Consider the following 72,089-nt stretch of genomic DNA (forward strand, 5'->3'; position numbering starts at 1 on the left):
AGTCACAAGTGAAACGATTGAAATACATTAATTGTAACATTTATCATGTTTTGGTTTTTGGTTGGCCTTAATGGACCCTATATTTAGTATATTTTCTAATATAATTTTCTTCAAATGATATTTTCCAATGCCTCAGGGACATTGCATGAAGAAATCATTTGGGATAGTTAAAAAGGGTAATGATAAAGGGAAATTCAAACTGGAGGTTAATAAAGTCATTAAATATGAAGCTACTCAAGCAACAGATAATTTATCAAGGGAAGTTGCCACTGGAGCTATCAAGAGGAATAATAGACTATTGTATGAAACCTTGAAACTGATACAAATACAAAGTCGCAGGGACTCGGTGTCTCTCAGCTCTAAGGTCAATATGTCTGTGCCTGAACTTGGCTGGGCCTTTGAGGGGGAAAAGCTTGAACTCTGGAGTCACAGAGACCAGAGGTTTGAATCCTGTGTGACCTTAGGCAACTTACTTAACCTGTCTGTTCTGTACTACTAGTTTCTCATCTAAAAATTGAGTATTAAAAATACTTGATATTAAAATACCTGAGTATTAAAATGTTCCTACTGATAGGGTTATTAATGAAGAAAAGAGGGAGTAATCTATATTAAAGGTTTAGCACTGTACCTGGACCATAGAAGCACTCAATAATAGTGAGCTATAACCATCATCACTATTATCTATAAACTGGAGATAACAAAAGCTACTTTGCAAGGTTAAGAGGATTAAAGGAGCTGAAGTATGCAAAATACTTAGTAGAGTGTCTTCCCTGTGGTGAATACTAAAATATCAGCTATTACTATGAAACCGACCAGCAGACCTAACCATTTAACTTTATAGCAACTGGGAAGTGATGGAGGGAGAAACAACTTGAGTTTTGCTTACAACCATATACTAAGTTAGATTAAATTTTATTTACGTGGCTTAAATGGTTTTGTCTTCCATTTTACTTTACTTTTAACAATATACCACATTTTCTTTATCCATTTACCTGTCAATGGACACTTAGGTTGCTTCCATATCTTGGCTGTTGTGAATAATGCTGCAATGAACATGGAGTCCAGGTATTTCTTTGAGATACTCATGTCATTTCCTTTGACTGTACACCCAGAAGTGGGATTGCTAGATCAGATGGTAGTTCTATTCTTAATTTTTTTTTTTTTAAGATTTTTATTAGGGAACTGGGGGATGGGAACAGCGCTGGGGAGTTGGGGGAAGGGGAACACACAAGTTGCTGTCCTTTTGTTCTTCAGTCTAGTTGTGGAGGACGTTGCTTCATTGGCCCAAGTTGGCACCATCATTGCGCTCTTCCCGGGGAGGCAGATCAGTCACCGGCTTCTGGACGGCTGCTCACTGTGGCTGCTGGCCACTCACGCTGGCTGCTGGCTACACACGGTAGCCCATGGCAACCCACTGCAGCAGGGACTGCAGCCCACGCTGTTGCCGGTGACCCACGGCAGCCCAGCTCCAGGTTGAGCTGTTGTTTAGCATCTTAGCTGTAGAGGGCAGTGTCACTGGCCCTCATATGTGGGATCCAAACCGGGGCCCTCTGGCATCCCAAGCAAGCTCTTAACCAATGCACCACTCAGCCGGCCCATATTCTTAATTTTTTAAAGAACGTCTATATGGTTTTCCATAATGTCTATACGGATTTACATTCCCCACTATGTTGGTATTGGAGAGGGGGATTTGGGAAGGTGATTAGGGTTAAATGAGGTCATGAGGGTGGGGCCTTTATAACGGGATTAGTGCCCATCTAAGAAGAAACACCAGAGCTTGCTTTCTCTCTCATTCTCTCTATACTCCTATAAAAAAGAGGTTATGTAAGCATGCGGTGAGATGGTGCCTGTCTAGGAGCAAGCCAAGAGAAGAGGCCTCAGAATGAAATCTACCTTGAAATCTATTTTGGACTTCCAGCCTCCAGGACTGTGAGAAAGAAATCCCTGTTGTTTAAGCCATGCAGTCTCTGGTATTTTGTTATGGCAGCCCAAGCTGACTAAGACACTTCCATTCCCCCATCCGCCTAGTTTGGCTATATCATAATCTTTTGGTGAAATCCATAGTCTGTATTATTATAATCCTGTAAATACTATTTACCTGTGACCTTTTAGTTTATCATAATTTCTCCCTAATATAATTTTTATTTACTAGAGTTAATAATTGCCTCAGTTTTTGTTTGCTGAGTTTTCTAGGTACCTATCACTAGTCCACTCCCCAACTCTTCCCCCAGAAGTGGAACTCTACTTTCAATATTTCATATGCATCAGAAAAATCTATTAAATCCACCCTTTGTTAGAGGCACACCTCCCCAAACCTTCCGTCGCCTTGCTCTCGTGTAGACTGCTCACTCTCCAGGCCCGTTGTCCTGTAACTTTCCATTTCCTGGATCTCCTGGTTTATTCCTTCAGTTTGATGGAGCCCATCTTCCAGTTTCTTCCTGGTATGATGTAGGGCACATAAATATTTTGAGGCTTCAATATCTGAAGAGTTCATAATCTGCCCTCACACTCGGTTGCTGGATATAGAATTCTAGATTGGAAATAATTTCCCTCCAAAATTTTAGGTTTTTTTCCCACTGTCTTCTGGCTTCCAGTGTTGCTGTTGAGTTGTCTAAAGCCATTGTGAAATGGAATTCTTTTTACTGAACTTCCCTTGACAACCACTGACTTTGCTGGTGGGAACTTTTAGGATCTTTTCTTGGTTCCTAGTGATCTAAATGTCATCATGACATGCTTTAGAGTGGGTCTTTTTTCATCTAGTGTTCTGGGTCCTCGAAGAACTTTCTCCATCTGAAAGCACATGACCTACCTTTTGTTTTCTCCCTTACATTTTTAAAACTGTTTTATCTTCTTTAACTCTCTTGTAGCTCTTGTCCTGATTCTTTAATTTTGTCATTTATCTTTTATTTTATATTTGTTATATTCTCTATGATCTACTTTTAAAGAAATTTTTCTCAAGGTTATCTTCTAATTCTTTTGCTATATGTTTTTTTAAACCCCATCCCTTCCCCAGCCTCTTTGGCTATATTTTTTTACTTTGACTCCTATTTTTAATTTTCAAGCAATATTTTTTGTTTCTTGGATGTTTCTACTTTTATAGACTCCTATTTTTTTCCATAGATGCAGTATCTCTTCTTATCTTGCAAAGATGTTAATATGATGCAGTTTCAAAAGTTTATTTTGCTTCCCATGTCCTCAGAATTTTTTGTTGTTGTTTGTTTGTTTTGATGCTAGCTATTTTGGTTCTGTCTTTCCATCTTGAAGGCTTTAACTGACTAGTGATTTTTAGGCTCTTGGTTCATATTTTGTATTGAAGAGTGAGAAAACAAAAAGCTGTTTTGAAACTATGATTGGTAGAACTAGTTAATTGGTGTTTTCATTGTAGGGTGGTCTGGCTGAATTATTTTAGGAGTGCTCAGAGAGGAATCCCCCAATGGTATGGTTACCAGTGTTCTTAAAGCAAAGCAGAAAAGTGGCAAGGGACCCATGAGTCAGAATGTAATATTCACTCAATACCCTTCTCTTTGCTATGCCTCCCTTGCCCTCAGATGTGTCTGGTGTCCCCAGCCCTAGCATCTCTCCAACAGTAAACCTCTAGACTTCTAATTGGGCAAGAAAGTGGCAGTCTCCCAGCTATATCAGATGTAGGAGGGATCTGGCTTTATAACTGCTCCCTTAAGATTCTTCATCTTGATCTTTTGTTTTTAGGTTCAGTTATATCTCTACCTTCAGAGGTACCTGGTATCTCCAATTCCTGTACTTGTTTGAGGCTGTTGCTCGAATTTACCTTCTTCTAGATTGTTCCATTCAGCTTAGTTTTCACCTTTCTCTGATCCGGTTAGTCACCACTCCACCATCAGCTTTCCATCTTGTATTACTGTGTTGCTGTCATCTATTCTCCCATTAACTCTGTACTTGCAATATTCTTTTTAAAACCCATTGACATTCATTTTAGTGCATTTTTATTACAAAGTGGTCCTAATTATATGTGTTCAACCCACCATTTCTAGTGAGTACTTTCTTGTTCTTACTTTCCTTTACTTTGCTGCTGCACTTGAAACTCTAGACCACTCATTCTAGAAACTTTATCATCCTTTGGTTTCTGTGGCCACAGTATTTTTTGCTTTTGCCATATCATCTCACCTTCTCTCCTTGGTTTTTTCTTCTCCCGCTGCTTATCCCTTAAATGTGGTGGTTTCCCAGGTTTCTGTCCTCCTATGTTTTCACTTACACATTTTCTATAGACAGTGTCATTCACTTGCATAGATTTAACCACTTCCTTAATGCTGTTGACTCCCAAATCTATGTCTGTGGTTGCAGACTTACACAAAGCTCTGAAACCAGACAGAAGAAAAGAGGACCCCGTCTCCTTATATTCTAATCAGGAAAAACAAACATGCTGGAGCTAAAACAAGTCCTCCTTTTAGATAAAATAGCAGAAGTGAAGGAAGGCATTCAATGTTATGTTAGTAAGAAACAAAGCCACGTAGGAGCTGTACTAGTCATGAAATGGGAGCTTTTGCTGCAGTAAAAAGCAATCTCTAAATTATAATGACTTACAAAAAATTACAAAAAAAAGTTCATTTCTCTGTCATGCAAAATCTGCTCTGGATTGGGGCAACTCTCCTCCTATATTGGCTCACGAATCCTGGCCTTTTCAAGTTCAGAGAACTTCTATTTCAACACATGCTGTGAATCTCACCATCTTAGGAGAGGAGACAACTGTACAGGTGAGTGTAGGCAATTAAGTACATGCATCCAGAGGTGCAATATGTCAGGTTTCCATTCATTGGCCAAAGCAAGTCACACAGTCACCCCTAAGTTCAAGGGCATAGGGAAGAGTAATCTTCTCTGGCCCTGAGAATCAGATACTGAACAGTGTTTTTTAGCACTGAAAACATTAGGTCTGAAATAGAAAATTTGGCCTTACACAAAGCATCTTTTTATTTTTATACTTCTAGTACATAGCTTGGTGGCTGTTATAAGAGAAGGTGTCAATATATGTTGAACTCACATAGGTGTTAGGAGATGATTTAATAAATCTATTTGAAAAGGTTTTCAGAAAAGACTGAATTGATGCCTTATTTTCCTTCTAAAACAAACAGGAACATTCAAAATCCTTCCACTGACCTTCCTGTTGGGCTCAAAGACAGAGTCATTTTTCAAAAATAGTTCTTATGACATGTAAATATTTGGTAGCCCTACTAAGAATCTGAATTTAAAGTTTGAAGCAAGGGCATTTCATAGCCCTATTGCTTAAATTTACCTTGATCAACATTCCTCTCCAACCTCAAACATGATGGGCAGCTTGGAAGGGGAAAAAAATTACAAAACATTGCCCTAAAAGTGTAAGGTAGGTGTGTGTGGGTATTGTGTGTGCATGTGCCCTTTTTATGTTGGGTGTGGGATAGTCACAGCCTTGTTGCCTGTAGGTATGTTTGTGGACAGATAAATATGAGGTTCATGGAGTATGAAATTGAGCACAGGAGTTTTGAGCTCCAATTGATAGCTCCTTTCTGATATTTTCTATCTTGCTTCCATGAGATACAAATAGAAAGAAGGACAATAAACACCACTGCCCTCTGGTTTTCTTCTATGTCAGTGGCTCCTCTGCCTCTTTTGGTTTCTAAGTGGTGTGGGGTCCCAAGGTCAGCCCAGACCCTCCCCTCATCTCCATCTTTACTTTCCCCACAATGGGAACCTGGCCAGTTCTATAGCTTTAATGATACCTAGATACTGATGGCTACCAAGTTTATATCTCCAGCCTTGTCCTTGGAAACTGGATAGCTTGATTGCAAGGAGTTGGCACATTGAGAAATGTTGAAAAAAGAATGTTGAGAAAATAGAGTCTAGTTGGATTCTCTTTCTTTCAGTTCTGAAGTTATATGAGCCTCTGATACTTCTAGATATAAGATATACTGTTTATGGCTAACGCTAATTGTTAAAGCCTTTTTAAAACCACTTATCATTTGCTGAGCACCTGTTACATGGTAGGTATTGTGCCATGTGTTTTATATACATTATCTCATTTTATCCTCATGGTTCTGTGGGGTAGAATTTAAGAAATAACAAGAAACCCCAAGCCAAGACTTAGAATAACAAGTTGTCCATGTTGCTACATCTAGGTGTTAGAATTAAGATTTGAAGTCAGGGATACCCATGCTCTTTCTGGTACGCCCTACCACCTCCATTTGCATTTAACATAAATTTTAGTATTGGCTTGACAATTTCATGCACACACATACAGACACACAAACCCAGCTGGGATTTTCATTGAGATTGCACTGAATTTATAGATTAATTTGGAGAGCCTCACTATCTTAGACTATTGAATTTTCCAATCTTGAATTGGTATTTCCCTCCATTTATTTAAGTCTTCTTTAACTTTTTGAATAAAATTTTGTGGTTTTCATTGTGAACCAGCAAATGACTCACCACAACCCTGATGGGGCCGGGGACTTCCAGGGCCAGAAACTAAGGCAGACGCTTGATGGGGGAAAAGTGGAATAAGGGAACTGCGAAAACATGGGCAAAAGACAGGATTAAAGGTCCCACTAAGGACAGCAACAATTTCAAGGATTTCAAAGTGGACAGCAATAGCCGGGTGTATAATGTATCATAAAATGTAGAGCGCAAACAGCCCTGTGCCCTGCCAGCAACAGGGATGCCAGCAACTCTGGAGAGTGTTTGCATGATGTAATCTATTGTGGACTGTTGATTCAGCAGTAACTTTTCATGAGCAAGAGTCTGTGATTGTTAACTGAGGCATGATGTTTGCTATCTTTAAAAGGCTGTTTGCCTCTGGGCCCTCCTTCCCTCCCTCTTCCATTTCTGTCACCTTCTCCAACCTGCTGGCACTACCTCTTTAGCACCCCCGCATTTCCTCAGCATCTTCCTCTTGCTCTCTGCCTCTAGACCTGCCATATCCTATACGTCTCCATAGCTCCATACACAGGCCCCAAACCCTCCCCACCCCCCACCTCCTCCATTTATTCATATATAGGGTATTCATTGTTCAAAGAAAGGGAGTGGATAGAGGATCTGGTTTGTACACATTAAGTGTGTACTGACTGATAGAGAGCTAGGTAGATATTTCTCAAATTAAGTTCCAAAGACAAAATCCTAGAGGTTTGAGAGGTCCATGGGAATTTGGATAATAATAGCTAATAAATGTACTGAGCACTTACCATGTTCTAGGTGCTGTTTGAAATGCTTCACATATATTCATTCATTTAGTTTCACTCTAACCCTACAAAACAGATGCCCTTATCTCCATCAAATAGATGAGCAGCCACAGAAAGGTTGGGTCTTAGTCCAAGATTCTACAACTAGTAAATGTAGAGTGAGGACCCAAACCCAAGGAGTCTGGCTCCAGAGCTAATGATCTCAACCATTTTGCAGTACTGTCATCTGGGGCTTGATAGGGACTGGATGATGCAAGATGGCCTCGTGCATGTGCCTAGTACTGAGCTGGGGCTATTGGCCGTTGCTTCCTCCTTCATGTGGCCTTTCCAGCAAGATACTCCAGACTTCTTTATATGGCAGTTGAATTCCAAGCTGGCAAACGTCCTGTGGAAAATTACCTTGATGCAATGGCAGCCTCCAAGTATACCAGCAGACAGGTTGTACCACAGGTCATGGAACAGATAGGAGTATAGACCAAATTAAGATGCTTAAATCACATCGTTTATGTGGCAGCTTAAAACATATTTCCAAATTCTTTGGCATTGCTCCCATTGAAAGGTGGGGGTTTATATCCCCTTCTTTTGAATCTGGGCTGGCCTTCATGGCTTGCTGGTAACTGGTAGAATACATTGGAAATGATGCTATATGACTTCTTAGGCTAAGTCAGAAAAGGCCATGAGGCTGGTTCTTTTTAGACACTTGCTTTGAGGGTAGCCAGGTGCCATGTGAGAATCTGCCAGGCTGGAGGGGCTGTAGGAAGGTTCTCTGGTTCACAGCCCCAGTTGAGCTTCCAGCCAGCCAACAGCCAGCATCGACTGTCAGCCGCATGAGTGCGCCATCTTGGATGTCCAGCCCAGCAGCTGCAGTTGACATCTGATAAGAGACTCCAACAAAGAACTGCCCACGCAAGCCCTTCCCAAGTTTCCGAGCCACAATATCATGAGCAAAATAAACTAGGTATTTAAGCCACTAAGTCTGGAATAACATATTCACTCAAAGAGCAGCAATAGTAAGTAACACAGTTTATCAACTAATTTAGAACAGAATGAGAAGCAAGAAAAAAGAGATGGGGTAGATAAACAAGCTCAGGATAGGGTATTAGCAGTGGGGAAGGACCATATTACCTAAATTTTGTTCTATGTAATGTTCATACGTCCTAATTCTCTCTGTTGTGTCAGTCTTTTCTGCAGATGGTGTAGTTTTAAGGACCAGAGTGGAGAGTAAGTGAGGGGGAGCTGGCAGATTGAAGGAGCCTGGAACCAATATACATGCGTTCTGTCAAAGACGTAGGGACAAATGTGTCTAGTCATAACTGTGTCAAGCCACTAGCTGACTGAGTAGCTACGGGTTTATCTGCTTTTCTTGTGCAGAGACTGCGTAAGGTCATAATGGGGCTATAATGGGTGTCACTAGTATGTGGCCAATTAGGGATGATATTGTTGTCAGACTAGAAGTGGTATGATTCACGCCTTATTAATATTTAAAGTTCACTTGGTCTCCTTCTATCTAAAGTAGCACTTCCATTTCTTCCATTCATTTTACCTATGTTCAACACATATCCATTTATTTTATGTATAACGTGTCTCATAAGCAAATTGTGTCTACATTTTAGTTTCTTCTATTTTCTACAGCCGAACTGAATATTCACAAATCATACAGCAAACACATTACAGCAAGCCCTAACGAGCGAGCACTTATCAGATCAGGTTTGTGATGTCCCACTAATTGGCTAAATCAAGTCACATGGCCAAGCCCACAGTCAGTGTGGCATAGGTCTATACAAGGGAGCGGACACCATAAGGCATGATTCACTGGGGCCAGTACTATAATCATCTACCACTAACGCCTAGCTAGGAAATGGTTGACCTAGTTATCAAACTTTCAGCAATGTTTCTGGAGCCCCCACACAAAACTGGTGTCTAAACGACTGTTGGGACAGGGTTCTTAGTGAGGAGCTTTTCCAAGCCTTACATCCCAGGCCCTACCCCAAACCCAAATGAGTCAGAAATACTTGGGAGTAAGAGATATAGGGGAGAGGGTGTTGGTAATCCCAAGAACTTGGGACTGATATAACTCTGCAGAGGATTCCAGCACACACTGGGGTGTAAAGTGTTTCAAAGATAAGAAAGACACAGTCTCTACTCTCAAAGGACTTGCCGTTTCCACAAAATGCCTTCTTGTCATTAAACACCAGAGGCATTGCTTTCAAATTAAAAAAATAATGGTTTTCCATGTTTCTTTAAGTTAGAGCAGTGGTTCTCAAACTTTTGTGTGCATCAGTATTACCTGGAGGGCTTGTTAAAACAGAGGACTGGGCCTGACTCCCAGTTTCTGATTCAGGAGGTCTGGGTGGAGCACATGAATTTGCATATCTAACAAGATCTGCTGTCCTGGTACCATACTTTGAGAACCACTGAGTTAGGCCAGTAGGAGGATTTAGTGATAACATTCTTCTCTTGACTCACATTTATATATTGCACTTACACGTTTGTAGCACATCTGCAACATAGAAGGTCTTGGACTGGGTGCAGCGGTGGATATGATAAGGATAGGATTAAGATCTTGATTACACTTGAGCAGATTTAGTCTCTAAGTGGATCTGTTCTCTAAGACAGGAAGCCTAAGTCATTAGACAGGTTCAGATGAAGCCGAGATCTCTCCTTTAGGAAAAGAGAAAGGAAAGTTTTGGAGTAGGAGACTCTATGAGCTGGGCCTTGAAAGATGCTTAGGACCTGGACATGTGGAAATAGTGGAGAACAGCGGAATTCCTTCTGTTTTGGCATAGAGCAAACAAACAGACTAACCTTAACAAACACCCGGAAAAGGTCTGTGACATTCTTGCCTCCAGCATAACAACCTGCAACCTGCTGGCATCAGAACTAGGAAGGGTGTTCTCGGGGTCAGGGTCTGTCTCAAACCCTTCTTGGGGAAGGGTAGGCCTGGCCTCGCCCAATCTTTGGAGCTCCCAGAGCGGGAGCCCCAGAGACCTGAATGTCTGGGTCAGGTCACGGTGGATGCCGACTTGGCAAAGAGCACGGCTCGGACGCTTCAATCTCCAAAAGCCTGAGTAGGGTGCTGTGACCCCGCGAGGTTCGGAGCCGTAGCGCGGCTCTCCGGAGCGGCCTGGCTGGCATCCGTTTGGTCCGTGCCGAGCGAGGGAGCCCGCACGCTGGGGCACCGTTCTGTTGGAGCCGCAGATTTAGGCATGGCATTAAGGTGGGCTGGGTGATAGTTTCACTACCCCGCGGATTGAGGGGTTCAAAGCCCTTCCTCGCTATTCCTTCCGCTGGACTTAAAGGTGGCGGATGCCAGTACAAAGGGTGCGGCGCCCGCTCTGCCTCCATTCCCATGCACACTGGAAGGGATGCGGTCGAGTCTACACAGGAGGGAACGCGGCCCGCCAGCCTGCAGCCTGCGCCTGCGCGGCCCCGCCCCCGCACCGCCCCTTTTCTTTGCCCCGCCCTGTTACCCCTAGTACCGCCGCTAGGGGTAGCGGCGGCGGCGGCTGCGGCCTGAGAGCGCGGCCGCTTTGAGGGCGCGGAAGCCGTGCTGAGCGGGGACTAGGGCAGGCAAGAGGGTGGGAAAACCGGCAGGAGCGAAGGGCGGCGCCGGTGGAGGGCGGCGCGTGGCTGACTCATCCCTTTGGAAGCGCCGACCGAGAGACACAAACCCTCCCCGAGCCCGCCCGCCCGCGCCGCTCCTCCTCAACCCGGAGGCGCCCTCCCGCGCCTCTCGCCGGTCCTCTCCGGGAGCTCTCCCGGCCCGGCCGCCTCAAAGTTTTTGTCGTCGGAGAGACCGGAGCCGCCGCGGGCCTTTCGGAAGGGAACAGGGACGCAAAACGAGGCGAGAGCGGTCTGGGCCCGCGGAGTGCATGGTGCCCGGCGCCTCGGCTGCCCGTCAGGAGGACAGCGGGGTGGGGTCGGCTGAGCCCTGCTCGTTCTAGCCTCGGCCTCCCCAGAGATCGCCCTCCCAGACTGCCGCGGGGGTCCCCGCGCCCCAGCCCGCCATGTCCCGGCTTCTGCCGCTGCTGAGGAGCCGGACCGCGCGCAGCCTGAGGCCGGGCCCGGCCGCCGCCGCCGCCGCCGCCCCCCGCGCGCCGTCCTGGTGCTGCTGCGGGCGGGGGCTGCTGGAGCTCGCGTTCCCTGGCGCCCCCCCCGGCGGCCCCCGGGGGCTGGGCACGCACCCCAAGAAGGAGCCCATGGAGGCGCTGAACACAGCGCAGGGCGCGCGCGACTTCATCTACAGCCTGCACTCCACCGAGAGGAGCTGCCTGCTCAAGGAGCTGCACCGCTTCGAGTCCATTGCCATCGCCCAGGGTAAGGGGGCGGGTGGGGGCAGCGCCCGGGGGCCCCTCTCCCTCCCCTCTTCCCGCCTGCCCCCAGGAGCCCTGCTGCTCCTCGGCCTGGGGCCCCCCGCCCCTCTCACCCGCCGGGCCCCGCGCCTGGGACGTCCGAGGGGGTGGGTTGGGCGGGGGCCGTGGGGGGGAACTTTCCACCTCCTGAGCGTCCCCGGGGCAGGTAGGACAGGAGCCGATCTTGCCAAGTGTGCCGGGGCCAACGCTTGGCTGATTCCTCCTCCCCAGCCTCGGGAGCCCGAGCTTCAAGCCCACATTGCCGAACGATCCTGTTTTGATTTTGTTTTGATTTGCTGTGCGCCTCCCCTCCCCGCCCCTCGCGTCCCAGAGCCCTCGCTGCTTTCCCGCGAAGGTGCAGCCGTGCAGGTGGCAAGCCGTGCCTCCTCCGAAAGTGCTACGCACCCGAGAGGCAAGAAGAAACTTTCTTGAACGGTTAAGAGGCAAAGATGCAGGGGTGTCCCAAAAGGGATGGTGCTTCGTAAGGCAGAGCGAGCCTCGTCTGCTGCTGCTTGGCACACACATCTAGTTGTATTATTGGGAGCAGCCTAAGGAAACGTTTTCCTGGGAAATGGAAAGAATGGATCAAACCAACAATTACTGATACATACTTGCGAGCCCATGGAGGCTCACGGCTGCGCTAGCTCAAACTCCAGTTTTTGTTGTTTCCCCAGAGGTTGAAAGAATGAAGTCAGTAAGGTGTTTTTCCGTGACTCTGTGGCTGTACAAGGAAAAGCAGACTTCTGTTCAAAAATAATTGGGAACGTTGAAAGCAAAGCTATTTTTAAGCTAACATGTTAAAATGTGATATTTTTAAAACGAGTGCAGAATGCTGGTAGGTCAGAATATGAGTCCATTGGAAAAGCTAAAAATTCAGAAAATCGAAAGGGTGAAAGGAGCAAAAGATGAAATGTTTCAGCGTTAAAGTATTTTTACCATTTCAATACGGCAATACAGGCAGAATACATTGCTACTATTTTGTATTGCATTCTGATGCAATTGAAAGTTAAAAGTTTACTCCCCTCTCCCCAAGTCGGTAGGCACATAAACATCGTGTAGACTCCTTGTGTTTAAGAGCACATTGATTTAGAACATGGCATTTGCTTTGCCAAAGGCACTTGAAGATGATTTTTTTTTTTTTTTTTTGGTCCATGTACAAGAATGGAGGAAGGATTTACCTACCTCATGTAAGCATGAGTTACTTCCGGAAACTTTGTATTAGGTGTGCCTTTTAACCGCTTTCCTTTTTTCTCAGTTCAGGGAATTGAGAACCAATTTATAGTATTGGATGATTCAAGACATTGTCTACCCACAGTGCTTGTACAGTGACATCGCAATCAATTCACTTATTAAATGTGTAATTATTATGTGTTGTATGAAGTCAGAATCATATTTATAAGCTATATACGCATGCAGTGTGAGGGTTTAAAACACTCAGCTCTGAAAATGAGCTCCTTGACAAACAATATAGACACTCATATGCTGAAGCATTAATTTTAGGAATCTCTCTCCATAGACAAGATTATTTGAACACACATTTGACCTTTTCTAAGTAATTTTGCATTAATATTATTACATGATTGGGGGGGCCGTATTAGTATAATTTATGACAATTCTTGAAGAGTGTGTGCTGCAATACAACTGGAAAAATTTTACCTCGTACCTTATTGTTTTAGCACATGCCAGCAGTATTGCTGTAGGGATGCTATAGTTTCCAATGAAGATAATATTTTAAAATTTAACATGGTTTTCAGTATTCTGGAAAGGACCTATAAACTTCAGTCAGTGGAGGTCAGTTACCATTAATTATACTTAATAAGTATGTAAGCTATATGAGAGAGAAGTTAGTAATTTGTCTTCTTTGTTCAAGATAAACAGGCAAGGATATAGGAAACAATATAGTTACATGCTCATTTCCTATTTAGAAGTTAAAGGACTTGAGGACTTAAATCAGCTATTTTTTTTGCCAGTGTTGATGTCCAAATTATTGCCCTTTGATTCAGATGACACTTAACTGATACTACTGCTTGCATTTTAATAGTCTTAGTGTGCCTTATTGTTTTCAATATCAATACATATAGTTACTGTGGAGATAACTGGAATCATCACTAGTAAATTACCTTACTCTTTAATGCATACAGCTCATTCCATTGCTGACATCAACATTTCCCCCACACACAAATGAAAAATTCCTGGTTTTCTTTTACTGTTCCTTTTTGAGTGTTTTTTAAATACCCAACTCGTGCTAAATGTATGTGCACTTAGTGCACTTTGTAATGAAATAAATTGTGTTAAAAGGGCTTTGTCTTATGGGAAATCTTAGGTGTTCTTGGAAAGGATGTTTGTATGATTTAATGAAGTATTTGGGATTTGGTGTGAAAACATTATAGGAAACAAAAATCATCGATGCTTTGATATAGCAGTGGCATCTACAGCTGAAATTTGATACTTTGCCCATATCTTTCTTATGTGTTTATTATTAGGCATGTGATAGAATCTGTGACAAGATAAAGCTTTAGAATCAATCTATAACAGATAAGGCAGACTTTGTGGGATGTCTTATCATAGCTACATAGGATATTGTGATTTTTAAATTACAAACTGATTTCCTCCCCAATTAAAAAAAAAATTGATGCCTTCTCAGCTTATCTGCTCAATCTGATCTCCTTCCATAAACAGTCCATAGTCTCCAGATAGTGCATTGTTGGTTCTTTGTTTTTACAAGCAGGACTGGGAAGCTGACATTACAGCTGCCTTTCAGTTTTAGCTAAGATTTTTAAAACAAATTTGTTTCCCAATCTTTGCAATTACTATTTCTATTTGTAATTATTTTTATAAACTTTTAAAATACGGCTATCCCTTGGTATCTGCTGGGGGTTATTTGTTCCAGGCCTCCAGCAGATATGAGAAAATCCGTGGATACTGAAGTCTCATATAAAATGATATAATATTTGCATATAACCTATACATACATATCCTCCCATATAGTTTATATAATCTCTAGATTACTTTTAATACCTAATACAATGTAAATGCTATGTAAATAGTTGTTATACTGTATTGTTTAGGGAATAAGAAAATAATGTTTGTATATGTTCTGTACAGACCTAACCATCTGAGACCTAACTACATAGTACGTGTCAGCAACAATGTAACATTTTTTCTAATATTTTTGATCTGCTTGAGTCCCTGGATGTGGAATCCAGATATGGAGGGCCAACTGTATGGTAATTTGGTTTTTGAAGAATGGGCAATGGCATTGCTCATTGGATTAGTTATACATTGCTGTATAACAAATTACCCCAAAACATAGTGGCTTAAAACAAACATGTATTGTCTCACAGTTTCTGAGGATCAGGAACCCTGGAGCAGCTTACTGGGATGTTCTGACTCAGGGTCTCTCATGAAGTTGTAATCAAGCTTTCAGCTGGAGCTGTACCACCTGAAATCTTGACCAGGGCTGGAGGATCCGTTTCCAAGAAGGCTCACTTACATGGCTGTTGGCTGGAAGTCCCATTTCCTTGCCCTGTGGGCCTCTCCACAGGGCTGCGTAAGTGTTCTCAAGACGTGGCAGCTGGCTTCCTGCAGAACCAGTGGTAAGAGACTGATGCTAAGCTGGAAGCCACAGTCTTTGATAACCCATCTTAGGAGAGATAGTCCACCTCTTTCGCCCTAGTATAGTGTGTGTGTGTGTGTGTGTGTGTGTGTGTGAGATACAGGTGTAAAACCAGGAGTAGAAAATCATTGGGTGCCATCTTAGCAGCTGCCCTCCACACTTATTTAAGGTATTGTAATTAATGTTCATTGGAGAATTACACAGAGAGATAAGAGCTGGCTTCTGGGGAAGCACAATGAAAAATCTGATTTGGAAAAAGGAGCTCCCTAGAGAATATTTTTGTTAAATGTGAGATTCTTTTAACGTAGCAAATAAGAGATGTATTCAGGTGAAAGGTGAACAGAGCAGTTTTTCTATTCATGTTAGATCTTAATTATTTTGCTCTTTTCTGTTTCTCAGTATGTGGTAAATGTGTAAATTTTAAATTTGTTTCTTTTTTCCCACCATTTATTTACATCCATATAAATACACAATATAATTCTAAACTATCATCTTGTAGTTCTCCACCTTTTGTGATTATGTATTTAAGGTAGAATGAGGAGATTCATTTTGAGAACTTACATTATAGCATGAGGGGCTTTTGGCAAAATGAAAAGCTGGAAGATAAAAAGCTGATATTAAAGTGGATACCTAAAATACTTAAATAAGATTTTTCATGGAATTCTGATCCAGTAGGGATCTTAGACTCTTAACAAGAGCATCCCCATTTTTCTCAGCCCATTGTTCAGGATTACAGGAGAAAGTAGCAACTCTGTTAAGCTCTTAACCTCTGGGGTGAATTGGAGATAATTTTGGCTTTTGTTCAAAGAGAATAAGAAAGGGCAAGAAAAACATTTCATAGTCTAAATTAAGATCTGTGAATAAAGATATTTCAGTGCCTTGGTTGAAATAGTAAAAGAGGAATAGGGAAGAGTAGCCCCAGCTACTCAGCAAGAGGAGAAGAGCCACAGTGAGGATATGACGTAGGCGTCGAGTCAGGACGCGTGAGAGGTCGCCACTGAGCTGAGAGCTTGGGCCTGGATAAGTTAAATGAAGCTTGCCACAGTCGATGATTTTACCTATATGGAAAGAACCTAATTATATCAGTATGTTCCAACAAGCTTAATTCTAAATACTTGAGAGTTACTGGGCATGTTGGAATGGCCCTATTACTAGGGATTACTGCTAGTAGAAAACAGGTAATGCAAATAAGGTTTTTTTAATTATAAAATGGATGTATGATATGTAACAGTCTTTAATTATCAATTACATATAACTTGATGTCGAGTTATTTGCACTTTAAAACAACAACCATTCTATTATAGCTCATGGTTTTGGGGATCAGGAATACAGGCAAGTTTAGGCTGGATGATTTATCTGTTGCGTGTGGTATCTATCTGTAAACTTCAGCTGGCAGATGGACTGGTCACAGGACCCAAGATGGCTTCTCTTGCATGTCTGGCACTTTGGTGGAGATGGCTGGAAGGCTGGGCTCAACTGGAATGGTTGCCCAGAGTAGGTGGGTGTATGTGACCTCACTAGCATTCCAATCTCCGGATGATTGCAATAATTACTAGATGATGGGCCAAGGCTCCCTGAGAAAATGTTCCAAGAGGGCTAGATAGAAGCCTTAAGACTTTGCATTCATTTCCTATTGCTGCTATAACAAAGTACCACAAATTTATTGGCTTTAAACAACACCAGTGTATTCTCTTAGCATTCTGGAAGTCTGAAGTCCAAAATGAGACTTAAAGAGACGAAATAAAAGTGACAGGGAGGCTCTGTCCTTCGGGAGGCTCCACAGGCGAATCTGCTCCTTGTCTCTTGCAGCTTTTGGCATTCCTTGGTTGTCACATCATCTTCATTGACATGTTTTCACCTGCCTCTTATGAGGACCTTCATGATTATATTTAGGGCCTACCTGAATAATCTCACCCTCTCAGAATCCTTAATTTAATCATACCTGCAAAGTCTCCTTTACCATATAAGGTGACATATTCACAGGTTGGAGGATTAGGATGGGGACACATTTCAGGGCCATTATTCAACCTACCCACAGACTTGCTATGGCTTAGCTTTGGAAGTCCCAGAATGTCATTTCTGCACGCTGTTGGTTGAGCAAGCCACTAAGGCCAGTCTAGATTCAAGGGAAGGGAAATTAGGAGGAGGTGTTCCATGCATAATATTGGGTTGTCAAAAAAGTCATGACGTATTTTTTCTGTTTTTCGTTGCAAAAGTGCATCCTGACTTTTCTGACAACCCAATAATTGCAGTTGGCTCCTTTCTATCAGTACATTAAAAAAATTAATCATTTCTGTTGGAAATTTTGTATTAAATTTTTCTCTATGGATGCATCCCATTAACATATATTAGGCCTTTGTTTAAGACTTTTGAACATTAGCTCTTACGCAGGTGCTAGTTCAATGATTCCATATATATATATATATATATATATATACATATATATATATATATATATGGAAGGAGAAAAAGTGAGAGAGAGGGAGAGCGAGAGAGAGAGAGAGGATTTCTTCCTCTATATTGTGATTTCTCAACATTAGTACTGCTGACATTTTGGACCTGATAATTCTTTGTAGTGGGGGCTGTCCTCCACAGAGGATGTTTAGCAGCATCTCTGTCCTCTCCCACTAGATGACAGTAGCACCCTCCTCCCCTCTTCACCCCCAGTTGTGTCAACAAAAATGTCTCCAGACATTGCCAAATGTTTCATGGAGAAGACATCGGGTGGGGGAAAAAGGAGGAGAGGAGCAAATTGCCCTGGTTGAGAGCCAGTGCTTTATATGAAATGCTATATAGGCTGTTTCTTCTTCAGTCCTCTGCCTTATCTCCTTCACTTCCATCATCCATTAATACTTGCTATTATCAGTGTATTCTCTTTGCTTCTAGCTCATTGCTTCATATTACATTTATTTGTCTCTGGAGAAGGACAGAAGAGTTAACTTCTTACCTACCTTCCTATCCATCACCGCACTTCTCAATCAAATAAATGAGCTCTGTGATAACTTTTCCTTGATTGTAATGTCTCTTCACTTCTAAGTTCTTGACTAAATTCTAAATATTAGACACTTAGAAAAATATGGCTTCAGATATGTTAAACATTGCTACAGCTTAATTCACCAGTAATTAATTTGATGCCATCCATCTCAATAGTCACATATTGCTTTGTACAGCAGTTGTGACAAGCAAATTTTTATAAATAAATTTATGGTTAGGAAAATAGAAATACTATAAAGTCTGCAACTTATATAGCCGTTCAGAAGATCAAGTAGAGCTTAAGATAATAGATGATCTTGAAAGTTGGGGATGACCTGATACTGAACTGATATTAGTGGAGATTGGTTCAGTTTTTCTAAAAATAGTGATGGTTTGTGTAACCACACTCTTGTCTGTTTTCCTCTGGCATGTAAGTGTAAAGCCAACTGGACCAAATAGAGACTAAATCCTTGAGTGTCATGTTTTATTAGCATTTTTCTCAAGTCAGCTGAATTAATTAGTATGTAGATTTACAGGACTCTAGCCTTGTCTTTGGTTTATGTCTGCTTTAAGTTAAATGAATACAACCACATAAAACAAGTAGTTATATGTTAAAATATAATAACTTGGTTACCTCAAACCATTTGGTAAATGAGAGCTCTTCCAGACAAAGGACTTTGCAGGTAACGAGATGTCATTCCCTTTAAACTCTGAAACATTTACTTTGATGGCTTTTGTTGGAAGCATATTTAAACATGCTGCATTTTTCTGTGCCTTAGTAAAAGTATAACGAGCACAATTTAGCTTCTCCTAAATGTCAGAACCCTTATTTACTATATTTTAATACAATAATTTTCTTTGGGGCCACTTCTGTTTGTAGACACACTAGTCATCACACCACATGCCTCTAGAATATTGTGCCATTTCAGCTGGCATGCCTTTAGACACTGTCATAGTGGTAGTGATGTGCTGGGCCTCGAGTGCCCCTCCGCTGTCCCCCAGTGCCCTCAGACTGCTGGCCTCTGTTCTCATGCATCCCTTGTGGTAAACTTTTCTGCTGGGTAATGAGGGTTCCTCCTTGGCATCTCTGTTACTGTTTCTAACATCTGCTCTTTATCACTCTTCCGTTGTGTTTTTTATTTTTTTCTTATATTCTCATTTTTTTTTGTTCCATCCCTCTATGCTTCTTAATAGGATTTAACCCTGAAAGACATTTCATGGTCATAGACCACTACTCTCTTTTGTCTTTCCAGCTAGCTAGTTGCATCTATCAAGTTGTTAACTGATCTTTGACTCCAGAGCTTGGAGAGCTTGTATTTTTGCTAACACCTGGATTATGGCTATTCAAGGGATTGTTGTTTTAAGCACCTAAAAGGAGATTAGCTGAGGTATTACTATTTTTTGGATCTTAACATTTCAGGGAAATTTCTATTAGAATGGTTTTCTTAACTTGGTTTAGTTTAGATTTTCTGTTTTCTTTCTGAGTTTTAGGATAGATTATTTAGTCCACTGTATTATCAAAAAACACTTGTACTTTTAAAAACAGCCTGGTATTTTATAACACAACGTCTGAATTTCTGTTGTAAAATGGTCCTTATATTTTATAGAAGACATTCTACCAGTTATCACTATTGCTGCTGCTAGCACCATCCTCACTACAATTTCTTAGCAATTATTAAGTATATGCTGTGTGTCAAATATACCAAACTGAGTTTTCATGTATTTTGTTTCCTTCTCTTAGATAGAAAAGGAATTATCTCTATTCTATAGATTAAGAAACTGAGGCCAAGAGGAGCTTGCCCAAGATCCTATAACAGAGTAGAGTTTTTAACTTTGCTTTGTTTGACTTTAAAACCTCTGTTCTTATTATTAACACTTTTCTGGATACTTACACCTGGGATTTTTAACACATGCTGGGAAAAAAGTTTATTCCTTAAATACTTAATAAAAGCCACATATCTTGGTCTATCTTCTGTATGTTTGCACATTTAATACAAAAGCACATATTGCATTGTTACTTTGAAAATAAGTAGAATCAAAGTGAAATCATTGTGCAAAAAAAGTTTATAAATTGTCAGAAAACTAGTATTTGGGACTCCCAACTGTCATAAGTCTTTAACCTTTACCCTAATTTTCCTGTAGATTTTTAAATGAGTTTTTAACAAAATATCTAACATACTATTCATACAGAAGTTTCCCAAACTTTGAAAATTTATTTAGTTTCAAATAGTTGTTACTTTCCCTGCCATATAATAGACACTGTTGGTGCTAAGTGAATTAACTTGGCCTAATACTCTTATGAAGCTTATACTTTAATTTAGAGAGGAAATATATGCATAATGAAGTAAATAAATAAAATAATTATAGATAGTGTGTGCTATCAGGATAAACCTTGTTAGATAAGGTGATCTGGGGAGGCCTTTGTATAGTTGATATTTAAGCTGAAAATAAAGGATTGAGAAGAAGCCAGTTACTCGCACAGCTGGAGGAAGAGCTTGTTGAAAAGGAACAGCGAATAATACCAAGACCCTGAGATAAGAAGGGACTTGGCATAGTGCAGGCACAAAGTGGAAGTCAGCAAACAAAGGGGAAAGTGGAATGAGATGAGATGGGTAGAGAGGCAGAAGCCAGGTTAGTCAGGGCCTTGCTAGGTAAACTATAGGAAGGCCATTCGAGGGTTTAAATAAGGGAGTGAAATAATGGGATTTAAAGAGCACTTTGATTGCTAATGGAGAAGAAATTGAAGGGTGCAAATGCATAAGCTGGGAGACCACTTAGGAAGCTGTTGCAATAGTCTCGGCTAGGGATGATGGTGGTTTAGACGAGGTGGCCATGGAGACGAAGAAAAGGATATGGATTCAAGGTGTTTTTTTTTTTTTTATGGTGAACTGATGGGATTAGCATGCTGATGAGTTGGAAAGGGGCAGATGATTAAGGGAAAGAAAACAGAAAGTGTTAACTTAGTTTTCTGACTGTAGTGATTGAGTAAAAGATGGTGCCATTGACAGTGAGGGGAAAACTGGGGAAAACCAGATTTGGGGGATGGAAATTCAGGTGTTAATTTTGGACATGTCAAGTTTAAGATACCTTTGGGGATGTGAATGGAGATGTCAAGTAATTAGGGATGTGTGTGTGTGTGTTTATAACATAAATCTGTAACTCATAGTGGAAGTGTGGAGGCTGAAGATATAAGTATGGGTATTAACAATTATGTATCGATGACATCTATTATAACAATTATATATAGATGTGTATATGTATATATGTGACTATTCAGGAGCGAACTCAAAAACACCAAGGTTTATTTTAATACAATAATTTTCCAATAATTATTGGAAGGAAGAGGACGAAGAACCAGAACTAGAAGGAGGCTGAGGAAGGGTGTTCATAGAGACAGGAAAAAGAACAAAATAGAGTATTCCAGAAGCTAAGCGAAGAAGATAGCGGGATGATCTGATGCTTTAGCAAGGTCAAAAGGGGAAGGCTGGGGAAGTACAAAAGAAGGCCAGCAGGATTTCATGACAAAAGAGACTGATGTCAGAAGCAGTTTTATAACAGCTATGTGGGAAGGAGCCAGTTTAGGTGGCTGAGGAGGGAGTATCAATAAAGACAGATTCAACTCTTTAAAGGGAACTTTGGATGGTACCACTGGAGTAGCCTGAGCACTACTGAGATGATCTCTTTATTCATAGGTTAGAAGTCCGAACGTATTTCAAACACTTGTTACTAGGGTACTCATTTATTTTTTTATAGACAGTCATATGTAGAATTCTAGTTCATCAGAAGAAAATATAATATCACAGGTAAGCAAATCACCCGCCCCCTCCCCCCCCTCCTTTTTAGCACCATTTTGTAGAAAATATGCAGGCCATTTAGCAGGTAAGATCTTTACATTCTTTGGCATGAAGCTTATAGAAATAAGATGACTTGAAACTCCGTTTTTCAAATTAAAATACCTAAGAGCTAGGGGTAACATTTTTTCCTGGGATATAAAACTTCAGTGCTAAAATTGCAACAGTCCTTGGCAAACTGGCTGGGTGGTGACCCTACCTGCCCTAAGGGTGACAGTACTTCTGCACTTCCCACAGATTAAGGCCTTTGACTCACAGGAGAGATTGAAGAAAGGATCCAGGTAGAATTTCACGTCCCTTCTGTAGGTCTGCACCACAGCAGACACTTTCTGTAGGCTTCCTCTCTTACCATTGTTTGTGTCTGGTGGGATTTCTGGTGAAGGAATCTGCAAGCAAGTGCGGACTCCCCGATTTTATGTGCACCCAGGTGCCCTCAGTCTGCCTTCACCTGTTCCTGCACTATTCTAGCTGTACCCTTCTTACGGTGTCTGGTTGCATGGATTCCAAGTAAGCAAATGCTAATGTCCCCTCTGTCCTTGTGGGTGCCCGCCTGTCTTTTGATTTCAGCCCAGTTTGCTCGGTGATTTCAGTCCTTTAATTGGTCCTATATAAGTCACGAATTTGAGTTGAGTTGGACTTTGTGTCACTGGCAATGCTCTGTAGCTCTCCATGCCCCACAGTGGAAACTAGAACCTTTTAATGTATATATACAATCATCTGGGAATCTTACTGAAATGCAGAATCGGTTTCAGTAGGTTTGAAGTGGGGCCTGAGATTCTGCATTTCTAACAAGTTCCCAGTGATTTCAGTGCTACAGGTCCAGAGACCTGATTTTGAGTAGCAAGGTTATAGAAGATGGTTTTGTTTTAGTTTATAAAGTGGGAAAGAGTTGAGGTCACCTAGGTAAACTGAGGCATGCTTGAATTGTGAAAGGAAATGGGAACACAGATGTGACAGTGATAATGTGGGACATTTAGTGAGCTGGCAGAATTTTGAGTTTGTGTGTGAGAAAGGTCTTTCAATAAGATCATGGTTTAAAAACATTATCCTACCATTTTTTTCTCCTCAAAGGAGCTTCTTAAAGACATTAGAAAAAAAATGTGAATTGTTAATACTGATTTTATATCTAAATAGTGGTCACTTTTGACTAATAATGCCGTGTACTCCTTTTTGTTCATCTCTTTTTATTCCTCATTATTACCTTGAATATACTGTCTGTTGGTTAGTCTCATTTTTTCAGTGAACCATGTCCCTAGTCATACTATTTTTTTCTTCTACTTTTCTTCATCCTGTTCTTCTTCCTGTGCTTTCCCCACTTAACTTTGAATTGCTTTTTAAATTTTGAAAGAATCTCAAATTTAGAGAAAAGTTTGTAGTATAAAAAACTTTTTTTTTTTTGAGAAGAAGTTGCTGACATGATGCTCTGTCATCCCTGTCACACGTTAAGTTCCTTGGGAAGCAGCCTCTGAGATAAAGATTCACACCCGGGAAGTTTACTGGGGAGTGCTGTTGGAATCCTTACTTAGAAAGGGAAGAGAAGGAAGCCGTTTGGGGCAGAGGTAAAGAGATGAGTCTCAATGGCAGCCGCAGCTGACCCCATGGAGATTGGATGTTTTAGAGATGGGATGACCCTTCAGCGTTGTCCTGAGTTAGGGGAGCGGCCTGGGGCTCTGCCTCTGTGGAAATGAGTTATTGGATGTGGACGTCCTTGGTCAGGGTGCAGAACCTTGGCTAAGGCTGTCCCCCAAGATGTAGGAATGTCGACTCGGCTGTTGAACTGCTGCCATTTGAGAGACTCCAGCTATGCTGCCAGAGGAGCCTGGGAAGGGGAGCTTACTATGGACACAAGTGGGGAGGTTGTGATGAAAAGGATGACAGTGTTGCAGAGGAGGCGACTCTGGTAAAAACTTCACATTAAAGGAACTCTCAGATATTTCATGACATTGAAAACACAAAGGATAAAATGTTGCAAGCTAATCCAGACTTAGAAAGGAGTTTGACAATTCACCATGGTGTAGAAAAGATGCCTGCTCAATATTGTAAGTTATATGAGCAGAGGAGTGCTGGCACTGTTGAAGTCGCTTTTGATAATATTTTTTCACAAAGAAATAAAACACTTTAATTTTCAGTGTTTCTAATATTTTAAATTATGGCATACTAAATATTAATTTTGTTTTAAAATTTTCTTTTGTATTTATAGCTGTCAGTAAGAGAGTTAAAAAAATTTTTTTATTGAGCTATAATTGATATACAACATTCCATTAGTTTCAGATGTACCAGGTAATGATTTGATATTTGTATATATTGCAAAATGATCACAATAAGTCTGGTTAAAGTCTGTCACCATACATAGTTCCAGAATTCTTTTTTCTTGTGAGAGAGTGTTTAATGTTGTTTTTTAAAAAATTTAATGGTCACAGAACAATTGCCATTTCCCCCATTGGTTATTAAGATTGCTTTGCTTGGTTCTAGCCTCCACTGTCATTTTGATAGCCCCACTCTCCTGTGCGAAGCAAGGACTTCCTATATTCTAGCATATTTCACTTCAAAATTTCATATACATTTTTATTTGTACATATTTTATTTACTTCGTGGCTCGAATACATTTTGATTTTAAAATATTTTTAGCATGCAGATATCCCAAACCTGAGATTGCCATTGTGACGCGAGGGAAGGAGGCGTCCTCAGCAGAGACCCCTGATAGTTTTGGTATAGTACAATCTCAACAGAATTGACTGTTCATTAGATGTTTATTGCAAACAGCAAAGCATCTATTTGACAGAACCTCTTGCTGGTTTGAAATAGCATGCTTTAGTTATAACGATAATTTTTTTTAATCAGTGTTTTAGACTGGCTACAGAATATTTGTTTTTATTATCTAATCCTAAACATTGTGGATTTGATGGAATAATAATTGCATGTTTAATTAACTGAAGGATTAAATTTATGACCTTAACAAAAGACATCATCACTTACATTTAATTATATTTAAATAGTGTGTTTTAAAAATTATTGAAATAACCACAGTAAGAGAGACATAAGCAACAAAAATTATGAATTTCTTAAGGATGAATGAGTAAAAAAAGACCACACAGGGAAATCTTCAGAATATTGTAAAGAGAAACTGCATTTAAGTAACTGATTTTCAGGAAAATGTATTTTTTTTTTTTTTAAAGATTTTTATTGGGGAATTGGCGGGATGGGAACAGTGCTGGGGAATTCGGGGAAGGGGAACAGACAAGTTGCTGTCATTTTGTTCTTCAATCTAGTTGTGGAGGGTGTTGCTTCACTGGCCCAAGTTGGCACCATCATTGCACTCTTCTCTGGCGAGGCAGATCAGTCGCCGGCTTCTGGACGGCCGCTCACTGCGGCTGCTGGCCGCTCACGCTGGCTGCTGGCCACACACGGTAGCCCATGGCAATCCACTGCCACAGGGACTGCAGCCCACGCCGTCGCCAGCGACTCATGGCAGCCCAGCTCCAGGTTGAGCTGTTGTTCAGCATCTTAGCTGTGGAGGGCAGTGTCACTGGCCTTCATATGTGGGATCCGAACCGGGGCCCTCTGGCATCCCAAGCGAGTTCTTAACCATCGCGCCACTCGGCCGGCCCAGGAAAATGTATTTTAAAAATATGTTCTTGAATAGTTTGAAAACCTTGTTTAATTTCATTTTAAGGCCATTCAGAAAGTTTTTTTTTTTTTTTGAGATTCAGTCTCCATACAGCTTGACATTTAACTTATGTGAGGGAGACAGAAAGGGAGGGAGAAATAAAAATAAATATCTCTTTGTCCCTATTTCATTTATTTTTGATTACTATTTAATATAGATATATTGCTAAAAAGTATAACACAATGTATGAAAAGGAATCAGCAATGATTTATGTGGGCTAATTGAAATTTTAAAAGGATAAAACGTAAATACAACTTAGTTTTCTTAGGCTGTGTGTGTACACACACACACACACACACACACACACACACACACACACACACACATAGTATCAAGAGCAAAAACCAAACTATAAGAACTTCAGAGAACTGTACAGGCATATAGTATATGTGTACACACATATGTATATATCAGCATGTTAGTACATGTCTGCAAAAATGCCCCAGTATATTCTACTTTGCCAATTTTAATGGAATTCTAAAATTAAAAATTTTAACCTCGGTGTGTATGTAGAAGTTACACATTTTAATGCAAATGTCTTTTGAAGAATAAAGTTTTAATTTTGAATTATTCTAAAGAATATTTAGTTACCCCTCATCTTTAGGACAATGTAGGGAAAAAGAATGATACTTATTCTACAGATGATGGCAAATGATATCACTAGGAAGTAAGGTGCTACTGAACAATAATAACTAACCTGATAGTAGGACTTACCTGTCAGGGACCACCTTTTGAAACTCAGCCTTTAGTTATATCTCTACTCCCTGTAGTGTGCTTCTTCATGAATGTTTAGGTGGTACCCCTCTATTTTTTAAATCCTACTAGTTACGCAATAAGGGAGAAATATAGGATCAGAATCAAGGGATTGCAGAGACCTAAACTCCTCATTTTATGTAACATGAAACTGAGATCTAGAGGATTTATGACATATTTAAGATTTGCTGAAAAAAAAGAAATATATATATAAGAGCAGGAATTAGTGTTCAGTGCTCTTTTCACTATAATAAATTGCCTCAGGATTAGCAGGGGAGATTAATGCTAGACTATAGGGTATCCAGTTGTTCTGAAACCAAGAGAAACCGTGTAATTTTCCCATTCAGAAAATGTTTTATTTGCTAACCATAAGTCAGTTGATTTCTTCCTTCTTTTAACTTTGGTGGGTTTTTTAAAATTATGTATCTGAAAGGGAATTATTGCTTAGAGAAAAACGGCAATTTGAAAAACATGTTGGCATTTTAGTTAGTTGCAGTCTTATTTCAGTTTCAAATATTAATGCATTACCGGTGTTTTGACAATGTTTTGTTGTTGTTGTTGTTGTTGTTTTAAGCTGAGCCATCCTGCTACCTATTGGCAGCTTAGCGGCAGCTCAGCTCGGGCCGGGCATCGAACCGCTGTTGCTCGGAGCTCAAACTCTTGAGCGAGCTCTTAACCAACTGAGCCACTCGGCCGGCCCCTGACAATGTTTTATATATTCATATGACTGAGTCTTGGTTCTTTTATGTTTTTGTATTGAGAATTTATTCATTGAAAGAGAAGTACAATAAGAGAATGAGAATCTAGGTTCTAGACCCAGCTGTGTGTCCTTGAGTAAGTCACTTAACATCTCTGGGTCTATGTGGCTGCATGTTCAAAGTGGAGAATTAAGTCAGTATTTTTTAGTGAGCATACTATTGGCATTTGGGCTAGATAATTCTCCATTATGAAGGACTCTTTTTGTGCACCGTAGGAGTCTAGAATCGCTAATGCTAGTAACATTTCCTAGTCATTATCACATCCAAAAACAACCCTGCATTTCTAAGCGTCTTCTAGGGTGACATACCACCCCATGTTGAGAACCACTGGCAGAGATTTCTAAGGATTCTTTCAGTGCTAACATTCTATGAAAGAATTCTTATTTGGGGAATGACTATAAGGGAAAATGGTAATGCTTTGACTGAAAAATCTCAGTTCCTTCTTAATATTTAGCAATTTTATTTTAAAAAATCTTGGGAATCTATGTAACCCAAAAATAATATGAATTATTATTTTTTCCTAGCTCACTTTAAGCTTTCCATGTATAAAATAATGTATCCATGTATAATACGCATAGTTATATGATTTTCTAAACTTAAAGTTATAAGTACTGTCTCTATACTTAATGTAAAAGTAACAAGATCTAACTATTTTTTAAAAGTTGTACTGTTGTTTTAATTTTTTAAAAAGAAGGAATTTCATTATACGCGTATATAGTAATTGTTTTCTTCATCTGTCTTCCTTTGGCATGAAAGGTGGGAAGGGATACAGTCTCTGTGTTAAGTAATATATGTAATTGTCCCAAGTACACAAATTAGACATGTAAAAGCAACCACTAATCAATAGGATGTTTAATGATCCATAAAATCTCCAGGAAATGACAGCTATAAGATAAATAAATTATTATACCTCTAATATTTACTATTTCTTAAGCTAGAGGTAAACATTGAACAGATTAGTGTATTAATGAGGTTAATAAACATGATGAGTCATTGGGCACTGTCACCTTCCTCATCCTCACTCCTGTCCCCAACTGTTTTGCCACTAGCCTGCCTCAACCAAGGAGCTGGTTAGTTGCCCTGAAGTAAACTGGATACCAGTAGAGGTTGCAGTGAAGCCCCAGGTCGTTACGTACTCTAGGTTAATGAGGTGACAGTAATATGTGATTTAAGGAGAAATCTCTTTACTGCATATGTACGTGTTGCAGTAAACTTTTAAATGCTAAATAAAATTATAGAATGACACATACTTTTTTAGCTAAAGCATATAGTTTTAAAAATAATTAAAAAGTCCTTTTATAATTATAGTCTTTATTTTAAAAGACAAGACCTATTCATTGAAATTTACTAAGTTACAAAGTTAAGTTCCTTACTATTTCTAAAGTTTTCATCTTTCAGTTTTGAATGTCAGTTTTAATAAATATATTTCTTAGACATATTAATGTGTTTCTTTTAAAAAATATTGCTGTGTAGCTTTATAAACCCCTTTTGGTGCATGTTTAATTTTTTGGCATTTAATATGATTTGCTTAAATTATTTTGTATACAGCATGGTTTGCATTTTAAGTTTGTACTTTTTAATGTGTCGTGTTTATTGCAAATTTTATCTTATCCATTGGAACTTTAGGTTCTATTAAAAGTCTAAGCAGCTATTTATAGTGTTCAGCAACATGGGTAATTGAAACCCATAGTCCCTAAATTGTTGCTTAAATATAGTAGTTTCATCTTTGTTCTTTTCATAAATCTCTTATTAGCCCAAATTGTGATTTGTGTTGCCAAGTCTACTGGACTTTCTTGGGGATAAGATGCTGTGGTGGGGCCTGGAGCAAATATTAATATTAGGTGGTCAAAAGACCAGAAACTGGATAACTGGGCACGTAGAATATTGAGTTATTTGTAATTAAAGGAATAGTGTGTGCATTAAACTGTTCTTTTTATGTCATCTCAGGGTGAAGTTGCTTTGGTACTGTCTATTATAAATGATTTTGAACTTTTCCCTTGATTTATGATCTTATGTTGATATTTACACTCATGGTAACAAACTGAAACAAGTTATCACATTTAAAATTATCATTGCCATGAAGGTGTAATGGAAAAACAAGAGTCTTTGTTTTTCATATTTTCTTTTGTTTCAAGTTTGGGTTCATACCTTGTAAAGTATCGTTAAATTTAATAGAATGTTTAGCAATGAAAATGATAAATTATAGTTTCTGTTAAATAATATAATAGAACACGCTCTCTCTGCTAAGGGGCCTAATTCTGTTTTCCAGCACCACCATTATAAACACATTTTGTTCTATCATAAAACTAAAATGTAGAAATCATATGTGTTGCACTTAATTTCTTCTACCAAAGTATATTGATTTTCAATTTAAGATGTATCTCATAGTCATTTATTTAAAAGAGAAATATACCAGACATAGCTTATCCTAAAAAATATTCTAGAAAGACTTGTAAATGCAAAGAGTTTTTTTTTTTGTTTCCAGGAGTTGTGATAAATATCTAGGGTACTTTTATATAAGAAAAAGATTTCTCTATACATGATAGTAATTGAATATATTTAAATTCTCAAGGAGAGACCTGAGGAAGAGATATCCCATTTCAAATAATTTTCATTTGATCTGATACAGTATAAAGGAACAATTTGCAACAACTGTTTTATTTACTTTCCCTCCAGCAAAGACTTTTAAATGTGCAGTCAAAAGGAAAAATACCCTGTGTTTCATAGACGCATGTAGATAATTTTCCTAACCTCTGTATTTCTAAACTTGGAACCCTGTTAAGAGCAACTTCTCCTTCAAACAGTTGGTAATGTTTAAGAAAGGGAAAAATGAAAGGATGTCTGGCTGTTAGTTATTTTTTGCCACTATTATGAATTAACACACCGGGAAAGCAGAACAGCTCTTCAATTAAGGATTTTTATGTCTGTGTTCACGAGGGATATTGGTCTGTAATTTTCTTTTTCTTTTTTTGTTTGTTTGTAATTTCTTGGTTAGGTTTTATTTATTCAAAAAATGTTTTGTCCTTTTCTTTCTCCTCATCTCCTGAACTCCGGTTGTACATAAACGGACCTATTTAGCCATAGGCCCCTGAGACTCTGGTTCCTTATTTTTCCGTCCTTTGATCCTCTGATTCTCTGTTCTTCAGATTGGGTAATTTTTACTGATATACCATCATGTTCACTAACTTTTTTTGGTCACCTCCATTTGCTTTTAAGCCTAGTCAGTTAATTTTAAAATTTCAGTTAATGTATTTTTCAGTTCTAAAGCTTCGATTTGGTTCTTTTCTTTAGATTCTCTTTGAGCATATTTTCATTTATGTCTTTAAATATACTTTTAATTACTACTTGAAGCCTTGTCTGATATTTCCAACATTTGGATCACTTCGGATTGGTCTCCGTCTATTCTTTTTTCTCCTAAAAATGGGTCATGTTTTCCTGTTTCTTTGTGAAATAATTTTGGATTGTATCCTAGTCCTTGCTGTAATTATTGTGTTACAAAGACTATGGACTCTGTTGTTTTATTCTGAAAAATACTGATTTTTATTTGTTTTAGCAGACAGTAAATGGTTAGGTTTAAACTACAAACTCTATGTCTTGGGCCACAGCTCCAATCTTCAGTTATTTTACCTTTAGCTAGGATTTTCTTGGAGTGCCCCTGCACATGTGTGGTTCGTAGGTCAGCCATATGTTTGAACTGAATGTATACAGAATTTAGGGCTCCTCCTTTCTGACTCTCTTCTTTCCAGGACTCTTGCTTTCCACTGGCTTTTGTTACCTTGCACCCTGTCTACGGCTTCTTCAGGCCAGAAAGACGAAGCTATTTTATTATATTAGCATCCTGCATGTTGTGGATCGAGGCCTGTCCTCAGGCCAAAAGCTGCAACAAACGGGTAACTCATTTAGCTCCATTGTTCCTTCCAAGCGTTGCTGATTCCTCTCCAGAATCAACCTATTTTTGGTCATTTTCCAGTGCTTTCAGGTGGTTATTTATTTGTATTGTATTTTAGTCCATAGTTCTATGCAGGAGGATTTGTCTGATAGAAGGTTACTCAGCTAGTGTTGGAAGCAGAACTAGAATTTTTTAATTCTAAAAATAGTTGGAAAAATAGTGTTGTGAAATACATTCCTAACGGCCATCTTATTATTTAAAAATAATCAGAAAAAGAAGAGAAAAATTATGATGTTTATAACACACACACACACACACACACACACACACACACAGAGTAATTGAAAGAACTGGTTTTTCTAACTCCAGTCTGCTGAATAAAACATTAGATTAGAATACATTTCCAATGTAAGTGTAGATAGTTTACATACGTCAGAAGAAAATTCTTAAGGTTAAGATCTATTTATAGGGAAATAAAGTTGCTGGGGTTTATTGTGACTATTTTCTGGGAGGTTATATTAGCAGCCATTACATTTTTTTTTTTTTTAAGATTTTTATTTGGGAATTGAGGGAAGGGGAACAGACAAGTTGTTGTTCTTTTGTTCTTCAGTCTAGTTGTGGAGGACGTTGCTTCACTGGCCCAAGTTGGCACCATCATTGCGCTCTTCCTGGGCGAGGCAGATCAGTTGCTGGCTTCTGGACGGCCGCTCACAGAGGCTGCTGGCCGCTCACGCTGGCTGTTGGCTACATACGGTAGCCCATGGCAACCCACTGCCACAGGGGCTGCAGCCTACGTTGTCGCCACAGACTCATGGCAGCCCAGCTCCAGGTTGAGCTGTTGTTCAGCATCTTAGCTGTGGAGGGCACTATCACTGGCCCTCATATGTGGGATCCAATCCGGGGTCCTCTGGCATCCCAAGCCAGCTCTTAATCATCGCGCCACTCGGCCGGCCCCAGCCATTACATTTTAAAACATGTATATACTGCTGAAGCCTTGGGCTTATTTCCAAGATTGAGTTCTGTTGTGTATTGTCATCTAATGTTTTTTACTTTTGATGTATATTTTGTTTTGATTCAGGTACTATAGTAAAGAAGATAACTTACAGTGTCCGAGTCCTCAAAGTGATCAATTTATAATTTAAAAACAATTTTTGATGGATGCTTTCTAATAAAATTTTCGCTTTCTAGGAAATGTTCCTTTCATGTTTCCTCTTGTTAGTCCTTGGGTCCTTTGTGAAGCAGGAGACGGAATCTATGCTTAGATTTTACTTTCATTTGTTATTTTTTCATTACCTTTAATTTTTTAATCCTACTATGTGTAGTTGTAAACAAAGATTAGGATACTGTATACATTATTTGATTTTTTTTCTTTACCTCTACACATTATACATTTGCCTAGTACTTATCCTTAGCAGTTGTGAAATATTTTAAATGTTTTGCTCAATATGTAGGGAATTTGAAGAAGTAAAAGCAAGGACTCTATATACTCTCACTCTATTGGGAAGCTCCTGTTTGTTGAATTTTTAGTTATTTCAAGATGCTCCAAGGACTTCTCACAGTGTTAGAACTGAGGGATGAGAGGAATGCAGCTAGTAGATAGCTCTGGTATGTAACTGCTTTTGCACGTTTACTTCACCAGAAAACTCTGTGGACTACAGTGGTATTCTGTATTCCTTGTGAAAAATTTGGAAAACCATTTGCATGCTTTCAAAGTAAATTTTGAGGGAATGGTCCTAGTCAAAGGGTGGAGAATATGTTTTAATGAGATGTAAAATTCTACAAAGACTGGTATGTCTTCATTTCTTAACACTTAAAAAAGGAGAAACAAAAACTTGCATCCTTAGAACTTTCTGAATTATATGATAAGTGATTAAACTGTACCTTTTAGTGTATTTCTTATGGTAAAGCCATTATTGTATTATACTATATGCTTTTATAGTAAAGTAGCATTCACAAATTTGATCCATACTCCTTTTCATATAGCTTATCTAGAGGAGTTTATTTGCTTTTTACTTTTTTAGAACTAAATTCTCCAGTGCTTATGTTGTCATAGATTATAAATAACTGTTTTAGAAAGTGTATATCCAGTTTGTAATGTGTTTCCTTGGAAAATCTAGTTGCCTAAATCTGTAGAATAGAGCAATTCATGGTGTGGGTTCTTTTCTATAGGTTATCAGTTAATTCTGTTGGATTGGATGAGGATGAAGAAGGTTAGAATTCTCTGCCGTTTTACCATAGCTTACTCTTGTACTTACATAAATGGTGAGATTAGGTAGATTTTTTTTGGGTAATAATTGTTAATTTTAGATTTAATGATGGCACCTGAAGATATCTACTTTGATATATACTTGGGAAAACTTTGCACAGTTATTATGATTTATTATAAATAGTATATTGTTGCTTGTTGAATAACACCTTACTTTTTTTAGGTCATTTGATTGTGTGGAATATTTTATATTATCCAGTAATATAGTTTTCAAAACTCAAAATATTTAGTATATTAGTAAGGGAGATTAATTAAGGAACAGAACAAAAATCCAGTGAAGTCATTGGTGCAATACATTGCTTTAAAAATATTGTTTTCTTATTTTTAAAATACCTCTGGGTTTATTTAAATATTCTTTTTTCTGCTCTCAATGTTCGTTTGTATATATATTTCTTAAGTCATCTAAGCTTGCCATCTTAAAAAAGGGTAGTTATAGTTTTGGATTTTTTACTGTAATTAATATAAACAAGCTCATTATATAGATGCAAGGACTTAAAAAAGAAAAAAATGATTTATTCACACCTGTCGAGTTCATGACAGGCTTGTAACTAAAGCTCAGTTTTGTTTTGTTTTGTTTTGTAGCCTTGAAATTTAATCCATACCAACTAATATTTTCTATATGGATGTTTTTAGTCCATTAACCTAAAGATAATTTATGTATAAACTCTGACATTTTCTCACTTTGAAAACCTGCTGGTGTTTTCTTCATTGTGATAAAAAAGAAATCATGCTATAGTAACTAATTCTTGCCCCACACCCTTTTTTTTCCCTTTAGAAAAATTGGAAGCTCCACCACCCACCCCAGGACAGCTGAGATATGGTAATGGTTCTATAATTGTTAAATATTGTGGATCTATCTTTTGGACTTAAGATAACTGTATCAATGCATTGATAGTACAAAAGTCAGTAAATTAAATCTTTCCAGATAGAGTGGATTATCCTATTTATTATGCTAAAGCAAAAAGTTTATAAACTTGGTTTAAGTCATATCACAGTAATATGGAAATTCTAATATTGTCAACCATATCTATATATTAGTGTTTAATTATTTTACCATCTAGAAATAGAATTATACTTATGGTAGAGTTTTTCTTAATTCTCAGGAAAAAGATATATTTACTTTAGTTTGGATTTAAATTGGGCAATTGCCAAACTAGAATTTCTAGGCTCAAGGCTACTTAGAGCTGTTCTCTGGTGGAGAAAATACTTCTGGCTTGCTGTGTGTAGTAATAAAGGAAGTCAAGTTCATTTAAAACCACCAGGAAGAAGAACCTTATGATGCTGCCGTTGTGCTTTTTTTACTTTTTTATGATAGGAATAAAGGCTAACACTGAAGTAATGTGAAACAGTTTGAGATCTTATTATAAAGATAGTGAAGAAAAGAATTATTTAACAGTGCAGTGAATTTGAATAGGTTGTCAATTAAAGCTAAATATTAGATGGATTTGCTAACAACTGCTTAGTTACAGAATAGTATTTCCCAAAGGAAATTGAAGAAATTACAAAATGCAAGGAGGTCATTACATCCTGGAAAGCAAACATAATTTTTCAAAACCTTTTTAGTAGTTCTTTTTTTTCTTTCAGAGGTTGAATATAATTTATGTAGAAATAAGTAACTTTCCCCAAATACCAAAACAGTTTAAGACTTCCTTTTTCCAGGTAACCTTTCCTGATTCTTCTAGCCTACATTCATATAATCTGTATCCATAGCACTGTACAATATTAGTATCATGTTTTTGGTCATATTGAAATTAACTGTTTATAGGGCTGTGTTATCCTACCCAAACTTTTTGAGGGCTTTATCCTTGTATCTCAAGCGCCAGTGGAGGATCCAGGACACGTTTATTTAAGTTTTTAAAAAGCATGTTTTTTCCTGTGGGTTGAGAATAAATTTTTATGTATAGGACACATTTATTTAGTTCTAAACATAAAAACACGATATATTTTAGAGTTTAAAGTGACTATTATAGCAATGTGCCTTGGTTTTACTGACCAAGTTTTTACTAGGGTAGCATTTCATCTAACCTTAGTTTAATCGCCTTAACACTAAATTTTAAGATGTTTGTCACTGGCCAGTGTTAGAGATGCCATCAAAATAACCCCAGAATGTTAAGTAACCCCAAAGCTTTCATAGTCACTTTGCCATATTTGCATTTCAAAAACGATGGAGAAGATGATTTGGGAGACTTTTCTCCAGAGATATATTCAAATAGCTTTTTCTTCACTGTAAAGGTTTCATTTAGTAAATTAAAAAATTTTTCATTATACTCTCTTGACCTATCAAATTTGTATTATGTTTTTAGAAATTGGGATTGTGTATTATGTTTTGGAAGTTGCTTATTATAAAATTTTGAATGTTTAGTAGTTAAGCAACTAGACAGGGAAAAAGTCAAAGAACAAAGAACTAAGGCACTTTCATTGAAAAATACCATTTCATTATGCTCTATTTGATTTTTATCATCATTAATAGCATTTAAAATAATATTCTTTATAAATTAAAAAGATGCTTTTGATCTTGAACATTCTTACTTGATAAGAAGAAGAAATCTAAAATGACCTGGGCTACCTGCTGTTTTCCCTGATCTTAGTCTTCAGTAGTGGTTGTGGGTTTTTTGGGTTTTTTTGTGGGTTTTTAGACTGTATGTTAGTCTTCTCTCATTGGTGCAGAGTTCATTTATAGTAATATCAAACTTTCATAATTTCTGGATTATATTTTAATTATACTTTCTGTGGACCTTACTGCATTAAAAAAAAAGACTCTAAAGTCACTGAAACTGAACACATTAACCAGTTGATATAAGGGCCTATTTTTTGGATATGGTATAAAACTCAGAGTTTTGATGTTTATCGAAAAAAAGCCCTCAGTTGAACTGATGTTGACTGTACCTTGGAAATTTATAGATTTATTAGAATAAAGTCTTTTAACTATCCCCAACTTTTAATCTTTTTCACAGCCTGCCTTCAATTCTCTCAATTTGGAATTCTCTTTCTTTCCACATTTAGTGGCCCTCAACTTAATCAGCTAATGTTTATTGAGCATCTGCTGTGCACTAGGCATTCTGCAGTGTGCTGAAGATGCAAGTGTGAAAAAAATGAGGCTAAATGTGTGAAAAATATACAGGTGTTAATACTTTCTAGTCACACTTCTATTATCTCAGGTTACTCAGACTATGTACTGGATAGGTGAGGTAAGGTGTGCCTTACCTTGGTAGGAAGAGGCCAAGTTACATTTTGATTTAAATAAAATATTGTTTATGGTTTGTGAAAGCATTCAGGGATACTGATGCATTCATTGTGGGGGGAAAAAGACCTCCTTGCACATAGGTGTCCAATATAGATGAGATCATCACATTTTTTTTCACATTTGTTTAAAAAAATCTTTAGTGAGTATAAGTGACCAGATAGCTTCCCTGAAATTTGGTTCGGGGAAGTTTTTTATTGTTTCTAATGTGAAGATCAATGTTATATCGGTCTTTAGGCGTAAGAGAAACAGATTGATGTCAATGGCAATTAGACAGGTAAAACTTGTTATTCATAATATGTATTTACTTACTAGTTGTTCTGCCATTAACTGTATGTAATTTGCATGTGTGTTTGTTGCCAGTAAGAAAACACAAAAGCCTAACACAATTATTTTTACATGTTATGTGTTTTTTATCTTGTGTTCTTCCTCAGTATGGTTTCTACCAAGTAGCTAAACTTAGAGCTGTGGGAGATAGCAAGCAAATTCCAAAGCTTATCAGCTCTGTGTAGGAGATTTTGATCATATGGTCTGTTTTTGTCATTTTAAAATGATAGAAATCTTAAAATATATTTTTCTGTTTTTGATGTTTTTCAGTATTCATCCACAATGCGATACCTTTCATAGGGTTTGGCTTTTTGGATAATGCAATTATGATTGTTGCAGTAAGTTCTTTTTCTCACTCCTTCTATTTTGAGTTAATAAAGAAATTTATGTAGTCTAAATTTTCCTGACATTTGCATATTGTAAACTATAAAGTTTTAGTTAATATCATAATGAATGAAGCTATTTTTTTACTATATGAGAATTAGACTATAGCTCAATGTTAAGGCATCCTATATATTAATCATTAAGGCTTTTGTTAAAGCATTGACAATAATAAACATATTTATTGGGTTTGTATTATCCTGTTCTAGTTTCAACATTTTTATTAAAGAAAAAATTACATAAAATTTTCTGACGTTCTTTAATTGTATTGGTAGTTCACATCACGTGTGTGTTATTTGAATAGTTTCTTGTTCAATTTTCCAATGAAAAAAATGTTTTAAAGAATGTTTTGATATAGTCTATACATTTAACCCGAAGGTGTTTTAAATTTCAACTCAGAACACTGAATATATATACCCCTTTTGTGTTTGCTTCATTGTAGTGTTTAAAAAAAAATTCTCATTTGCTGTGGTCATTTTAATGTAAGGGTGTTCCTTAAAAGTGTTGTATAGTCTCAAAGATGGCTGATTTACCGTTCTTAGCGTTATGTGACACCTTTTGTTAATGGATACCAATACTGAGTTCAGTTCTAAAGTCAGAAATGAGCCCATGATTAAAACGCAAGTATTCTGAAACTACCCAGTACTATTTCCATTTCTCTTCATTGACTCTAATTACAAAAAAGTTTTCAATAAATTTTAGCTAGTGTGTAAGAGACTGCTTTGAAAAAATGGAATGATTTTAGGATTTTTTTTTTTTTTTAAGATTTTTATTGGGGAATTGGGGGATGGGAACAGTGCTGGGGAATTGCGGGGAGGGGAACAGACAAGTTGCTGTCCTTTTGTTCTTCAGTCTAGCTGTGGAGGATGTTGCTTCACTGGCCCAAGTTGGCACCATCATTGCACTCTTCCCAGGCGAGGCAGATCAGTCGCCGGCTTCTGGCCACACACGGTAGCCCATGGCAACCCACTGCAGCAGGGGCTGCAACCTACGCCGTCGCCGGCGACTCACAGCAGCCCAGCTCCAGGTTGAGCTGTTGTTCAGCATCTTAGCTGTAGAGGGCAATGTCACTGGCCCTCATATGTGGGATCCGAACTGGGGTCCTCTGGCGTCCCAAGCCAGCTCTTAACCAACACGCCACTCGGCCGGCCCTGATTTTAGGATTTTTGAATGTGAGGAAAATACATAGGAGAGAAGCAAGTTTGCATGCGCGTGCGCGTGTTTTGGAGGTCGCGTGCTACAGATGGACATAAATAGAATATTTGCTTTCAAAATAGGGATAACAAGATAATTTACATTGTATAGATTATAAAATTTGCTTAAAGAATATCTAAAATTAATTCATTCAAGAGTGGTTTTATTTGCTATATATAGTCTCACTTTATGTCCAGATTGATGGGGATCACATATCTAAAAGTCTGGCCATTCACCTGGCTGAGGAAACTTGCAGGGTGTAAATAGTCACAGAAGATCCTCTAGCATGCACGGAACTTGGAGATGTTAAGCACCCATTAGATAATTCCATACTGAGCAGAGTAGTCTGGTAAAGCCTCTAAAATATAATTTCAAAATGCTAGTTTTTGACTGATTTCAACATTTTCCTAATATGTATTTAAGAATCAAATTGGTATAATATTGAATGTCAACTGTAACTGAAAAGTAAAAATAGATTAAAAAGGAATCACATTGGCCAATTTATATATCTGAATGTGAGAAGCTTATTCTACCATTTAGAACTACACTGCTTTTTCTGACATTACTAAAATCTGAGTTTGTTAGATTATTTAAATAGTTAATGTAAACCAATCTAATTGTAATGAAAACCCCATTGTGATGAATTTCTAAGCTGTCGTTAGACTTGATGTGTTCTTGAATAGGTTGTCTGAATTAAAGTTTCTCTGTGGCAAATATTTCTTTCGATTTTACGCAACTCACTCAATATTTTAGATTCTCTTTATTGACAGCTAGTACCTCCCACACTACCATCTTACTAATCATTTCTTTTTTAACCTCAGTAGGGCAGATCTTAGATATTCAAATGCTGAAAAACTGTCCTGCTACAGGGATGTGTTGAGAAGATATAATTTTCACAAAGAGGGGCTCAGGTAGATTTTGAATAGAGGTCAGAATAGGGAAACTGGGTAGCTTTTTAGATCCTGAATAAGACCTTCCCAGTATGGTATTATCATTTCTTTGAAGTAAATATCTAAAATAACAGATATCTGTGTTTAAATAGAGCTACCAATCCAAACAAAATAAAACACCCCCATTCTAGAGTCAAATGATTGTAATATTATTCACTGTTTTGTGTTGTTACTCAGGGCTGTGTCATGAGTAGCATAAATGCGAGTTTGCGGGCCCCAGATGGTTGACTCCAATTCAGTAATATTTGTTCTCCTAGTTTACATTGAAATCTAGTTTCAGGGACTTATCACCAGGTTCTTATTTATATACTGAAATACATATTTAAACCACTGGCTTCAACACCTGATTAAGAGTAATAGGTGTGGCAAAAATATTATCCTGTGATAATTGCAAACTAATTTAGGGACAGTGAAATTTTCCAAATAGGCTTTATAATAGACTGCTGAGACTAAAATCATAAATAATATTAACTATAGAATCTGTGAAAAGGGAAACAAGTGATCATTATTATAAGAATTCTCTTCCCTTTTTTAAAAAAACACTGATAGTCTCCTAACATTGTGGGACAGCTCTGTCTGTTTTAAGATAGTAAGTTCAGAAGATACTTGATTCTTCTTTTCTATCATACCATTGATATTTAATGGTTTCCTCTTTCCTGCTAGGTGTTCTCTCTGGGCTGCTGATACCCTAGTTGTCATAAAAACAAATTTGTATGTAACTTCTTGTAATAGATTTGACCTTTATTGTTGGCTGCTGTTCATACTAAGTTTTTGGTTTCAGAGCTTTTTATTATGTTTTTAATGTTATTGGGATTGCTCTTTGTAACTTAGTGTGGTGGTTTTTTTTTTGTTTGGATTATTTTTCTTACAGTTTAATCAGGATAGAATTTATTAGAATTCTAAAGTAGATTAATTGTATTAAGGTGATGAACCAGCTATAACTTTAAGACAACCATCATTAAATTTGTTTATAATTTCTAACTCACCTGTTAACATGAAATTTGATGTAACTATGGAAAAATATGAAGGAGTGATTGTCCATCACCTTCAAACCGACTTTTACTTTATATGAGGCTTTCTGTACTGTTAGAAGGACCGTCAATTTCCTTAAGTTTAATCAAATGATTAAGCACTTACATACTTTTTAAATACATGTATTGCAGAGATTCTCCTTGGTTTGTTTTTAATAATTTATTGCTGTTAAGGATGTTGTATTTATTTTTTATACACTGTAGCTGTCAGGTGCTTCTCTTCTGTATTAAAGTTCCAATGGTTTACTTTGGGGTTTTGTTTGTTTGTTTATTTGTATCCATGTATAAAGATACACATCTTTATTCTTTGTGCCTGTTCTTTTCTTTCATTCTTCAGAAATCCCTCTCTGTGGGTACCTTTACAACCTTGTAATTTTAGGTGCATGGGAGACTTGTGCATCAGGCTGTTTGGACTGTATAAGAAATGTATTTTAAAGGGATGGAACCAAAAGGCCTAGGGGAAAGAAAACTGAGAAAAACAGCTTCTCTTCAGTTTATAAGTAATTGAGTAATAAAATTTCTACGGACCAGATAAGGCATTCTTTTTTTTTTCCTCCACAAATATTGAGATTTAAAATTTTTTTCAAGCATCAGTATTCAAGAAAGCTTTTGAAGTTTAAGTCCATTCATGGCAGCATTGCTCAAGGACTAGAACTGAGCTAGCAGCACAGGTCTGAGGATTTCTTCTTTAATCTGTGCAATAACCCATTAGAATAGTTTAATTTTCTTCATGTCAGTTTCGTCTCTTTAAAGTAGAAGTACAAGCATGAGCCCCTCTTTTTTTGAGATGAATGAGATAGATACAGAAAGTCTTAAATTCTCTCAATAAATAAATTCAGTGGAAATACAATGAAGTCTCATTTTTGCTGTAGATCTATTGTATTAAATGCTATTACTTATAAATGAATCACATAGTCTCCCTACTTCATGGTTAAAGAACTAAGTGTTATAAGGATAATTTTCTACATCTGTGAGCTTTTGGGTTCCTAGAAACTGGTTTAGTCTGTCTTTTTAATCTTTTAAAGAATAAATAGCAATAGTATAGATGTATCATTCAGAATTTAAAATTTAGGGGGTTGGTTGACAGTGTTCAAAGAGCTTTAAAGCATCTTTCTCTGTGATAGGAAAATATAAATTCTAGGTTCTTAATGATTAATTGTGTTGCTATGTGTTTTGATATCTTTTATTTTTATGAAAGCCTAATTTTAATGAATAAAATATTGATGTTATTTCTGCATGAATGCATATATTTAATAATTAAATGAATTACTGCATTATATGTACATATTTCTGCATATTTTGTGTATATGATTTTGCTAAAATAACTTGAGTTTATTTTACCTGTTTTTATTAATGTTTTGCTATTCTTTTATAGTCACTTCAGCTTTAATTTTAAGATTAATTTCTTTGTAATTATTTTTCAGGGAACCCATATTGAGCTGTCTATCGGAATTATTTTGGGAATTTCAACTATGGCAGGTATTTAATAATAGTAATGTTATTATTCCATTGTCTGTATTTTTATAGAACTTTTTAGTAGTTGGGTTTAGAAGAGGATAATTTATATGAATGAGTTTACTCATTGAAATGTCTAGTAGTTTATCTCCTATATCCTAGTCCTCTATTTCTTGATTTTGTATATGAAGCACTTTTTTTCTGGGAAATGTTAGGTACTTTGTTAGATAATGGGTAACACTAATCTATGTTAACTATGTTAAAGGTTTTTCTTGATTCAGTGTTACCCTACACACTTTCTACCCTTTATCGCTATTAAATTATTTATTTTTAAGTTGGGTAGAAAAATGAAAGAAGGAAATACAAGATGGAAAATCTAATTTGGTTCTTTCTCTTTCTTCCCCTCCAGTTAACACTGTACTTCATGATGGTGAAATTTGGGGATGGTTCTGTGTTGTACTTATTGTATAGAACACATGAAATAGATGAGTTAATGAAAGAGACATTTCTTGATTTTCTTGAATTTTAGAGCTGTACATATGGCTTTACTCTTTTATCTTCTGAATATACAAATTCCCTTAAACATATTATCTGAAAGTTACAACTGCAAAATATTGTACAGGTGTTTTAATATTGAAGCCAAAATGGAAACTGACTTCCACAATAGGAAAAGCCTGCTACTTGGTGGAAGTAGAATGCTATAATCTCAGAAACATTGTGTACTATTTTGAAATCTTGAGATTCAGAGCTACTTTGGATATAATTATAATTTGAGAAATGTGGTAACTCTTCTAGACCAGTGCTTTATTGATTACATACTGAGATATTATAATGATTTTTCTGACTTCCATATAACAATTCACCTGTCCATTTTTCACTTTTTTAGCTGCTGCTTTGGGAAATCTTGTGTCAGATTTAGCTGGACTTGGGTAGGTTCATTCATTTATTCATTTGTGCATGTGTGTACTTACATGCTCTTTCTCTTCATTCTCCATTAATTGAGAAGGCTAAAAAAAGGGACATTTATTTTGTGTATATTTTAGAACTAAATTTAAAAATTCAATATTTCTAAATCGGTAGTACTAAATGTTTGGTGTGTATCAAAGATAGATGCCTGGGTCATACCCTCATGCAGAATTAGTGTTTCTGGACATGGGGCCCTGACAGTCATGTTTAATAATCTTCTCAAGCACAAAATTTTTCTAAAACTACTGTAACATAAGCAGAGTTAAGTATTTGTATATATTTTATAGACATTTCCAAGGGTCAGGCAGGATTAAAAGTAAGAACCCCTATTATTATTATTCCACCCCACTCTCCTCCCACTAAGCCCAAATATAAGAAGAGATATGGCTCAAATGTGAAGATACTGAATAGGCATGTTTTCCAGATAGAGGGACTTTCAAAGAGAATAATGGCTAAGCATACATGTGTTTGGCCAGTTTTTGTTCTTTTTACTCCATGTGGCAGGAATGATGAAACAAACTGAGAATGCCTCAGTTTTCTAAGTGAAAAAGCCAGTTTTCTCTCTTTCTATTTTTACATTCTCTCTTTCAAGCGGCAGATAGCCTGGGCTCCTTCCTGAGGTTGAATAAGCCTGAGAAGTATAAATTAGACTAAGTTGGCATTAATTATTGTGATAAACATATTCTGTCTTGATCAGTCTTTGGTTTTGTTTCTCCCTTCCTTGCTTCATTGGAGCAGTAAGTTTTGAGATTTGGATTTGAGTCTAATAGAAGCCTACTTTAGCTCTATAATCTAGGCAAAATCAGCTTTGTAAATGATCTAACCCTATATATTAGACTTCTGTACTGGAGTTGGGGCCAAAGCTACTATTAAAAAACAAAGTTTCTTTGCTTCTGGGCCAAAGCAGAAATGTAATATTCCTGAAATTCCTGGCATAAATCTATAATCATATCACCCCTTAAATATTCCATTTCCCAGCTACCAATATTAAGGTTAATAATCGTATAGCTACTGTGATAACAATTTTTATATATTTTTTTATTTAAATTTTATATTTAATAGAGCCAAATGATCTAATAGATTTTAAGGCCATTTAGTTTTAAATTGCATCATAAAAGAATTATGTTGGATTAGAGATAGAGATTTTGTTGGGAGTGTTTATGTTTAAGAACTGTTTATTCTCTGCCTTTTAAAAAATTTTATTAAATAACAAATACCACAATTTGTCAATTCTTAGATGTACAGTTTTTTTAGACAACATATCTGACATTGGGATCCATATTATAATTGATAGTATACATAGTTTTAGTTGGCAGTTTTTTCTTTCTTACAATTCATAAAGATTGTATCCAGTAGGTGATGGTAACTTAGAATTGGTAAATGCTTGAGATTGCCCTGAAAATTCTAGGCTGTTTTTCTTATTATATCAATCTGATAAATTTTGGAAATTTATTAGTTTATGTCATATGTTAAAGTGCTTTACTTTGAATTTAAAATAAGTTCATGAATTATAATTGTTACAAAAGAGTTATATATACCTTGAATTTTTTTTTAAGTAATAGTAGAGAATAATTTCTGTAAGTCAGTTAACTTACCTATATATTAAATATATTAATATGAAAATAGTTTTAAGCTGGATATATTTATACACAATAAAAAATAAAAGTTGTAAAAAAATGTTTATACCATTTCTAGAGTGCCAATTACAGGTGTAAGATTATCTTGTTTCTCTCTGAAGTAATTAGTGTTTTACTCATAGTAATGAGGACATTTTTATGTCTCTTTAAAAACTTACGTTCTGTCCTCATGTATTTTTAAAGACTTGCAGGCTACGTTGAAGCTTTGGCTTCCAGGTTAGGCCTGTCAATTCCTGATCTCACGCCAAAGCAAGTCGACATGTGGCAAACACGTGTTAGTACACATTTGGTAAGTACTTTATATGGTTTACGATAATGACTTCAGGTAGCCAGAGCATGACACTGTATAGTTCAGTCCCTTGAGAAATTTGAGATTAAAATTGATTTGAGTGGAGTTTTTAACAAAATTTATCAAAGCCTTGCAGTTTTCAGAGGAAGAATAAATTTTTTTATTGACTTATTTTTTATAGGTGTACTTGATTTTTTAAAAATTCTTTATATGATTCAGTTAACCTTGAGGAGTATCAGTTATGTGCTAGACATAAAATGAATGATAAACTATAGTTCTTTTTAGGTTTAGTCAAGAACCAGACAATTCAACAGATTATACTTTAGTGTGACATGTGCAGTAAAAGAATTGTGCACTGTGATATGCATTGCAGCAATAGCACAAGTAACAGAATTAACAACATTTTGTGGGGAGAAATTTGCTTTTGATGGGGAGATCTCTTGGCAATTATGAGATCTAAGCTGATTTTTAAAGTATTGGTCTGACATTTACTAGGTGAACAGGAGAATTCCAAGTATATTGACTAGTAAATAGAAAGGCATGATAAAAACGGTGCATTCAGAGAAATACAAGAAATTAGGTATTGCTGGGTGTGATATGTAGTAGTTGTGGACAGAAGCCATGGTAGAAAACAGCATTGGAGAAGGAAGAATGGATCAAACAGCACAGGCATCTTCCTGTTTACGTATAAACTGTGCTAAGGAGCTTGAACCCATACCTAGGTGATGGGGTGCTAGTGGATTTTAAATAGGAAGGAAACTGGATGGATCACAACGTCACCAATGAAGTTAAGAAAAAAAGGAGGAAGAACACATTTGTAAAGGAAGAGAATGAGTTCTGTTTTGGACATGTTGAATTTGAGATGCTAGTAGCACATTCAAGGGGTGACACCTAGTAGGTGTTTGGATTCAAGGTCAAGGGTTGTTAGAGAGGTCTGAATTAGAGATGATGGGTGTTATCAGTCATTCATTCAACAGATATTTATTGTTAACCTACTATACCCAGGGTACAGACCTAGGAGTTTTTAATATGTTGGTCCACAAAACAAGATCTTTTTTCTGGTGGATCTTACTTTTTAGCAGGGGGGAGAAAGACAACTAAAAAATATGACAAATAAAATATTTAGTATGTTAGAATTTCACAAGTGTTATGGGAATTAAAGAAAAAAAGAAAGCCAAGCAGGGTAAAAAAGGTTGGGTGTGCTAAATGGAGACAGATTGCAGCATGAAGTAAGAGGGCCACTGCAGGCCTCACTTGAAGAGGTCGGTGATAGTTAAGACAGGGGGAGAAGGTGATTGTATAGGGCAGTGGTTCTCAAGGTGTGATGCCAGGACCAGCAGAATCAGCTCTGCCTCGGGGCTCGGTAGAAATGCAAATTCTCAGGCTCCACCTTAGACCTGTCTTTTGCTGTATGAAAAACTATATATGTGTGTGTCCATATCCTGCAATTTGTAGATAAATTAAAGTGAGACTAGCTAGCTAATATCAGCGAGAGTTGTTGAGGAATAAGGGTATTCTAATATTCTAGCAGTTTGGCTTAACATTTTAACACTGTAGTTGGGATCGAGAGATTATTTTCCTGGGGTCTCCTTTTCTCACATAATCGATAATTCTGTTTTCTTTCTATATTATAAGCAGGTCCATTTCCCCTCTTCTATGACAAAAGCACCTCAATTAGTAACCTGACTTTGTGTGTGTGTGTGTTTTTGTGTGTAAAATGCCCCCAAGCACATGGATTCTATTCCTTAGTTGCTGATTCCCCTTGTTTTCTGTGAGGATCAAATCTTCTACTCTGTAACATAGCATTTGGTTATAAACAACCTGAAGTAGTTGAAATTAGTGACCAGCCATCTAGCTATTGATACACGCTAACTCTGAAATTCACCCGTAATAGAATATATGCTAATACACATGCAGGTTCTAGCTTACGTAGGTTGTATTTTAAAACATCATTTGCAGTTCGATTGTTTGAAACTGAAAATCTTTTCTTGCAGAACAGCATTACAGATGTACTCAGGTTCCCAGGTTAGCCCGAATGTAGTTAACTATAGGGCCTAGAGGATCATAAGACCTGATGATAATGTATAAGTAACTGTTTTTACAATGGAAAAATGTTTCAGGTCCTGGGTGAGGGAGCCAGGAAAGGGTATCTCACTTCTTTCCTACTTCTCTGATCTGCTGACTTTATGTGCCCTTGAAATAGTCTGGTCAGAGCTCATTGAGGGCTTTCTTGAAGCGAGGGGGGAGGAAAATCGTGGTTTCCATGGATGATAGTAACAGGCATGCTAACAGAATGGGTGGGAAGGGGAAGAGGGGTCTATCAGCAATTGTCATTTCATATAGAAGGGGAAGTCAGGAATCTAACACAGAATATACTTTCCCTAGGTTATACCAGGGGTGCCAAAAAAAAGAATACACATTTTAAGAGATGTTATCGATGCTCAAGCAGTAGCTCGCTGTAATCAGAAGTGTCTGGATGCTGATGGTAACCACTTTGAGTACCTCTTGTAATTACAGAAGTCAAACATGACTTGTATTAATCTTTTGTTATCGGTATATATTGAGTATTACAATTTTAATAGTTTTTTCCTTTCTTAAAATGTGTATACATTTATTTTGGCACCCTCTGTATAAGTAAATACAAATGTTATCGAAGGTCAAAATATGAATCTGGGTAAGCTTTTTCTTTCCTGCCTTCCTATCTCTGACATTAAAATATGTACAATTTAAAAAAGTGTTTTTCTACTTGAATATTTCTTCGATGTTATTTTTATGACAATTTTATAAAAAAAATTTTTTTCTGGTTGCTTTGAACTTTAAATACCACTTGTTCTAGGACGTTTTTGTAGCTTATTTTTATGTTTAAGTTACTATGACAAAAATAAAAAATGCAGTCACAGTTGAATTTTGTAGTGTGTAGTAATTGTTTATCATAGATACTTAAGCAAGGATTCCTTTTACAAGGATAAAATAACTTTCCACAAAATGTTTTCTTTTGTTTCCTTAGGGCAAAGCTGTTGGGGTGACGATTGGCTGCATTCTAGGAATGTTTCCTTTGTTTTTCTTGGGAGTAGGTGAAGAAGATGAAAAACTGGAAAAGGAAAATTAACCCTCTTAGAGTACCTATAAAAAGATGTAAACTAATGTACCTCAATTATTAAATATTCTGTCACAACATTTAGGAATTAAGACAGTAACAGTGTATAGATATGGGATCAAATAATTCAGCATGTATTATGGAAAACACTAACTTATTGTGGCTTGGTTTTCATAGGACATCTTTTTTAAAAAACTATTCAGTATCATTTCATGTAAATTGTTGAAATGCTTTTTCATCAGCGGCAGTCAACATTTTACCTTTTCCTTGTCTTTCTTTATATATCAAAATATCATTTAAGTATCAGTCATTGGTGTAATGTACTGACTTGGCATTTGCTTATTTGTTACTTAACATGTGTACATGCATGAAACCATTTTTGGTTGTTCCCTGTAGTTACAAGTCAACCTGATGATTTTTCCAAATTACTTAAGATGTTTAATATCAGTTGAAGATTTTTTTTACTCTCTTTTTGGCAACCTCAGTTTTATACTATTTCACAGTAAACATTCACAATTATATAATTTCCATCATTTTTTAACTCCTACATCTATTCAAAATGGATGCAAACTTTAAATATTTTACGTTTTTATTACTCATTGTAATTTTCTGATCCTACTGTCTCAAGAACCAGAAGTTAGTCAGAATGAACAATTATGTGGTATCCCTACTACATAAAACTATATATGTTAAGTGTATTATTTCTAATTGATTTTTTTTTACTTTTAATTTCTCAATTTTAAATAATTACATGATGGTTTCTGACTCCTGAGAGGAAAAAAATGATTATTTTAGGGTATTTTTAATGGGGATTGTGGAATTAGGGTGAGCTAAGGGGTTTGACATGACACTTAGAAATTAAGAGGCTCAAAAACATTTCTTCTTAGAGAAATAGAAAACGGGAACTGTCAAGAAGGTTTATGGTATAAGTGGTCAAGTTGAAATGATGTTTGTAAGGGTTAATGAGATTCAAATTATATTGTTTGAGAAAGATATTTTCCCCAAAAGTTTCTTTTCCTCTAATTGAATGAGTACTTGATACTCATAATCCTAATGTTGTTGTATCTTGTTTAGTGAATTTTATTTCTGGACAGCTTCTTTTGAGGTGAAAACTAAATATTTATATTTTGCTTTTTGCTATATATAGTCTAGTCAAAAGTTACATGAGTTGAAATTTTTTCTCCATTTTTTGGTTATTTTTCTTCTTTTGTGGTGTTTAAATCATACTCTAGGTTGCAGTTACTCATTTGTAGTCTTGTATATCTGACTTAAATATAACCATGTATAAATCATAAATTTTAATTTTGTGAACCCTTAGAGTTTGTTAGCATGTGGCCTGTTACGCGTGCTAGAAAATTACTCTTACTCTTGAGAGTAATTAAACACATCATGGAGGAGAAAAACTGAAATTAAAATTATTATTTGGGCCACTGAAATTATTTATGTTGGTAAATAGATGCAAAAGAAGGGAAATTTATAAGATGGCCATATTGACAGCTATCTTACTTTAAAGTTTTATTTGCATATATTTACTTTGAGCCCTTGTTTTCAGAGGAGCGGTTTTTTTCCCCACAAGGCAATTTGTCATAAATTCTCTTCTGTGCACTTTAAAATAATTTAGTGCTATCCTTTAATCATAGATAATTTTGAGGGAAAACATAAATTACACAATATAAAAATAAATATGTACCATTCTTATTATGTGCAAGTAATGTGACAGTCTCATTTGATCAAATTAGAATTATAGAACTCGATATCTTAAACGGAAGTGTGGTTTGTATCTTCCACATAATACCATACACACACCAATTTTTTAATTATTATTATTTCAGATGAGAGGATTAGAGTGCTTATTAAAAAAAATTTTTTTTGGTAAATGTTTACGTGCTTTTGTCCCTAACTTGTATATTGCCGGTCTTTTCTGTTTTCTAAAAAAGCATTTTATTGTGGTGCTTAAACTTTCTTCTTATTAATTAAATCGCATATCCAGAAACCTTGCCTATGAGTTTAGAAAGGGCTTTTGATTATTGGCTGCTTTTTTTTTTGCTGTTGAAAATAACCCAGTCCTACAGAATCTTTTAGTTTAGCTGACGTCTACAGAATTATTAAGGGTGTTAAAACATGACACATAACATTAATATTGAAAGATATTTTATGGATACAATAAAAATTTGCATCATTCAGGTTAGTACTTTTCAAAAACTGGAGCCCTTTTGTCCTTAATCTAAGGCACACATTTTTTCAAGATCTTATTCTCTACATTAGTATAATGCTTTGCACAAAGTGATTTCTGAAAAAACAGTTCCTTTTAAAATAATTACTTCATATAATCATTCATTGTTTTATGTAACTTGTCACAAGAACCTTATTTCAGATTGAAACTGGAATTCTTATTTCTTGTATCAGCTACTTCTTTATTATGAGCACTATAACTGGTTAAATGCAACATGAGCTTTTTTAGTACCGTTTGTTTGAAATTCATGTTGTCCATGTATTATGATTTATTGACTTGTTGATGCATGTAAATTGGGTGCATTTTGTTGCCACTGTATGTTAAATGGTGACCAATGTTTTTACAAAAGAATTGAACAACAACAAAAAAAATCTTTTAAGAAATTTGGAATGTGGTTTTGATTTTGAAATTTGATGTTTTTCCTGACCTCAGACCACCCTGGATATTGTGTTGCTGAAGGAAATAGGATTAATAGATGCAGATTCGTTACAGGGCTGTACCAATGTCCCTGAGACAGTAACATGGAACAATTGACCAACTCACTGAAACCCACACTTGAGATACAACATTACAGACTAGGAGAGAGGAATGAACCCATATTGAGGTACTTTGATCTTTAACAGGATGTCAAAAAAGCTTGAGATAGAGGGATTGGCATACATCACACTGATGGGGTTCACCACAGAGGCACCCAAGCCTTCTGTGTAATATCCCCTCATTTACTTTGCTCTTTCTCTGGAAGGGAACTTTGAAGGTACTGGAAGTTTATCTTTTACAACAAAAGTTTGTCTAAACCATTTTGCAGGAAATCTAATTTTAGAATTACATTTTCTTGCCATCTAAAAGAGTGTATTAAATGTAATGGAATCTTTTTCTTAGTAGCTAAACATCATCTTCGTGGACATAATTATTGTGCTGTAATGCAGTAGTACCTCGGGCATCTGGTTTTTATAGTTTTTCATTTTCCTCCCATTTTTTTTACTGCTCTCACTTCTGGCAACTGCTTTGTCTCTCTAATTCGCTGCTTCTCAGTTGTATGCACTTGGAAACTAGCTTGCCAGTTTTACCATAAATTACTTGGGAGAGATTAATAAATTGGCTATGGGGTCTGAGTGAGATGATGATGATAAATATAATGTTAGATCCCTTTTATTAAGCACTCATTTTTTGTGATATTTTACACACATTATCATAATTTAATCACTGTAGTGACAACGTTAAGTTGCTGCTGTTATTACTCCTATTTCATATTGGGTAAATTGGGACATGGAGAGGTTAATTTGCCCACGATGTCACTACTAATAAGTGTACTGGAATCCAGCTTTGTCCACGTGCAAAGCTTATGTTCTTAACCACTATGCGATTGGGACATCAGCTGCATGGACTTCGTAACATCTATTCTTTGCTTAGTTCCTTTTTACTTCTACATCTATGGAGTCATTTTCTCATCTATAACTGAAGGGAATCGTACTTACAGCCTTAAAGTACACTGAACAAATCCTGCATTTTGGGTTGCACCCTGTGTGCTAGGAACTGTTCAGAACCTCCCCATTCTCATGAAGCTCATTCTGTGGGAGCCATTACTGGGGAGGAGAATACAGAAAAGGGAGTATACATTTAAATGTATTTTGTGCCAGAGGGTGATAAGTTCTACAGAGATAAATGAAATAAGATAAGGGGGGTAGAAAGTACTGGTGGTCGTATATGGGGGGTTATTTTTATACACGGTGGTCAGGGAAGACTGGAAAGTAGTGAGCGCATAAACAGTACAGATAACTGTGAAGAGAAGGTGTCATGTTAGGTTCTAGAAAGTTGGTGTTAAGAAAATCTTCGACATATGAAATATATTTCCCTTTGCAATGCGTTGTAAGATGTTTCCTTATTTTCTTGCATTAATGTTTTGTAGATTGAGCCTAAGATTAATTTTTAAATACTAAGATTAATATCCCTGCATATTTACCAGCAGCAGTAGAGGGAAATGGCCCAGCAGCCTGGGGAAGCTCCCCTGGAATTCATCAAATTAGTCGATAATCCCTCAGCGAATCATTTAAGGTTTGTTGGTACTCATAATGAACCCTTAGTAACAGATCGCTTGTTTTTACCAAAGCAATGAATGCTACTGGTGTATGAGTTGTAACACTGAAATTAGTTTTTTTCTCCTCGAAGTTTTAGAACAGGAATAGTAATGAAATCGGGGGAAATTTTAATTTTGGAGTTTCAGGACGTTCAGGGTCTGCTGATCTTAGGCTGACAGCCGTATGAAGCACACTGTATTTTGTATTGGTTTTTATAGCACCAAGTTACAACTTGTTTTTCTTGTGATGAGAACTTTAAGATGTACTTTCTTATCAACTTTCAAATTTGCCATATAATATTGACTATAGTCACCATGCTGTACATTACATCCCTATGATTTATTTATTTTGTAACTGCAAGTTTGTGCCTCTTAATCCCCTTTACCCACTGCCCACCCCAGTCCCTCTGGCAACCACCAATCTTTTCTGTATCTATGAGATTGATTTTGTTTATTGGTTTCTTTGGGGGTTTTTTATTCCATGTATAAGTGAAATCATATAGTATTTGTCTTTCTCTGTCTGACTTATTAAACTTAGTATAATACCCTCAAAGTTCCATCCATGTTGTCGCAAATGGCAAGATTTCATTCTTTTTTATGGATGAGTAGTATTCCATTGTACTTATATGCATACACCACATCTTCTTTATCCAGTCATCCATCGAAGGACACTTTGTTTCCATATCTTGGCTATTGTGAACAATGCTGCAATGAACAGAGGTGTGTATATCTTTTCGAATTAGCGTTTCCATTTTCTTTGGATACATACTCAGAAGTGGAAATGCTGGGACATATGGTAGTTCTATTTTTAATTTTTTGAGGAACCTCTGTACTGTTTCCCATAGTGGCTGCACCAGTTTACAAGCCTACCAACAGTTCATGATGGTTCCTTTTTCCACCTCCTTGTCGAGACTTACTATTTCTTGTCTTTTTGATACTAGCTGTTCTGACAAGTGTGAAGTGATATTTCACTGTGGTTTTGATTTGCATTTCCCTGATGATTAGTGATATAGAGCATCTTTTCGTGTGCTTGTTGGGCATCTGTAGGTTTCTTTGGAAAAATGTCTATTTAAATCTTCTGCCCATTTTTTAATTGGATTGTTTGGGGTTTTTTTTTGTTATCGAGTTGTACTAGTTCTTTATACTTTGGATATTGACCCCCTTATCAGATTGTGATTTGCAAATACCTTCTCCCATTCAGTAAGCTTTGCGTTTTTGTTTTGTTGATCATTTCCTTCCCTGTGCAGAAGCTTTTTAGTTTGATATAGGCCCATCTGTTTATTTTTTTCCTTTATTGCCCTGCCTTTTGGAATCAGGTCCATAAAAACATTGCTAAAACCAATGTCGTTGGGCAGGGGGCCTACCGCCTTTGTTTTCTTTGAGGAGTTTTATGGTTTCAGGTCTTACATTCAGTTCTTTTATCTGTTTTGAGTTAATTTTTGTGGATGGTGTAAAATAGTGGTCCAATTTCATTATTTTGCATGTACCTGTCCAGTTTTCCTAACATCGTTTTTTGAAGAGACAGTTGTTAACACTATATTCTTGTCTCCTTTGTCGTAAATTAGTAGACCATATATGGATGGGTTTATTTCTGGACACTCTCTTCTGTTCCATTGATCTATGCATCTAGTTTTATGCCATTACCATACTATTTTGATTACTGTAGCTTTGTAATATAGTTTAAAATCAGGGAGCGTGACACCTCCAGCTTTGTTCTTCTTTTGCAAGATTGTTTTGGCTATTCAGGGTCTTTTGTTGTCCCATACAAATTTTAGGGTGGTTCTGTTGCTGTGAAAAATGCCATTGGAATTTTGATAGGGATTCCATTGAATCTATAGATTGCTTTAGGTAATATGGACATTTTAAGAATATTAATTCTTACAATCCATGAGAACGGAACATCTTTATTTGTGTCTTGTTCAATTTTTTTCATCAATGTCTTGTAGTTTTTAGTATACAGGTTTTTCTCATTCCTGGTTACATTTATTCCTAGGTATGTTATTCTTTTTGATACAATTGTGGATGGGATTGTTTTCTTAATTTCTCTTTCTGATAGCTCATTGTTAGTGTATACAAACACAACAGATTTTTGTATATTGATTTTGTACCCTGCAACTTTACTGACTTCATTTATTCTAACGGTATTTTTCTTTTTGTAGGATCTTGAGGGTTTTCTGTTATAAAATCATGTCCTCAAATAATGACAGTTTTACTTCTTCTTTTCCAATTTGGATGCCCCTCCCCCTTTTCCTGCTAACTTGTTCTGGCTAGGACTTTCAATACTATGTCGAATAAAAGTGGCAAGAGTGGGCATCCTTGTCTTGTTTCTCATCTTAAAGGAAAAGCTTTCAGCTTTTTTTTCCTCTCTTGCACCTTCCCTTGGTCAAGACCAGTTACAAAACCAGCCGAAATTTAAGGAGATGGCAGAGTTGACTCCACCCTCCTGATGTGAGGAATGGCAATGCCATGTTGCAAAGGGCATAGACACAGGGAGGCATTATCTATTGGGGACATAATAACCTATCCTTCTGGATTATGCCTGGTCGTGGGAATTTTTTGTACCCATATGCCTTCTGTTATATCCTAATAGAAGGTAGGAATCATATCTGATTCATCTTTGTATTTCACGTTGTAACTGCACACCATGTAATAAGTGTTGAATTTTTCCTGGGTGATAAGAGACGTAAAAGGTAAGACAGAAAAAAACTAAAATACACCCTTGTAGTGGTGGGGTAGAAAAGATATATTTCAAAGCATTTAAAATCATAAACTCCAGAGCAGGAAAAAGCAAATAACAACTATCGGTGCACCATCTGAATGTCTTCGTAATTATAGCATTTTTATAGCAAACTAGATAAGAGCAATGCAATTCCCAATTTTATAGGTGAGAGAGTTGCGAAGCTGTGTAAGTATCTAGCCCTTTATTTAAATACAACTGTGTGGATTCCAAATTCTAGGCTCTTTTTTTTTTCCTTCAAATTTTATAGGATCGCATTATGTCAGGCAATTGGAGAAGAAAGGTGGCCAACTTAGGGGTTTTAAATTTACAAAGTGAATATTCTGGTGGTTGGTACAATGATTGCCATATTTATATTTCCCTATGTAGAAAACCAAAGATCTTAGAACAACAATACTTAAGGTAATTACACTTTCCTTGCTTATTTGCAATCCTTTCTATTTCCAAGCACTTCGATTTTAAGAGAAAAAGAGTGTTGTAGGGCAGCTCTGCCAAAAGCTTAGCCGAATTCTTTAGTCTTTCCTAAAAAATGCAGCCAATGTTTTGCCTATCTGCTATTAACACATTACCGTTGGCATGCCATCTGATATTGGGCATGTTTTAGAAACAGGCTGAAAACTAGGCTGGATTCCAGCTCTATTCAGGTTTTATAATTATATCTTCCTGCAATATTCTTCCCACTCAGACAGCTAATAAATAGTTTAACTAATTTAAAATTCACCCTTTCTGTTTTTCTCAGCGACATTTAGAAATTCAAAATGCAGTTCAGAAAAAAAAAATATTTTCTGCACTGGCTCTTCCCATATGTGTTTGCTGTTCAGTTATGAATCAGGTTATGAGGGAGGCAGGTCAACAGAATCATGAGATTCAATCCCTTCCCTTGAGGATATTATGCTATCAGAGAGCTGGCAATCTCGGAGTACTCTGCAAACTCCGGGATTCTGTGGTTCTGGGTGACCCACATGGCCCACAGTGATGCTAAGGGCTTGTAATGCATTATAGATTTTGTTCTTATATAATTCGACATATTGGGCAATCAAGTCATTTTGAGACTATTCATATTAATCTTTACTCCGCAGTAAGACTTAATGTAAGTGAACTTTTACATAAAAACAAATTATTTCAATTCAGGAAAAATATAAATGAAATGTAGCAATCTCAGGGGGCAAGATACCAATTCAATTACAGTTAGTGAGTTAGATACTCCGTGACCCCATGCCTCCCTGTGGATACCATTTGCACGTTGTTCCACATCTGTGTGACAACGCCGAGCAAAGACTATATCTCATTTATTAGTATGTCCTTGATATTTATCACGATACCATAGTACAGGTTATCCTTCTTTCTATATGGTTTTCTATTAGCATCAGTATCAATTCTGAACTTCCGAAGGCCTGATAAGAGTTATGAGCTCATTAAAAATACACAGATAGATTTAAACTACTCATCCATTTTCAGTGCTCTTCTAAGCCTTCAGCCTCTGAGCCTCTGAGGGGAATGGTTACTGCTGACAGACCTGGCAGTAGGTCATACAGGAACATCTACTCTCCCAGCTGAAGTCCTTTGCTCTTTTGAAGCCATGTTAATAGTATTTGTCATTTGTAATCCAACAGTTCTGAGCCAATCAATTTTTACCTGTGGGAACTTAACACACAAGGTCTAAACTCTCTGAACCTCAGTGTCCCCAGTTATAAAATTGAGACAATAATAACCCTCCTATAGAGTTGTAAGAATTGAAGTTATATATTTATAAAGACGGGAAATACTGGGCATATAGAAGGTACTCAGTAAATGGTTGTAGTGAAGATAGCAGACTTTAGGACTTTCTCCTGTCTTCAATTTGGTGGTTAAATCTTTAAAAAGAATGAAACCTGTGGATTATTTTTGAGCTGAGGAATAATAGGAAAGCGAAAATATTACACTTTCTCTCTCTCTGGGCATTTCTAGGGTGACTGTATTTTGTGTTAAGCGTTGAAATTTCTGTCCGTCAGACACATCTTTGATGAAAGTTAAGCAATCAAAAGATAACCCAGATTAAACATATGGCTTTGAAGTTCTTTGTGCCACTGCTGCCCCTAAAATAACTACGCTGAAATGCAATGATTTGGAGCCTCCCAGTATTCTTCGTGTTGTGAAAAGCTGATCAGGCCCTATGAAACTCCTGCAGTTTCATTGAAATACTATTCAAATGGAAGTCTCAGGTGGTCTTTTTACTGGCTGTTTGATCCTAGGCAAGTCATTTAGTTCATCTACCAAATGAGCACTAGACACTATCATTAGTGTCCCACAGGTTTGTTTTAAGATTGAAGGATGCATTGAACGAGAAATGGCTTTGTCATTAGGACAGCTGGTAAGTTATAATAATTCTAAACATCCATGGGCGTGACATGGGGCCTTCCATTTAATGGACAACTTTAGACATGCCTGTTTTCTCCTGTGAAGCAGGACTGAGTATAGTTCGCTGGATTGTTGAGAATCGATGGAGAGGAGATAGTTAATCTCACAGCACGTACTTCTTCATGGGCCATCTATTTTAATAGTGTTGGCCTCTCAGTCACTAACCTCACTGTTCTCTTCCTTGGCCTGTATGTATCCACCATACTTTGCTTATGATGGTGGAATTGAGGGGAATTTGTCACTGAAGGGGTCCCCTCTGGGACCTGCCTTTGCAGAGAGATTGGCCACTTGATAACTTTATTAGAAAACATTGTGCTGCCACTGGGAAAGGCTCAAGGTTCACAAAAGATGCCTGTCAGTGCAGAATTAGGAAGGCTTATTGCTGCACTCCTAACCCATATTTCCACACTAGTCTTTATCAACAATGCGGCCGCTATTTTTATCTTCAACGGCCTGGCTTATATGTTTCTCAAAAAGCTCAGAACTCAAATGGAGTATTCTTTATTACTCCATTAAAAAGTAGGGGCTGACTTATCTAAGACTGGTTCCTCATAGGCTGGCCTCTGAAAAACTGCAGAGAAACCAGCTACAGATGAGAGCTTAAGACAGATCAACTTAGGGTGGAAAATGGAAGTGGCCGTTTAGTTGGACCGGTGCTTCCCCCAACCAAGGACTCCGAGGTAGCAGACCTGGGCTCTATGTACTGAGCTTCTGCCACGTTACACAGCTGCAGCCCCCGGGTTTGGCGCCAGTCTCTCGACTTTGCCAACTGATGCGTGCTGAGGTGGTGACATCAGGATGGAGCCACGGTCCTGCCACTTCGTATTGCTGGGACCACGAGGTTTGCACCCTAATCCTTGGTCACACCATGTGGAGGACTTGTACTCTTTCAGTCATGCCGCTTAAAGAAGGCCTACAACCCAAAGATGGAGGCTTCTCTTCCAGAGCTTGAAGTTTGACCCTGGTAGGTCTTTGCATTGTGTTTGAATGCAATGGGAAACGGGCTCACACACCTACTATGGCTTTTGTCTCTGAGTTTACCCCCACACTTTCTTTACGTGTTCCAGAAACCTGATGTGTGTGGGTATGTGCGTGCGCAGGCACGTGCTTTACTTGGTCTTCCATCTTTGGTTGCGGTCACCTCTGAACCTCAGTTTTATCTGCTCAAAAAGGGTAGTTACATTTTTTTCTACAGCTCCCTAATTGACAAGTTTCATACAGATTTTCTTACCACTACAACCTTGAAGACACAGGTATCCCTTACTCCATTTCATAGGCCCGGAACTTGATTTCTGAGAACTTCAAGGTTGCATACAATTTCTGACAGAGGTGGTTCTCTGATACACAGGTCCTTGGCCTCTAAGTCCCATGCTCCTTGATTTATAACCCGTTTCTAGGAGTTGGTTGTTCTATAAACATTTATTGGGTCACACAGAAATGCCTGACTCCCTGGTTGCTATAGGAATAGTCGAATGCCTTTTTTTCCCCCTAAAGTCGTTATCTCAGATAGCAGTTCCAGTGATGGATTTTGCTTGAAATAAAAATAGCCCATCTCTCTCTGCTCTCCAGAGCCTATTTTTCAGTAGATTTTTAAAAATTGCATCAAAGCTGAAGAAAAAAACAGACCGACTCCTGAATCTTGTGTCGTTCCTGCTCAAGTTTTATGAGCCCTCTTGTACTTGTCCTGAGATGCCATGGCCTTCGCCCCTGAACTTGCTCATTGAGATTCTCCCTGCCTAGAGCAGCCCTTCTTTAAAGCCTTGTCCACCTGACAAACGTCTGCTCATCCCTCAAGCCTCATCTCTGGGGTCAGTAAAACCTTTCCTGACCGCTTGGGAGACAGAAGAGTCAGGTGCTCATCTGGGTGTTTTAGAGTACCTGACTTATAGTTTAGTATGCTCAATAACTACTCAAAAAGATAGAAAATATTAAAAGCTCATGAGCTAGAACAGGGCACTGTTCTAAGCCCTCTGTGTGTGTTACCTCAATCCTTATACAACCTTGTGAGTAGACTATCACATCCTGTTTTATCCATGAGGAAAAGGAAGCTCAGAGAGGTCGTAAATGAGTCCAAGCTCACACAGCTCCCAAGCAGCAGTGCTGCCGTGTGGACTCCGTCTGACTCCAGAGTACACACTCATGACCACTGTACTGACCTGCGCTCCAGGGGCTTAGACGGGCAGGGAGGCAGGACGGAAGAGAAGGGCTCCTGGAGGATCCAGTGCTTCGTACACATTAATATCTGCTTACCTAACTATTTGGGTTTCCGAAGCAGCCAGGCCACGTGCCTTAATGATGCTATAGCATAACACTATTCTGCAAGGGACTTTTATAACACTGCATCATTTTTTTAGTCCTGGTGTGTGTTCCATTATTAATTAGGGTGTAGACATTAAAGTTAAGAAACAAACGAGCTCTCCAACAAATACCATTTGCTTCACAGAACTGTCTAGAGCAGGGGTCGGCAAACTTTCGAGATGGAAGAGCCAATCCTGTCCCTCACAACAATTTAAAAATTATTCGAGAGCCATAAAACAAATGAAATCAGCATTATGTGAATAATATCCTTTAAAAATTTTATAAATGAAACTGTGGTAGTTTTATTTTCATTTTCAATTTTACTTCAGAGTCACATGTATGTACCCAAAGAGCCGCATGTGGCTCGCGAGCTGCAGTTTGCCAACCCCTGGTCTACAGGCACATTCACTGGGACAATGAAATGGGTAACGCAGACATAACTCCCAGGGAGCAGGAAGGACTGGTGATGGACGCCTAGCTGGGTTTCAGAATTGCTGTGGACCAGCAACAGCTGTGTGGCGTCTGTTCTTTTCTGAAAGGGAGCTGGACCTGATTTATATGACAAGAACTTGGACCTCGGGCCTGAGATTGATGCTGTAATAGGATGAGACTCTCGGGGCCTTGGGAGAGTTATGAGCCATTAGGGACCAGAAAACAAACTATTGCCATCTGTCTCATTGGGGGCCTCAATCAACAGTCCCTCTTGGTAGTCACACCCTGTGTAGTCCCCTTTGCATGAAACTGGGCCGGGCTTATGACCAGCTTTAACTAATGGGCTGTAGCAAAAGTGGCCTTGTGTCAGTTCCAGGCCTTACGAAGCACTGGCAGCTGCTGCTCTTGGGAGGCTGAGGAAGTCTGACTACCCTGCTAATGGGACTATGTGAAGAGACCTGAGAAAAATCCTGCCATCCCCACATACCAGTTGAGCCCAGCCCCCAGCTGAATTCGGCCAATGAGCGACCATCATCAAAATTAGCAGCGGCCTTGTCCAGCTTAGCCCAGCCTGGATTCCAGGACAGTGAGCAAATAACAAAGGTTACTGTTTAAAGCCACTAAGTTTGGGGATGAGATGTCACATACCAATAGATGAGGAAATAGGCCCAACTTGAAAAGTCTACCCATGAGCGAAGAATTAAAATAGTTACATTATAACAGTACCTCATCAGAATAAGAATAGAGATTTGTATGGAAAGCTTTGGTTTGACTGAAGTTAATTGACTAAATTGACTCAATCACAATCTGAGCGTAAGTCACCACTGAAAAGACTGACGCAGCAGAGTAAATGGGGCAGACTCAAAGAGCCAACTATATTTAGCATCTACTTAGGATTTCGGGTAGGATGCAAGTATGTTTTAAAATCAGGAAAAGGGGAAAAAAGAAGTCATATAGTAAAAGCCTAGAGATTGGTTGATGCTTTTTAATGCCAGAAACGTGAGATGGCGTCGCTTCTCTGAAGAAGGAAAGTATAATTTGTAATTTTGCCCAGCTGAGAAGACGTGTTTCTGGTATCCCTCCACATTTCAGCCCTGCCTTCCAGCCTCATAAAAAGCCATTGCAGCCCCTCACGTGTGCCAGGGGCTCTCGCATCTCTCTGCTTTGTTCGTGTTACTCCTGTCCCCATCCACCCATTAACCTCTACACTCCACCCACTTTGTCCACCTGGGAACTGTACATGTGAAGCTCCCACTTGGGGAAGATCACCTTTTTTTTTTTTAATTTTTGAAAAGATTTCATTGGGGAATTGGGGAAGGGAACAGTGTTGGGGAATTGGGGAAGGGGAACATGGTGTTTTTTCAGGACCCATCAGCTCCAAGTCAAGTTGTCCTTCAAACTTAGTTGTGGAGGGCGCAGCTCAGCTCCAAGACCAGTCGCTGCTTTCAATGTATTTGTGGGAGGGGGGAAGAAGGGGGGGGCGAAGCCCACCATCCCATGTGGGAGTTGAACCAGCAACCTTGTTAGGAGCACGTGCTCTCACCAGCTGAGCCATCCTGCCACCTGTGGGCAGCTCAGTGGCAGCTCAGCTCGGGCGCAGCTCACTGGCCCATGTGGGAATCGAACCACCAACCCTGTTGCTCAGAGCTCGCACTTTTAACCAACTTAGCCACCCAGCCAACCATGGGGAAGACCTTCTTGACCACTGTCCTTCTGTGTCCCCCAGCACGCCAGTCCCCCCTGCCTTGGGCCACCGCTATACTTTGTTTTCACCTCTGTTATTTGGCTATGCAGTTCCTTGGATGGTTTTGGTTTTGGTGCTTGTCTTTGGTCCTTCTAGACACTGGTATTTTTACTGGAGATGGAGAAATGCTACAGAGATGGCACATGAATAATATGTGGCACTTATTGCATGATTATAACACTGCCTAAGATCAGTGTTTTTCAAAATGTTGGTTGCATCAAGGGTGCTTGTTAAAGATGCATATTTTCAACCCCCAACCCCAGATAGTCTCCTTCATCTGGGTCGGGGGGAATCTGCATTTTAACAACATTTAGGTGCCTCTGACGCAGTTGGTCGAGCAATTCCATTTTATAAAATACTAGCTTGGGTTCCTCATGCCTCCTCTGGCCTCTTGCTGCTTAACTCTGGGTAAGTTCCCTCCAGGAAAGGAGGAGCCCGAGATGGTAATTTGGTGAAACTCAAATTAGGGGGCCGTACCTAGGGAAAATGTTCTGTGCTGAAAGTCAGAGACTAAAATACGAATTATTTGTTGATGTTCTTTATTTCCATTTTCCCTGACTTCCTTTTCCACCGGCAGTCAATGACTGGCCTTATTTTAACCTGTGCTGGTTGGGTTTTTTTTGTTGTTTTTTTTGTTTTTGTTTGTTTTAAGGCACCTTATGCATAGCTCCTCAAAGCTAGAAAAAGTCATGCATTTGAAAATTGAATTTGACGAGCTTATCTGTCTGCTGCATGATGTGTCCTCAGTCACTCTGTTCTGGGGAGTAAATCCATAATCACTGAAAGCAAGAGCTGTTTATTATATATCTTTGTTTAAATAGTTCAGTTCGGAGGCCCAGAGTATCCAAATTTACAGTAACAAAAACAGCTACGGTTTACGAGGTCTGACAATTAAGTTCACGAACTCATCCTAGAAAAAGTGCTACACACCTCCTTGTTGAATATCACTGTGGTCACCTTCAAAGTACTCCCCTTGGGAAGCTACGCACTGATGCCAGCGCCTAGTCCACCCTTCAAAGCAATTTGGAACTCTTTTTCTGGAATGGCCATCAGAGCTGTTGTTGTATTACCCTTGATGTCCTGAATGTCATCAAAATGTCTTCCTTTCAATATTTCCTTTATCTTCAGGTAAAGGAAGAAGTCACTGGGGGCCAGATCAGGTGAGTAGGGAGGGTGTTCCAATACAGTTATTTGTTTACTGGCTAAAAACTCCCTCACAGGCAGTGCCGTGTGAGCTGGTGCATTGTCGTAATACAAGAGCCATGACTTGTTGGCAAAAAGTTCAGGTCATTTTTGTCTTTTTCACACAGCCTTTTCAGCACTTCCAAAATAGTAAACCTGGTTAACTATTTGTCCAGTTGGTACAAATTCATAATGAATAATCCCTCTGATATCAAAAAAGGTTAGCAACATCATTGCCACAAGTTTGAACTTAATTGTCAGACCGCGTATATTTACCTTTTACTTTGTACCAGGGCTGTGCTCAGTGTTTTACACCCATTTTGTTCTTTAATCTTCATTCACACCTTCAAGGTAGGTTTTACAGGTGAGGAATTTAAATAACTTGTCTAAATTTAAATAACTTGTCCAAGGGGCAGAGCTAGGATGAAACATGTCTGCTTGACCCAGCACCTAGATTTCCATGTTACACTGGAGCCAACTCCTTGGAGCACGCTTCTGTAGTCTACAGACGGTAGGCTCATGCCTGGGGCACGGAGCTGGTTAGTATCAGGGCAGAATTTAGGACCCAGGCCTCCTGATTCCCAGCATAATTTCTTTTTCATGACCATTACACGTGAGAAAAAAAAAAGAAGAAGAAATATGGGAACATTAGTGATTGATTTTGGTAAAAAGAAAAAACAGAGAAAGAGAGACCTCTGATTTTCTTTTACTTGTTTTGCTAATTTGGGAAATTCTTGATTCCTCCAGAAATTGTGGTTTTTAAAAAATATTTACCAAAAGGCTACATTATGTTATAAATTATAAATTATGTTATAATAGGTTTTCTGGGCCCTCCCCCACGTCCACAAACTGCTATTCCCCTGACTTTGTGGGAAATGCGAAGACAGGCACCTAATTCTCAGTCCATTCTGAAGATCCTTAAAACCTCTAAAAACCCTTGTTCCACCTGTTGAACCATTTCGGAGCCTTTTCATGGAGCACTGGCTGAGGATAATAGCTGAGCCATGAGGGGATATTTTAGGCTGAGAACAGGTTGGTTGTGAATATCTACATATAAACCCGAGGCAGAAAGCAGCATAAGCACGGCCATGATGTGACCAAGGCTGAGACCAAGACCCACAGTGTCAGCAGCGGGCGCCTGACTTTCCTCTCATTTCTGCCTGTCACTCGTGTGATCACAGGCTAAGCTCTCAACCTGGGTGGGCCTGGGGTTTTTGTTTTCATTTATACTAATACTACCTTTGCTATAGGTGGAGGTGAGAACCAGAGGACAAAGTCAGTGAAAGAATTGAACACATGCAATCTCAGCTGTTAGGAAGTTGAGATTCACCTGCCATCTCTGCTGGCTGTTTTGTGGGTTTTTCAACAGAAGTTTATAGTTGATGTGATGGTGAAAGGTGCTCACAGCGGGAGTGCAGCCAGCACTTGGTGGCGTTGAATGGCATTGTATTTAGGATAATTGAGAACCTCACAGATGAGTCCAAACCTCGCAGATGTCACCCTCATCCTTTGTGTCCTCACTGTTGAGGAGTTAACATGTTTTGCTGGTTCCAGATCACTGTTGCCTAAAGTGTGGGGTGCATTCATTCGCTGTGATATGCAGGATGATTTGGGGTTTAACATAAACATCTTTAATATATATAATTAGATATTCATTTTTCTGTGTATGTTTTAAAAGACTCATTTGAAAATAATAAGTAAAAAATGGAGTCAATTAAAAATATGTAAAAGTATTATAATAAGGATGTGACAAAAATCATGAAAGTGGTACACAAATGAATACAACTTAGGATCTGCTCCTAAAATATAAATCTGTAGCTACTTGAGCAAAACTCTCGGGGCCAGGTGTCTTTCAAAATTCGGAATAGCTCATGCATTATTTGATACCCCCAGAGGTAACCGGAACAGCACTCTCAAACCAAATGCATTATTATTTCTGCAGTAAAACATGAATATTCGCCATAAATGGGATAAAGACTATAAATAGTCTCACATCAATTCAGGTGAAGTACTGCAGCCAAATGAGTTACAAAAAAAAATACTGTTTTTCAGATGTTTTTGTGTTTTTGGAATTGTGGATAAGAGATTTTTAATCTATAATAAACTAGGCCAAGAGAAAAAGAGGCAAATCCAAGAACCTTAGACCCGAACAATACTTTGTAGTTGACAAGACACTTTCTCTTGTCATCATCTTATTTGTGAAGTAGACACCCTTGGATTACACATGAGGACTCTAAGGTTCAGAGAGGTTAAGTCACTTCGCCCAGATCACACAGCTCAGCTGGTAACCAGCTGGGCCAGGACCGGAACCCAGGTCCTCTGCCTCCAGGTTCTTGGCTCTTTCCACACCATAACCCACGCATCATACAGTGAGTCCTGAAAAGTGACAGTTGCAGAGGTCGAATTCTTGAGCATGTTCCCTGGAGCAGAGAGATACCAGATTCTGTAAAGTAATTTCCACAGGGAGGCCTCTGGAGGGGAAGGATGAGAATGGAGGATGTAACCTTGACCTTCTAAAGTTGAACTACAGATCTACTCAAGGTGGTTGGATCAGCCCCTCAGGCAATGCATAAAACCCAGCCCAAATGCTTCTTGTGGTACAGTGATTGCAAGCTGCTTCCAGAAATTTTAATAATAGTAAACATTTATTGAGCACCTACTATATGCCAGGCACTCCTTCCCATAACATTTTGAGGTGTTATTACACTCCCTTCCCTCAGATGAAGAAGTGGGGGTTTAGAAACATGTCCAAGGTCCCATAAGTGATAAGTAAAGTTTGGGTCAGGCCTGTTTCTGCCTGGTGGCCACACTCTTACCTGGACAGAACAATGGCAGAGCCCTGAGTTGTCAATTCACCCACGGGAGGAATGCCTTCTCCCCCTGACCCCAGGCTGCTGATTGGTGGGCAGGCAGAACAGGTTGGTTTGGGGCATAGGGACACAGGCACATCTTCCGTGGTCATCCTGAGGATGACTTCAGATGAACTCAGGGAGTACTCTATTTGCAACATGCAAATGCAAAGACCCTCAAGGACCTTGGGCACAATTCTCGATAGGCTCCAAGGGAAGAACCTTTCAAAGAGCCCGTTTACCACTGGGCCCCATGTTTTGCATGCCTCACATCCCAGAAATCCACGTGCAAGTTGATTTAGTGCCTGATTTTGAGGGGACAGCTGCCAGCAGTAGGGAAATATGTGGGATCTTGCTGTATGCAGGAAACCACAGTAGATGCATATAGTTGGAATGTCAAATGAGGGCAGAGTTTGGAGAAGCATTGGGGACAAAGGGCCTTGTTGTTCTCCCTGAAGAGATTAAGTTCTGTTCTCTAGGCAATGGAGAATTGCCCAGTGGTTTTGAATAGGGGAACAACATGGTCACATTTTCATGTGTGATGTTTCACTTGGAAATCAGGGACTTCTTCCTGGAAGAGGTGTCAGTTAACCTAGGACTGAAAGGATGGTAGAATGTCAGCCAGTAGAGATGGCTGTTCATCCGGGTCAGAAGCAGATATTTTCAGGGTTCACAATGATGTGAATTAAAACAAACCATTTCCATGTATTGAGCACCAACTGTATGCATCAGCACATATACATCTATTATCTCCTTTAATCATGGCAGAAGTCCTGCAAGGAAAGTCATAGCTCCTAAGATGCAGAGGTGGGATTCAGACCCACCCCTGTCAGAACCCAAAGTCCACTCTTTTCCTATCCCATAAGTTGCCTCTCCAGTGGAATTCGGACGTGGTTCAGAGCACAGAGGAAGGTGGAAGAACAATCTGACAAAACTGAAAGTCGGAATCATGTTTCAAAGAGCCTGACAGCTTAGTGGCTGTTCCAAACTTGGTCTTCCCAGACACCAACGCTGCTTTCAAACTGTACCTCTGCCCCCAATGGGGCTTTGTTAATCAAAATGAGATTATTAGGTGCAGGAGAGAAGTGTTCCCAAGGAACCAGTTTTAATTCCAGGATTAGATCCCCTAGCTGGGTAATTGTTCATTTGTCTTCGTACAGCTCTGTTTTCATTTTTCTAAGTCCCCATACTCTAGAAGAAGTCACGAAAAAGGATTCCAGGAGCAGGCCACACTGCAGCTAGGACTGTGCAGAGGCAGCTTTGAAGCCCCACAGAATGCCAGGTGGCTGGACAACATTTGATGAACGGGAACTAGATCCTGAGCTAGGCCGATGGGGGCTATAGCCATCCACAAGACAGCCCCCTGCTCCCTTCCACCCCGTGCAGCTCAAGGAATTCACAGTCGGAGTTAAGCATACACCTCGAAAACAATCAGAAACACAACTAATTGCATGCTTAACCAGTTAGATGCTGACTGAAAGAGGGGTTGGCAATGAGAGAAGGGGGAGGCCATTATGGGTGGGGACAGATGGAGAAGGCTCCCTGAACTTGCAGGAAAGGCCCTGCATCTTGAAAGCTGTGGCTTCCTAGAGTCCAAGTGCTGGCTGGCTGGCCTTGACCAAGGGGCCCGGCTGGGGGTCAGCATGGGGTCGGGCTCTTCCCTGGTGTGAACACATTCCATTAAAGTGACCCACTGGTCCTCCACATACCAGGAGCACCAAAGATTAACCTGGGAGTGGGATGGTAGGGGGATTAGGGCTTAACATTCCAATGGATAGAAATATCATTAGACATCAAACCTGCCTCCCCAAAACCTCTGAGGTCTTATGAATGAAAGTGAGACTGGGGCCGGCTGAGTGGTGCGTCGGTTAAAAGCTGACTTGGGATGCCAGCTCTGAGCAGCAGGGCCCCGGTTTAGATCCCACATGAGGGCCAGTGACACTGCCCTCTACAGCTAACATGCTGAACAACAGCTCAACCTGGAGCTGGGCTGCTGTGAGTCTCTGGCGATGGCATAGGTTGCAGCCCCTGCTGCAGTGGGCTGCCGTGAGCTACCGTGTGTGGCCGGCAGCCAGTGTGAGTGGCCAGCAGCCGCAGTGAGCGGCCGCCCAGAAGCCAGCGACTGATCTTCCTCGCCCAGGAAGAGCGCAATGATAACACCAACATGGGCCAGTGAAGCAATGTCCTCCACAACTAGACTGAATGAAGAACAAAAGGACAGCAACTTGTCTGTTCCCCTTCCTCCAATTCCCCAGTGCTGTTCCCATCCCCCAATTCGCCAATAAAAATCTTTAAAAAAAGAAAGAAGTGAGACTGGGAGAGGAGGAAAGAGACACACCCGAAGGACCAGGGGTAACTTCAGTGTGGTTTCCCTTGTCCCAGCCTCAGACCAGGGGTTTCCAGGACAAAAACAACCACAGGGACTTAAACGATATTGTCAAAGTCCAAAGAGTATCATTTTTTCTGAAAAGGGACAATGACTTTGCACATGTGTCGTGCTCAAGTCCATGAATGGCCAAGGCCCTCCATGACCAGTGTGCTTTGGATCCTCTTTTCTCTACATTAAGATTTCTTTACTTATGTCTTTGGAAAGGTGGTGTGAGCTGGCCCGAGTCCTACCGTTGAGCTCCTGGGGTGCAGCTTCTCCTGGCCTGACTCCCCGATTCCCCCCTTTCTTTCCAAAGGCTCTAGAATCTCCCCCCTTAGGTGCTCCCTTTCCCCACTCCAGCCCACTGATCATGACGCGTTTCTCTTCTCGTTGCCTCTAGGGACAAGCAGGTGGGCTCCTCTTGTTTGAAGGGTTTTTTTTTTTTATTCTCAACGAATCACAGTAGGGACACAGACAGCAGAGACCAAAAGAACAGGCACAGGGAGGTTACAAAGGTGAGGAAGCTCCCACAGTTCGTGGTGTCACAGACTTTTTCTGCAGATGGTGAGGAAGCTCCCACAGTTCGTGGTGTCACAGACTTTTTCTGCAGATGCTGACAGTGTGGCCACGTGGAAAGTGATTGATGCATCTGGGTCCAAGTTCTGAGCTAGCCACTTACCAGCTGTTGACCTCGAACCCATCAACTACTTACTCCCACCGAACCTCAGTCTTCCCTCTGGAACATGGGGACGAGAACACCTACCTCCCGGTATTCTAGAGACAGAGGAGATGCACACACACAGCTCCGCGGCTAATGGCCAGCATTTAACAGGTGCTCCACAAGGGACTGAGATAGTCATTGGAAAGCCCCTTGGCCTCCAGTTCTCCATCTTCATTCCTAAAGGGGAGGGTCACCCCTTTTGCCATAAAGACCACTTTTCAGGCTTATAGGCTGTGGATGGAATATGCAGAACCACTCATCAACCAGTCTATGGTGAGTGACTTGTAGCTCTGAGGACACAGGATGGGGCTGGCACCCTCCTTGGGGCCTTGGACACATACGGGCAAAATGTCCCCTGTGAAGAGTGCCTTGTCATTCTCCTTTCTCACTGAAAAGGAAAAGCCAACTGTTCAATTTCCCTTTTACATTCTCTCCTCCATCTCAGGAGCGTGAACATTAGGACTCCCGAGGGTCAGGAGGCAGAGATCTCCAACCACGTTCATCATCTTGGAGTATGTTTCACATCAGAGCTGAATTTCCAGTGGGTCCCTGACCACCTCTGCAACTCCGAGTTAGAGGTTTTCTTAGAAAGCAATCTGGTCAGAGCTTCATCATCAGCTGGGAGAGTCGCTCACTGTCCCCATCAGGGTGGGCACTGGCCAGGCCAGCAGGGGCCAGCACTGCCCTCCTCTGAGGACCCACCTCCATAGCGAGCCTGCCCCTCTCACAGTCTCCCTGGGGCTTTCTCACACTTTGAATCCCATTGGGGGTTTGGGACTGGGATAGGATGTGGCTCCCTATAGTCACTCGGCAGCTCTCTCGGGGACATCACATCTTCCCCCTCCCCTGTGATGGAGTGCTCGGGGATGCAGAGTTAGCTAACACACTTCACCATCCCTGGGAAAAGAGCACCAATGCTGACTGAGTACGCCATCATTTCAGGTCCTGGGATCAGAATGCCACATGCATCATCTCCTTGTCTCACAATAGCTCTTTTTTATTCTTTTTTTATTTTTTATTTTTCAATTACAGCTGACATTCAATATTATATTAGTTTCAGGTGTGCAGCATAGTGGTTAGACATTTATATAACTTAGGAAGTGATCCCCTGATAAGTCTAGTACCCACCTGGCTATATCATTGACTATATTATTAGTCAATATTATTAACTATATTCTCTATGCTGTACTTTACATCTCCGTGACTATTTTGTAACTGCTAATTTGTATTACTTTTTTTTTAAGATTTTTTTTTAGTTGGGTAATTGGGGGAGGGGAACAGACAAGTTGCTGTCCTTTTGTTCTTCAATCTAGTTATGGAGGATGTTGCTTCACTGGCCCATGTTGGTATTATCATTGTGCTCTTCCCGGGTGAGGCAGATCAGTCATCTGTCTCTGGACGGCCACTCCCAGTGGCTCTTGGCAGCTCACACCGGCTGCTGACCGCTCACGCTGGCTGCCAGCCACACACAGTAGCTTATGGCAGCCCACTGCAGCAGGGGCTGCAGCCTATGCCATCGCCAGCAACTCATGGCAGCCCAGCTCCAGGTTGAGCTGTTGTTCAGCATCTTAGCTGTAGAGGGTGCAGCGTCACTGGCCCTCATGTCGGATCCGAACCGGGGCCCAGCTGCTCCGAGCTGGCATCTCAAGTCAGCTCTTAACCAACGCACCACTCGGCCGGCCCTAATTTGTATTTCTTAATCCCTTCACCTTTTCACTCAGCCCCCGGCCTCCCTCCCATCTGGCAACCATCAGTTTGTTCTCAATATTCTCAATAACTCTTTAAAAGCCTGAAAGAGGGGCTAAAAGGGGGCAGCAAGCTTGATGTTCTCCCTGGTAACTCAGATGAAAAGTTTCCATTTGGGAGTTAAATCAGGAAAATCCACACATGGGAGTTGGGAGTAAACCAAGCAATTACCTGTTGATGAGAAACCGAGGAGCCTGGGACAATTGGAAACTAATCAAGGTGACCCAGTCCTAAGGAGACCAAGCAGGAGTCTTAGGAATTCGCTTAGCAGAAACCTGTTCACATGAAGTTTATGGTTCGGGAAAGACTGTGAACCAAGGTGAGAGTCAGGCTGAAGAACAGAAGAAAGAAAACTCTCAGAGAGCCAGGGGGCAGGCTGAGCTCTGCAAACACTGCCCAGTGGCGAGTGCCTGCCGCCCCGTGGGCGTCACCATTCCTATTCTTGGGCAGGTGTATCCTACCATGGCTCCACCTATATATACCCCCAACTCAGCATCCCACTCACAAGGCAAGCTTCTGATTGTAATTGGAACGTCCAGATTCAATTTGGTCTACAGGGAAAGACAGTTGAGGTTTGCTGAAATGGGTCACTGAGCTTGGCTGACAGTTGTACTTCTCCTCTTAGACTAGCAAACAGGCCTTCTGACTGGAGGCTGAGTCTCTAAGAAGTGGTACATGCTCTGTAGGCCCCGAAGCAGGTGCTTCTCTCTGAGACCCCACCTGGTCACGCCCTCTGCGGCACGTTCTTGCTCTGGCTCATCGCACAAACTCTGAGGAATGAGACCATCATTGTTCCTGAACCAGTGAATGAATGTGGATGTGCTTAGCTTCCTAATTAGAAGCTCACGATCCACGGAGAACAGAGTTGTGTTTAAGTGTAAAAGATGAAAGGGTTAAGATGATTACAAGGTGATGCTCAAACACGTGGACCGAAGGAGAAACATCAGCACTCTTCCCACCTCAGCAACCACTGTGTAAATAGGGTCATGTTTTCCTCTCCTGGGTAATTCCCAGTGCTCATAGTGGACATGATGTGATCCAAGGAGCTATAATACCATATTTATCTAATATTCACCAGGGTTTCTTTCCTTGGTGACTTTTACTATTTTTCTCTTTGGAGGAAAACACTTCACTTAGAAATGTCAGCAAATCAGTAATACTTACAAAGGGCATTTTAGTCTTTCAGCATGAGGCTGGGAGGAAGATGAATTGCAAGAGATATGGTTTCTGCCTGAGCCACTTTGTATAGCTGTGCAGGTTGTGCACTGCACAACCCTAGAGTGTGCTATTCGCACTGCAGTCTATGCAAGTCCACACCCCTCCCCAGGTTGTTCAATGCAATATGTGGTATGTGGGGGACTCTGGCACATCCAGGGAGCTTATAATATAGTTTGGGTTTGAAAGTTATGGCTACATTGTGGAGCTCCCTAC

The 72,089-nt window shown here is 39.0% G+C and overlaps 1 protein-coding gene across 3 annotated transcripts; it reads left to right on the forward strand.

The window, feature by feature from the left end:
- Positions 1–10,674: 10,674 nt before the first annotated feature.
- Positions 10,675–50,500, forward strand: TMEM65 (transmembrane protein 65). Of its 3 annotated transcripts, none has more exons than XM_019643460.1 (8): positions 10,675–11,501; positions 24,605–24,685; positions 34,085–34,129; positions 37,148–37,215; positions 41,858–41,912; positions 42,775–42,817; positions 44,675–44,780; positions 47,788–50,500. In XM_019643460.1, exons 1-8 carry the CDS (start codon positions 11,192–11,194, stop codon positions 47,887–47,889), a joined length of 810 nt encoding a protein of 269 aa, XP_019499005.1. In that variant the 5' UTR covers positions 10,675–11,191; the 3' UTR covers positions 47,890–50,500. The 3 variants fall into 3 exon arrangements, with proteins under 3 accessions (XP_019499005.1, XP_019499006.1, XP_019499007.1); XM_019643462.1 differs by lacking the exon at positions 10,675–11,501 and adding an exon at positions 14,913–15,132; XM_019643461.1 differs by lacking the exon at positions 24,605–24,685.
- Positions 50,501–72,089: the final 21,589 nt, after the last annotated feature.

Source organism: Hipposideros armiger, unplaced genomic scaffold (assembly GCF_001890085.2).
Source record: "Hipposideros armiger isolate ML-2016 unplaced genomic scaffold, ASM189008v1 scaffold_78, whole genome shotgun sequence".
NCBI lineage: Eukaryota > Metazoa > Chordata > Mammalia > Chiroptera > Hipposideridae > Hipposideros > Hipposideros armiger.

Bases quoted from the DNA above. Each gene is read 5' to 3' on its own strand.
- TMEM65 (XM_019643460.1), top strand. From the start codon at position 11,192: ATGTCCCGGCTTCTGCCGCTGCTGAGGAGCCGGACCGCGCGCAGCCTG. The intron at 34,130-37,147 runs GTAATGGTTCTA...GATGTTTTTCAG, and splicing joins CCCAGGACAGCTGAGATATG to TATTCATCCACAATGCGATA. The intron at 42,818-44,674 runs GTAGGTTCATTC...GTATTTTTAAAG, and splicing joins TCAGATTTAGCTGGACTTGG to ACTTGCAGGCTACGTTGAAG.